The sequence below is a fragment of the Columba livia genome, chromosome 3 (genome assembly GCF_036013475.1).
Source record: "Columba livia isolate bColLiv1 breed racing homer chromosome 3, bColLiv1.pat.W.v2, whole genome shotgun sequence".
NCBI lineage: Eukaryota > Metazoa > Chordata > Aves > Columbiformes > Columbidae > Columba > Columba livia.
The window spans coordinates 77,234,549-77,295,522 of record NC_088604.1 but is presented as its reverse complement, the minus strand read 5'-3'; the positions used below and the strand labels follow the sequence as shown (position 1 = coordinate 77,295,522).

The 60,974-nt window shown below is 42.2% G+C and overlaps 1 protein-coding gene across 1 annotated transcript; it reads left to right on the top strand.

Moving 5' to 3' along the window:
• The first annotated feature begins 11,713 nt into the window (after nucleotides 1-11,713).
• EGLN1 (egl-9 family hypoxia inducible factor 1) lies at nucleotides 11,714-48,841 on the top strand. The gene is made up of 5 exons (XM_065057753.1): nucleotides 11,714-13,147; nucleotides 40,076-40,195; nucleotides 42,471-42,607; nucleotides 44,058-44,125; nucleotides 46,146-48,841. The coding sequence occupies exons 1-5, from the start codon at nucleotides 12,203-12,205 to the stop codon at nucleotides 46,208-46,210; spliced, it is 1,335 nt and encodes a 444-aa protein (XP_064913825.1). The 5' UTR covers nucleotides 11,714-12,202; the 3' UTR covers nucleotides 46,211-48,841.
• The last annotated feature ends 12,133 nt before the right edge of the window (nucleotides 48,842-60,974 follow it).

Below are 60,974 nucleotides of genomic sequence, written 5' to 3'. Positions count from 1 at the left end.
GAGCTTATGAGAGCACAGAATTTGCAAGTTCTCACCTTTTCCTTCCTTCTCAAGCACTCTCAAACCAATATGCTGCACACTCAAAACAAACCACTTCCTTGCAAGTGTCTGTACTATGAAGTTTCATGTAATTCAGAACTGCAAAATCACTTTCTCCAGGTACCTCAGTGAGCATCAGCATGAGATACTCTGACAAGGAGCCCAAGAACACCTGGTGTTCACTTCTCTGGACAAGCAAGAACCTTATTCTGTCTAAATAAGATGAATAACGAGGAGGTGTTTGTGCCCATTCTTGGCTTTGGGGACTCTCCTTTCCCTTTGCTGCCATGACTCATAAAACTTGTTAAACCAGAGTATGCCTACTAGGAGAACATTTAATTACATAGCAGTCACAGGGTAGTAATGGAATTTATATTTGACAGGCTCACGGCAGGATGGCTTTATCTACAAGCTGTTTCGATGTCAGAATAGCCAATTCCATCATGTAAGGCTGGGCAAGCTGTACCAGGCACCAAAACAGCGAGCAGGAAGGTAAAATACATGCCAGGAACAGGCTCAGGACATGGGTGGTTTGCATAAACAGACTGAAAACGTGCTTGTCATCACTGCGTTTGGGTCAACGTGTGGAAACATTATCTGCCAAGCCAACAGCCTCGCATTGCACAGTGACCTAGATAGGAAATACGATGCAGGGAGGGAGATGGTGAGACTGCACACTGTTGTAACACAAGGATCAGGTTATTTGCTGCTGCTTTTATCTGGCTATAAGAGTTTAATAGTCAATAAACCACTTGGAAACAAGTTCTGGCCTCTCCCTTCCTTCTCAGGCACTCACACCAACACAGAGTGCAGCCAGACCAACATATGCACAATGTGTTTCAGTACTCAGCAAAATATTAACAAAATATTCTGAAAACCACTGTACACATCACAGCTACCTGTGCACCACTTCCAGAGCACAGCCTGAAGGTTTCTGTGCAGCTGCTCAGAGAGATTGCACCAACACTGGAGTGAGTGCTCTTCCTTTTGTGTGTGTAAACAGACTGGTTTACATGAAGAAAACTCTTTCCAGTCTGGACTTTGAGATTGCAGTGGATGATTCAGTTGAAGCAGGCTAGGATGACTTTAGCTCACTGGCATCAAAAAAACAAAGCAAAGTGTTTGGGAGCTAATGCATGCTGCTGTTTGAAACCCCTTCCCATTTGTACATGCTTTGTCACAGTGTACTTAAAAGCCATACATATGACCAAGTAACTTGTCATCAGTTGCTTTGGTTTTTGTTGTTGTTGTTTGTTTTGTTTGAGGGTTTTTCATTGTTTTTTATTGTAGTTTACCTTATAATTAGCACATTTTATCATATTCTAGCCAATTTAAGATCAGATTGTTCTGATCTTAAAACTCTACCATAAAACTTTAGCACCCTGAAAGAAGTACTGTTCTGGTCCAGGAAGCACATTTCCCTCACCTTTAAAGAAACTGTATATGGATGACACTTTCAGGAAGGCAGAGGGATAAGAATATTGTAGGGTAATGGCTTAGTGTTCCTATATTATAATTTTTGTATCATTTTTATATCAATAAAATAAAGATCTCTCTTAATTCTGAAACTTTGCTGGCAGGAAGAAAAACATTTAAAGATTGCCTATCAAAAGTCTTTGAGATCAAATAATAACTTACGTATAGCCCAGTGTGTTCAACATGCAGTCTGTAAGCAGGAAAATGGTTTGCTTTCATTTTTCTGTGGAAAGAACATTGTCTTCCAAATCAGCTTTGTTGACTCCAAATTACTGTGCTTAGTCAAAATTAAGCCTCCCCCTTTTTTCTTTTTTAATGTTCAGGTTTTTCCCCCCAAATAATCAGGTAATGGAATATTCCTCTTTCAAATACACAGTAACAGAGATTTTGATATTACCATGAGCCTGAGCTATCAGAAGTCAGAGTGAAATATTCCTTTTCAAATCTCATTTTTTAAGGTGTTTGTTTGTTTTTAGTCATACATGAAGCTTGATCTCAACAAAAGTTTTGCCCTGCATTTAAACTGTAGATAAACCTTAGAAAACATACTGCAGCTAAATTTTGGAAGACAACGTTTTTTAGTTTGCTGTCAATCAAGGGATTTACATTAATGAAAATGGAATAGTGTTAGCACAGATTCTTCTAGCTTCTGTAGCAGTCAGCTGGTTTTCTTCTATATTTACGTATTTTTCAGAAACAAAGTTCCAAGTGTTTTGCTCTTGGGACTTACTCCAGAGTTGCATAGTATCTCGCTCATGACAGTCCATCAGAGCGATTTAAAAATTTCTATGTGATAAAATATGGCAATTGTTACAGCATTTATTGCTGTTTTCATTTACCCTGGTGAAACCACTTCTCCATTCATTCTGGAGAGCAAAATATCTTCTCTTTGGGAGTATTGACTGGTTGAGGGAATATCAGGTATCTTCCTTTGTCACTGGCAGCTGACGGTTGCTGCGGCTGCATTTTCCACTCTGCCAGCAGTAGTTTCTGTGTAGGATCTAAAGGAATTTCTCCCCACACAACCATTTCTGCAAGAGCCTTCCATCTTAATTATTCTCCTCTTGACGTGCCTGCAGACCCCACCTTACACACGAGGATGTCCCGCTCCCCTTCCCGCTCCCACCGCACTGCTCCGTAACGCCCCTTCTGCCGCCTCCACAGGAGCTCGGCGCTCCCCTGCAGAACCGCCCTGCAAAACCTCCTCGGGATGGAGACCTCCTCTATTTATAGAGCGCTGGGGTTAGATGGAAGTTTCCAGAGAGCGTTCTGGAAGGGCTCCCATCGAGCTGCTCTGAAGGCTTACGAGGGGAAATGAACTTGCTACCTTGCTTCACAGCTTCACCCTGCATGTTGCATTTACTAAACCTTTGCAGTACAAGGTATAGTGCACCAGGCAGGCATTTCATGTTACGTTTTGGCATTTATGAACCTTGAAAAAGTTTTCTTTCTTATGTGCCCTGTGCATATCTGGATTACAAACAAAAAATCATTGGTTTGGGGCAGATTCTCTAATATGAACCCACATTCTCAATTGATTTTTATTCTAGGTTTGTGATTCAGTGCTATCTCAAGATAACAGAGAGGGAGAACTGCTTTCAGCTTTATGCTGTAGTTTTTTTCTTAAAAAAATCAGTCTCTTGAGGCTGATATTTTTAAATTGAAAATAAGGTTCCGTTAATGAATGCACTGCTGAGTGTTGCTCCACAAAGATATGATTCAGCATTTCTTTTACTCATGTCACAAATGAAATGTGGAATATTCCTTAAAATAGGGGAGAAATGGTCACCCTAGCTAAAATAAGGTAGGAGCCAGGCTGGGTATGTAGAGTAGGCATATCCACAAACACATGAGCCTTTGTGTGTATATAAGGCAGGCATGTTTGGCCTCTCACATTGATAAGTTGCTGTTTACTGGCGGGGGGGGGGGTGTGGAGAAAAAAAGCAGCAGACCCCTAACTACTTTTGCCCACAGCACAGGGCTTTTATTGGAGGATATGTTTGCACAAGGGAGGAGCGTTGTGTCCCACCTAAATTTCAACAACATGTACCATTCAGTAAACAGGTGAGGACAGAGTCTATCTATTCTCTGCCTATCCCCTCCAGTTCAAACTCTATCTGTATCACACTGTGAGGAAACTGTCATCTGAGGAACCCCTTTAGGAATCTGTTTTTTAATGAAAACTCCTGAACAGGGTCCTAGCGTTAGACACAGTTTGAGGCTAACCGCTCCCAAAAGAAACAACAACCAAAAAACCTCAACCATACACAACAACAAAAATATAATCATGCCAGGGAGAAAATGTAAGCCTAATAAAACAGTAAGGAAAAAAGTTAAACGCAACCCGACAAGATACGCATTATCATCTTCCATTGCACTGTGGGTGGACAAAGAATGTGTAAATTGCTTGCTGACATGTTTTTTGCTTCTGCATAAAAATGAAAGGCCGTTTCTTCTAGTACCAATAAATGCCACCTTATCTCTAGGTCACTAACTAGCTACCTGGGTGAGCAAGGAACAGGTTCAGGGGTAGCAATTCTAACAGCAACAAACTGATGCAGCATGATAGCAAGACTCAGATGCAACCCAGCCCTAATTACAGCTCTGTAGCACGTACTATCACTCCAAGAACAAACCAAAGATGTTAATAATTCATATTCAGCTGTGTGCTTGCATGAACTCCTGGTAAGTTTAATTTTCCGAGACCTAATATTTAGGTACTGCCTTCTAAAAGCTGTTCAGCATACAACTCCAGCATTATGTTTTATTGGATTCATTAACAGTGTTGCACCATCTGAATGACCATTGAAAGAGAGAAAATGAATAGTGTCAGTTTAGACCATGCAGGGGGAAAACAGCAATTCATAGTAATATAGGAATTTAAATTACTATATATCCACTACTCACATTCCTGGTTTAGTAAGTATCTGGCCTTGGTATATGTTACTTGGGAAGTGCTTTAAAACATGCTGGAATGTCTTACTCTGGTACTAGACTATTCGCACAGAGGATTGTGCTTATTAGCAGAGGAAACAAGAAGACACACAACACCACCATAAAGACTGTGCATCAATATCACAATTTTTAATACCACATTTGTTCAGTTCTAAAATCTCAAGAACTATTTTAATAAACAGGCAGAACCTCTCAACTGCTGGAAATGGGAAAATGAAACAAACAAACAAAAACGTACAAAACTTGCAAAATATGAGTCCCTGTCATGCTGTTCACAGAATGAATAGCCTGGAGCATCTCTCCCTACATTCTCAGACAGAATCAGCTGATGCCAGCCATCATCCTGTCTTGGTACAGAATCCTGCACTTTGGATCTGCTGATTCTCCAAACAGAGTTTCAAAGGGAAAGGCTTCTCTCTCCATTGAGGAGAAAGTAGAAATGGGTCAAGTTATGTAATATGAAGTAAATAAGGTTGAAGTTACATGACATGACTGAGTCAGCTCACCATTCTGACTTGGGTGGTCCTGCCTGACTCCTGGCCTTGCTGGTCCACACCCTCTCTTGCACCACATCAAACTGCTGGGTAAGCTGATCCATCTTGTTAAGCCTATAGAGAACTCTTCTCTTGAACTGACTCACCAAAGGGCTTGACAAACGTGGTGCTGAGGAGCGTGCTGCTGGACGGACCAGAACCACCCCTTTTGGTGGGCAGCAACTCAACACTGTGGCTTAAATGTAGCACAAGTGGAGAAAGCATTGCAGAAAGGCCCAAGAGGAGCACTGAAGGCAAACGGAAGGACATGGGAGTAAAAGCCTGTGTCTTCAGGAGGATGGAAATGAAAGAAAAGGCATCATGAAGCCCTTGGGAGTAACAGAACACTGCATCCTGATGTACATCAGAGGGGTGCACAGGGAGGCATCGGCACTGTCCTGGCAGAAGGGGAGTCGGGCGTGCAGGGGAAGATGAAGCTCAGCTGTACTGAGTCCATCGAGGTAGCAATGGCTCTGCAGGTTTTAGGCTCACAATGCTCATGTACGTGCCTGTAGCCAGCTGTGGCAAAGGTGAGCTGTTCAGGACAGATGTGTTATCTTGATATTATAATTTAACAGAATGTGAGCTATAATATTTTAACCCCATTGTTCTAGAAAAGGGGGAGGACACCACTGTTCACTTGGAAAACAAACAAAAATGAAGCACGTCCCCATGCTTCTTGAGAAATCAAAGCCCTAAGTCTTATTCAGGAATAACACCTAGTCAGTCTTATCAGGTCAAAAACACTTTCCTTCCTCTCTTAAATTACTGAGACAGGTTTCTCCTTTCATAGCAGCAGATGTTTTAAGCCTGCTATTTTCTTAGAATTTATCTTCCTGGCACAACTGCTTCAATAAGAAAAATAATTTAGAGATAACAGAAATTGTGCTAGCCAGCTGCAGAAAAAGAAACTGTATCTTCACCCAAAATGTCCAGTCTTTTAATAAATACAACTTAATGGGTTCAGAAGCAGTTCTTGAATTCCCCTCTTGAGCTTTGGGTAACGGTTTCTAGGGCATCGGGAAAAAAAACATGAGACTGTGGCCCATTAAACAGCAGGATATATTGTAATGCTTGAGATGAGGCACTCTCAAGCTTCCCAAACCAAGGGGCACAGAGCAAACTGCCCACACCCCAGGGCATCCCTGTTCTCTTTTCCAAATGCAAGGCCAGGCACTGGCAGAAGACAGAACTACGTGCCTGGCAGCTGAAAGACAAGGAAAGAGAAAATATGATGTGCAATAAATCAGGTACGTGCAAAATAATCGTGGCAGGCCACACCATCTTAACACTGCTCGGCATTGTTTCCACCTTGATGATCTTTCAGCATGTCACGATGCTGAATCATGATGACACAGGGGCAGGAAGCGCATATCAGATGGAAAGTGAAAAGGTCATGTTATGATTGCGGACCTACAGAGTGCTGGAGAGACTTTCTTTACATTGGAGTCCCTTGTTCATATGCTGGAAGACTTATCTGCATTGAAATGAAGAAAAACTTCCGGAGTTCAGATAAATTTGACTTACATATAGATAAAACAGGATTTTTATTCTTTTTTTTTCCCCAAAAAACTGCTTATGGCTGTATCAGTGTACGGATTTCACAGAGTGCTTCAAAAATGTTCTTTAAAAGTAACTTTCTGTCCTTAACTAGACTTCAAGCACCCTGAGGGCCTGCTGGCTTGCTTAAGTTAGAGGCCAAAAATGTACGTAATTGTCAATCTTTAGCAAGACAGGGAGTTCTTTTCTAACCAAAGCCAGAAATACTCCCTCTGGAAAAACCTCACAAACAATGTGGAAAAAGCTTTTGAACTTTCCATGGTACAAAGTTTAAAATGGGGACAAAACTGGAATGAGTCAGTCTTGAGCATTTTCAAAGCTCTGCTGAATTTCCATAGCTTTACAGATACTGACATCTGGTAGCAGTATTTTCAGTTAAAAAAAAAAAAGAAAAAAGACATTGTCTTGTACTTCCTTAGCATAATTCATTTTTCTTTAAATACGAATAAAATTATTAAAACAGTCCAATATTTTTGTCTGCATAAATCCCTCTGGATCAACCCCAACCATATTTTTTATGTAATAAAAAGAGGCTATGTTCCCAGAGAAGCAAATTTCAGACAGATTCAGGGACAGCAAAAACAATTTCAGTTTAAGAGCCCAGAGGAATCCTGCAATATTAAATGCAATATTAAACATAAGTTTACACAAAGTAGTTGAGAATACTTCTCCTTATCATTTAGCCCAACACCTATAAGCTCAGGGTATAATGGAAGGTTTTTCCTTTAAACATTACACCATTATGATAACCAGTGATAAACAACTAAATTCTGTTACTTTAATTTCAGCAAAAACTTTTAGGGAAACTATACAATGGCATCAATAAGCACTAAGCAGGATGAGAGATGGTTCAGGGTGCTGTGGATTATTTTGAGGGCTCTAAGCCAAATTCTCCATTGTCTCAAAGCTCAAATGGTGACAAAAACCTGTGACCTTGCATTAAGTTTATCCCACAACATCCTCCTCATGACTGGTATTATTTTAAGGACTTTTCATCTGCATTCTCTGCAAAGCAATGTCTCATCACTAGCACCAGTCAATTCTCCATTGTCTCAAAGCTCTGTGCCACTTCATATTGTGACAGAATAGCCAGCTCTTGGCATATCAGAGAGCTGAAGCCTGGATTTTGAAAGCTGCTGAGACCCCTTCGGCTGTGCTGGCCACGACTTGACAGGTCCACACGGTTGCAGAATGAAAGCGAGTGTGCTCCTCTGAGAGCAGCAGCACTGCCAGTCAATAACCCCACACCTTCCTGATCACCTCTGATGGGTGACCCCTCCTGCTCTGCCAGAACAGGAGGCAGGAGAGGTATTTGGGAGATGAGTAAACCACGCTAACCCTTTGAGCACCTCAGGAAAAGAGCGTGCATTCAACAAAGGAACACTTGCATAGCCTTGTGGAGGTACTCTGTAGAGTTTGTCCTGATTAGAAAGGAAGTGAGTTTAACGGAGAATCCAACTCAGACAAACAGTTCTCTAGTTTTATTTGGAAAAGCTGCAAACCCGTTACAGTTCACTTGCTAGTATGAAAAGCAAGCTTGAAAAATGCCACTCTTGAGATCAGTGAATAATGGTTTAGGTGAAATAAGGGCAGTCAGGCTGAAGAACATGGCAGACTGGTCTGGGAGGGAAGAGGGCAAATGCTACAAGCTCCCAAGTTCTGAATTTTAATCATGACAGTCTTGTGGACACACTTCTGTCTGGCTCACGCCTTACACTACAACCAGCCTTGGGAGCACGTGTAGCTTCCCAGTGGCCTTTTGGTAGCAGTGAAAAACAACCTGGAATCCCAGGGACTTTCTTCCTGTTCACAGCAAAACTATCTGAGGAAGATATTACTTCTTGTTTAAACTTCATTTCTAGGCCAATTCTGTTCTGAGAATTAAGACTTCTCTAATCTTGTTATTCTGCATTCTTCTCTCTTGTGGTGCTTCAAAGATTCTTTTTTGGTTGCTTATACAACCTTACCACTGCAGTACTCAAAATATATAAAGCATGGTATAAATACAGCTATTATTACTACTTAAAGAAAACAGAAAAGTTATTAACTGACCAATCTTTGGTTTTTATTTCTAATAAACATATCAGATCCATATCCAAATGGTGACAAAAACCTGTGACCTTGCATTAAGTTTATCCCACAACATCCTCCTCATGACTGGTATTATTTTAAGGACTTTTCATCTGCATTCTCTGCAAAGCAATGTCTCATCACTAGCACCAGTCAAGTTCTTTTCCAACACTCACTGACACAGACAAGATATTAGCTATCTCAGAAACGCGATGCTTAGGGAGCAAGTGAAGAGTAACCTGCAGAAAAGAAAGAAGCCCCTTCCCCCTCAGTTTTGGCAACCATCATGTTGGTCATTTTGCTTCGTACACCATATGTTGCTTTTCACTGTTCTTTGTCCTTATGCTGTCTTTTAAGGAACAAGCTCTTTGGTAATGAATAGAGTCTTTATATGCTTGGAAAACATTTCTAGCATGTTGTAGACACTATTGTAATATAAATACTCATTGTCTTCCAGAGTATCCTTACCACTACCACAACTCTTTTCTGCAGCTTTTTCACTGGACAACAACCTTCATTAAATTGTTTTGTGCTGCTGGTAAAGTGCTGCAATCATAACATATGGCAAATGCTTCACATACCCGAAGATGGATTTTGCTGAACTTGTTATTTCTGTTGATCACACTGGGGAACAGTATGTCAAGACAAACTGAAGTAGCTCAGTACATTAGCAAATGTTAAAATAAAACCCAAGACATTTAATTACATCTCAAAAGATGTGTGGGAGAGGGAAAGAACAAAAGACTTTTGAAGCCAAATTAGCCCATGAATTAATAACCATCATTAGGTTTTAGTCACACACCATATTCTTACCTTGGTCCTTTTATTATTTGTTTCATAGTTGGACTATTGAGTTTTGAGTCTGTGACTTTCGTTTCCCTTATGTTTGCCGAAGGAGTACGCAAAAAATGCAAAAGGTCTTTAACTCTCCAGTTTCCTTCTGGCAGAACACCATTGTTTGCATTTCTGAAGTTTTTGAAAATAAGTCTTGACTCCCTTCTCATTCTCATTTGGCCCAGTTTAACAATGCTGCAAGTCCATGGAATTCAGTTGCATTCATCTCAGTTTAAAGCAAGCTAGAGGAATGTCTAGCCTAGTATTGCTGACATACCTCATACTCCTTTAGTTAAAAAACAACTGTCATTAAATCTAGATTAAAAATTTGTGCCCTTTATGCTCTGGATTTAAAACGCATTTTTAGACCACTTACTTCTGCCTCCACTGCTGTATCTTCCTCCCTTTAAGAGCAATGAACAAATAGATTACTAATCTGCAACTCTGATTTTAGTTCCCAGCTTTTCCAGTTCATTTGGCTTTTTTTTTTTTTTTAAATCAGCCTTGGATCTTGCTGATCACATTGTTCAACTTGAAATCTCATCCTTTGGGCTTTCATGACCTTGTCCTCTCAGTACTCCTTTTGCCTTTCTAATAATTCACAATGTTTTGCTCTCTCACTTTCTGTGTACGTACCACAGGCATCTGTAGCCTTGGCACATTTTGTTTCTGCTTTTACATCCCTCACATAGTACATGCAGTGTCTAACATTCCTCCAACTCCCACTGCTATGTCAGTTAATTTTAAATCCAGTTCTATAGAGAGAAGAACCAAACCATTTTAATTGTGTACATAAAGCTACCTCACTATCATAAACTATATTGCAGTCTTAAGCCTCACAACAGCCTGTGAGGAACAAAAGTATTACTAATCCTTTTCTAGTGGCAAAGAGAAACTCATTTATCCAATATCACAGAAAAACCTGTGGAAGCATATGGTTTACCAACCAGAGGGATTAATTTCACCTTTCTACCTCCAGATCTGTATAATGGCTAATGCATCTGATACTTCTTGGACTTCAGAAAGGATTTTCTTCACTTACAGGTACTGCACACCAACAGCAGGTGCTGCCCCTCACCAGCCCAGCCCCTGAACGGAATGCTTGCTGTCTTCTCACCAAATGGTCCACCGAGGGGGTGGGAAGGAGAACTCCCAGCACAAGAGGAGCCCTCGCTCTGGCTTACCATGAGGCTCTCAGGCACCAACCATGCTGGGCTGTGTAACAGGAAATTACAGAATACACTCCACTTTCCTAGCATCTACTACAAGCAAGTAAGCAAGGCCAGGGTTAAGCCAGATCAACTGGAGCTTTCACATCAACTCAGAGAAGCCCAGATCCTCATGTGGCTTCTGACAGCTGCTGTGACTGTCTCAGGACCTTCGCCCCTCCACCAACACTGCTTTGCCAAACCAGTTTCCTTTTTCCTGTCAGGGGCTTTGCCATGTTGATCACAGCACTAGGCCCAACTCCTCCTTTCGGAGGCCACATCATCTGCTCTTTCTTCTTGCATTCTGCTTTGTTTTTTTCTTAATGGGGCTAACTCCAGCCTTCCTTACCACCTGGTTAGGTGGGACACAAGCCACACGTTATTTATGAAGGAGCCAGCACAAATCCAACTCTCCCAGCTATCCGGCGAGGATATTTTAGGGCCTACAGGAGTGACAAAACCTGGCCCTGCACTGCGGCTGGGTCCCGCAGCCGCCACGCTCCTGTCACTCAGGGCCACAGTGCCAGGTGCCCATGTCAGCCCGGCTCCCCTCCTGCTCCTCGGGGTTCCCGCCTCACCTGCCACGGGCCTGCACGCCCTCCCTCAACCCCAAAGATGCAGCTCGCTGCTGCAGACAAGGGCAGGGGCACCCACAGATTAGTCACCCACCGCCTGCCCAGGGTCGGCCGGGGCGCCTCAGGCAGCCCAGATCAGAGGCAGCCCAGATCAGTGACGCCCCCGAGCTGGGTCTTCCCCGTTCCCTGGCGGCCGCATTCCTCGGGAAGCCGCTTTCGCCCGGCCGGCCCATCGCCGCCACGGGGCCACGCCGGCCGAGCCCGCCCGGCGCGAGGCCCATCCCCGCGCTCGGCGCCGCTGCTAGGCCCAAGCCCAAGCCCAAGCCCAAGCCCAAGCCCAAGCCCCGGCCCCGCGGCTGCGCCGGTGCGGCGCGGCCGACCAGCCCTTCCGCGCGCCGCGGCCTGCTCCGGCCCGGCCCCGCCCGCCTGGCGTCGCGGCCCCGCCCGCCTGACGCGCCGGCGGCGCTGGCGGGCTGGAAGTGGCGTACGTGCAAAGCGGGCCGGGAGAGTGGCGCCTCCTCCTCGCCCCGACACAGCGGCGGAGGCGCGGCGGGGAGAGGCGGCGGCTGCGCCGGCCCGCGCACTGGGCAGAGAGGCCGGCGGGGAGCGGAAGGCAGCCCCCCCACCGCGCCAGCCGGCTGCCCCCCGCCGCCGCTCTCCTCCTCGGCCGCGCCGCCGGCGGGGCGGCGATGAGGCAGCGCTAGCGGCATTAGCAGCGCAGGGAGGGCGGCGCGGGCCCCCGCGGCAGCTCCGCGCCCGGCCGCCCCGAAGGAGGCCGCAGGCCGGCGGAGGCGGAGGGCGGCGGGGGCCGCGGCGGAGCTGGGCGGCCATGATGCAGTGAGCGCTCCCTCCCAGCGCGGCCGGGCGGGGGCCCGTGTTAGCGCCGCTCCCGCCCGCCTCCTTACATAACCCCTCGGCAGCGGAGCGGGGCTGCGGCGGCACCACCAGCGCCATGGCGAATGACAGCGGCGGCGGAGCCGGCCAGGGCGGCGGTGAGAGCAGCGGCAGCGGCGGCAGTAGCGGTAGTAGCAGCAGCAGCAGCAGCAGCAGCAGCGAGCGGGATCGGCAGTACTGCGAGCTGTGCGGGAAGATGGAGAACCTGCTGCGGTGCGGGCGCTGCCGCAGCTCCTTCTACTGCAGTAAGGAGCACCAGCGCCAGGACTGGAAGAAGCACAAGCTCATCTGCCGCGGCGGAGGCACGGCGGCAGCGGCCGCAGCAGGGGGCGCTGCCGAGCCCCGCGGTGGGCACCCCCCGCAGACCCGCGCCCACAGCGCCGGGGCCGCGGCGGGAGGCGGCAGCCGGGCGGCGGGGGTGGCCGGGGCTACGGCGGCGAAGGGCGCAGCGCCACCGCCCCCGGAGGCCTCCGCCGAGGCCGCCCCGCTGACCAACAACCACATCGCCGCCGCAGCCGCCGGCGGTAAGGCGGAGGCCCCAGCCGCGGCCCAGTCCCCGTCCCCCTCCGGGGAGGCGGTGCTGCTGTACCGGGACAAGTCGAACCTGTACCCGGGCGGCGTGCAGGCGGGGCCCGGCGGGGCCGCGCTGCGCCCCAACGGGCAGACGAAGTCGCTAGTGCCGCAGCGGCTGGCGCTGGAGTACATCGTGCCCTGCATGAACAAGCATGGCATCTGCGTGGTCGACGACTTTCTCGGCAAGGAGCTGGGCGGGCTGGTGGCCCAGGAGGTGCGAGCCCTCCACCACACCGGCCGCTTCACCGACGGGCAGCTCGTCAGCCAGAAGAGCGACTCCTCCAAGGACATCCGCGGCGACAAGATCACCTGGGTGGAGGGCAAGGAGCCGGGCTGCCAGACCATCCGGCTCCTCATGAACTGCATGGACGATCTCATCCGACACTGCAACGGCAAGCTGGGCAACTACAAGATCAACGGCAGGACGAAAGTGAGTGTGGGAGCCGAGACCCCCGGTGACCCCCTCCCTGCAGCCGGGGGGGCTTTGGGGCGGGAGTGGGGCGGCGGAGGCGGCATTTCCCCGGGCAGAGGCGGGTGTGCGTGCGTGTGTGCACGTCCGTGTCAGTGCGTGTGCCTGTGCGTCTGTCTGTGCGTGCGCTCGCTGCCGCCCCGCTCCCTGGAGTGGCCTCCGGCCCGGCCGTGCCGGGACCCTCAACCACGGGCCCGGGCCGGCTTGGCCGCAGCCTCGGCGGCGGGTGGGTGTTGTCCGCGGGCAGCGCCCGGGCATTGCTCTCGACCGAGGAGGTGTGAAAGGGTTTGTTTGCCTCTTTGCTTTTCCAGAGCAATTATAAAAGAGATATATATATATATATATCTATGTACAAAACAACCCGGCGATCTCATTTATAGCTCTGCATTTTGTTAAAAGCTTGACCTGGAAGCTTACTGCTGGGCGATGAGTATAGGAATGAGAGTTCTCTCGTGGTCTCCCGAAAAATGCTGAATGCAATATACTCATGGGCTCCTGAAAACGGGGCGCAGTGTGTGCTGGGCACCAGCTGCGATGCCTTCCTGAGAGGAGCAACAGCGCACACCTTACCTCGAGCAGCCCTTGGCTGAGTAGTGTGAAAAATTCTGTGCATAACTTTTGCAGGCTCGCATGAATGGGCTGGGTTTTGGTAAGTCCTGCCTCAGAATGCGGCCTGCCAAGTACTGGGCTTAAAAACTGGCATAGGAGACTCACATTGGTGGGTGAGAGCTCTAGTGGCACTGTACATCTGTGGGTTACAGTGTGACCCACACTCTGCCAGTTGATGCTATAATAGTGGTCAGGGGAGTCACAGCTGTGAGAGGAGCAGGGTGGCTTTGGGGAGCATTTATTTTTTTATCATCAAGTCTCTCTTCTCCAAAAACCTTATTTTGAGATCAGAGAACTGAGTCAAACTCTCCCATTGTATTAGCCTAATTTGCAATTCCTTTCTAGGCCTTTAAATAAAATTAACATTCTTGGTGAAGGACTAGCAATGAATATTCATCAGTATCTTTTCAATTTTAAAAAAAAGAGAGGAGAGGGAAGCCCTTCACAATTTGCTACCTCTGTTAAAACAGAAGGAAGCTAGTGAATTGGTAGGAACCATCCTGCCGTGGTGGTTGCACTCTCACAGATAGACTCTTGTTGCTGCAGCTGCAGAATCTCAGCTGGTAGGAAGCGGGAGGAGGGGAGAACTGGAGGGCAAAAAACAGCCTTGGATTTGTTTGGGGCACGGGAAATTCAAACTCCTCTGATAAAGAAAAGTGGGTGGGATTTTTTTTTATGTGGTTTTTGCTTACCTTTAGTTGAAACAGTACTGTGCTAAAACATTTTAGAGGGAATATGGTCAGGATTCCTACTAGATTCCTGCTAGCTTGGACTTTTTTAAGCCAACTTATCTTTCAGACAGTCCTAAATCTCTTTAAGTCCCCAGTACTTCAAATTTGCACTCTAAAAATATCTGTGGCTTTGCTGGGTTTCAGTTTTATGCAGTGAGGAGGAATACTGCTTCTGTTTTTATGTGCAGTGGTGTGCTTCTGTAAATAATATGTGCCAGGGCTTTAGAAAAAGACTTTTAGAACTGTAATCCTGAATCACATGTGTGGTTCCTGAACTACTGTATCTTATGTTTGTAACTTTTGCTAATTGTGAAAGACAGAAAAAAAATCTCTTAATACTGCACATTTTTGTGGAGGAGCAGTAAAGCAATGTGGATTGTTTAGCCCTACTGGTTTTCAGTCACTGCTGCAATTCCTCTGTATTTGGGGGATCAGAACAGGTAGAGGGATCAACAGAAAAGCATTAGTCTTCTTGCATTCCCTTGCTTATCTCCCCACAAAAGCCAGTGCTTGTAGTGCTGCAGGAAAGCTTAGCTCACTAAAATTTCAGCAAGAACAGAATGAAAACTGTCAGTCACTCTTACAGATTCACAGAATGAACAGAAGCAGTTGGTGAGAAGAGACGGACAAGCCAGTGGAAGACTTTCATCTGTTAAAACATGGGGTTTGTCGGTGTTGTTTGGGAGTGGTGATTTGTAAAGCCAGTAGGGATAGGAGCGAACACTTCTCTCTACTTTTCTGTCTGTGGAGAACTGCAGCTTTCCTCTGTCATTAATGTTACTAAGTTGAATTGAAGGGCCGTGGTGGAGGGCACAGTCTCACAGTGGAAACTTCTATATGTTCCTTCAGGGCTCCTGGGTGTTTAGAGAGGAGTGGGAGAAAGATGTAAAATAAACATGGAGGCATCTCTTGATTATCTGAAGTCTTTTTTTCTTCACTTGCACATGGTTTTTCTGAGTCGAGGTTTGATTGTGTTGCTGTAGGAATCCTGGTATACTTTTTGTTCTTGCCAGCATAGGTGAGTTTGCAGTGGTCTGTAATAGCTACAGCAAGTTAGCTCTGGAGCTTTTCTGTTTAGTGCACTTTGTATGTTGACAGCTGCTTAGTTCATTTAGTCAAATGCAGTCCACTTTCAAATCTTGATGGGTATGTTGGATTTGCATTCACAGCAAAGACTTAAGAGGAATGATCCATGTCTATTATTTATTCTTACTGGTTTCATTTCAAGTAATAGCACCAAAATGCATGGAAATGGAGCACACGTTGACCAACTGAGCTCTTACAGAATAATTTTATTACCCTCCTGTGTGTATGTTGCAATACTGTGGTTTGCGTAGTTGGTATGTGGAGAATTTAGTGTACCGTTTTACCAAAGGTGCTAAATAAACCAATTTGCAGTGTCACTGGTGAGATTTGTAATTCCCCAGCATCAGAACCAACAAAATAATTCCAGCTCTTGGGGGATCTCTCTGCCTGCCCTCTCACAATATGACAGGTTTGCACAGTATTAAATGGTCGTGGTTTGGTATGGCACCTCATGCAATAGGGGACCTGCTAGAGTTGCGCTGTGTTCATAAATGTCAGGGATGTAGCTGTGCTGAGATCTGGGGTGGTGAAGTCGAGGAGTTTGTGTTTCCTCAAACAGTCATTGACTGAGAAATCAAAGGTGTGGTGCTGTAGCTTTGAGGGAGAAGGTGATTTTATATTAACAGTTCTAAAGGTGTGTTGGTTTGGGTTTTTTAAGCCTATTTTTTTTTATTAGACCTTTACACAAAAAACAAGCAAAAAGCCCCCCCCAAACTGCCTGCAGCCAGTTATTTAAAATATTGTTGTTGGATTCACTGCCATGTCTTCTTAGAAAACCGGCTATGTTTTTGAATGTTGAGCAATGGTTGGCATTATGTCACAGGAGTCACAGGAGCTTTTATTGAATCTTTAACCTTTACCAGATCTAGTTCAAGCTCTGTAAACAAGCATATCCTATTAGAGGGAATGAATCATAAATAAACCTGTTACATAGTGTACTGAAATTCCTACACTCTTTCTATTACTGAGTCTTCAAAAACATTTTTGTTTATTAAATACGCCTTTAAAAATCTTAAGAGTTTTATTCTCTGTGCTCTAACTAGCATCTGCGTACTTCTATGGAAGTGAATGGATTATTGATTGAAGGTTTTAATGATGCTCTTGATCAAGGCTAATTGTTTTTGGTGTTGGGGGTAAATAGCTGTAGATAAAATGGAAGAGATAATACCTAGATTATCACTTCAAATTTAGTTAAGGTGGAACTTGTATACCTGTTGGTGTTGTCAACCTGGAATCTGCTATGGCTTCTACAAAGTGTCTAGAAGCAGTACATGAAAAGGGGAAAGGAAATGGGTCTTGAGAGATCTATATACTCTGCATCTCTTAGCCAGTAAAACTACCTATCAGGGAAAATTTTTTTAATGGAATCTGTTTTAAACTGATTGACATTCACCAGGACTGGTCTCTTAAGGTAAAGGATGTGAAAGAAGGTAAAATGCTAAGCGAGAAACCCAAGATTTTACATTTTTAAAGTCTCTGTTAGGGGTTTTCTCTGGACTAACTGGGCTATGTAAAATTGGACTACTTAAACTGATGTGGTTCTGGTTAGACCTGATCATCAGTAGATTACTCTCCAGCCTGAAAGGTATCTATATAGCAGCAGATATAAACTAGCCAGCTACCTTTGAGGTGGATTGACAGTACAGCAGCAGGTATAAGAGAATGGCTAACTATTTACTCAGCTCAGAAGTCCTGACTTACCACATTCCTTGCTTTTGTTATTTTAGTCTTTTTACAGACTTTGCTTCCGTCTTTAGCAGTTGATGGCACATGCTTGCGTAAAGGAGCTATAGCGTCTTTCTCTTACTTTTTGTTATTTTCTAGGTTTTATCTTCTTCCATCTCCTCCCAAAATATTAATTCTCTTTTTTCTTTCTTCTTGTCAGTTGCTACACCAGTAGATGCATGTATTTCTGTTTTCTGTCTTAGATAGCTGGTGGAGTTATAAACCTGCTCATTGAAGTCAGGGACTGAAACACTCCTGAATCTCACCTAGGTGAGAAGGTTTTTCCTCCATCCCCACACAGCAGCTGAAAAGGAGGCAAGGGAGGGGGCAGCTTTATGATTTTTCTGCTGGGTTTCTTTTTCCCCTATTGTGGACTCTACTGATCATTTACAATTTCATATAAATCCAAAGTTTGCATCTTTTACTGGTATTGGAAAAAATGTGGGAGATCGCAGTCACGGACTGGGTTCCTAATAGCTGTATAAATGGACGTCTCATCTATCAGCCATTTCTGCATTGCTCCCATCACACCAGGTGCCACCCATCTCCTAACCCTATCCTGTGCCTCTTTCTGGTAGGAGGTTGAACAGACAGTTTGACAGTCCCTGTTACATCCCTTTGGTTTTTGCTTCATTCCCTCTCCTTCGTAACAGAAGAGATACAGTTCAAATTGCTCCATTTTAATGCTCTCCCATCTCTACCAGTAGGCCAGTGGCACCTGCTGCTTCTCAGCGACCTGTGGCTTAAAAATTTGCTCTGTTGGCACCACATTGTGCAAACCTGCTTTTGTACTTTTTCGTAGGTTTGCTGAATTACACAATTGCTCGTTTCTTACTCTCTCCCTGCCTCTAATCTCAAAATAAATTGTTCAGCTGCTGCTTCTAATTGCCTGGATGCTCATCAGTTATCAATATGATGCTGTGTGCTAAAGTATCCTGGAGTTTTCTGAAGACCTAGAGTGCTCTGGATTCAGACTAGTCCAACTATGCCCAATTAAATTAGCTTGTTTCAAAGTTAGTAATGCTCCTTTGGAGAATAATCCTCTGAGTGGGTTTCTCGTGCTCTGCCGTTAACTTTTCTGGAAACTGGAAAGAAGAGTCTCTCTGCTCTGGCCATTTATTTATGTAGCAGTTTTTCTACAAATGTGTTGGATTCACGTTGCCAACAAAAGAGGAATATAATTAAGGAGCAGTAATCTGCTCATAGAGCTAAAGCTGTCAGCAGCCATGTAGCACTGAGAGGGGGTAGAGGGAGCATGCGAAGAGGGTAGGTCATTCTGAGTTTTGCAGCTGCTGTTTAAAATAATATACAGGAGACCCAAACAAGATTTCTGGATGTTCTGTTATATCTCAATCTGCAAAATATAACCGTGAGTGTGCATGCAGCAATAAGACGACAGATTAAAATAAGAGGTAGAGAATAAGGGTTTGGCAACCAAGCGGGTACTGGCAAGTGATGGTGGTGGCAAAACACTGGTGGAGGGGAAATGAACATGGAGGTGGATGTGAGGGTCTGCTGCAGCTCAGGTGAGTCCTGTTCTCCGTGGAGGGGCCAAGAGATGAGGTGAGGGATCTAGGATGAGGAATGTTGGTGATGCAGGGGATTTCCTCTCAATTTTTTCTTGTGCCATGCCCAGTTAGAGATCCTTCTCTATCACCCAGTGTTTGGTTTTTTTTCACTATCACACCTTGAATTATTTTTTGGTTGAAAACCTACTGATCTAATTGGTTCCTAATGGGTGACTGTATGGGTTTGAATTTGTCACTGAGTTATGAGAAGGCATGGCTAGGTCTTCACACTTGAGTTGCTTGACGTTGATATAGAATATGACTGATATCCTTACCAATTATTTTCCTGACAGCAGCATTTCTGCTGGCAATGACATTTTCTTCTAGATGAGTGTTCTGGTCAGTGAAGGATTGTATGGTGATTCATGGATACTCAGTGGCCCAGAGTTCTTATATCCCTGTTGGGATAGAGCCCTGACACATGATGAATAGTTTCATTTGTTGTTCCTCACGTACAAGCATTTTGGGTCCCAAACAGAACAGGTGATCAAAAGGCTGTCTGTTTTCTCCAATGCAAATGATATTTCACACAGAATCACGGATCGGGAAGCACAGCATCCAGAAAATACACTTGTTTATGGGTACTGAAAATGAAAATAAGAACATTGCTGAGATTCTGGCAGGTTCTTCTGCCAGAGAGAATTACAAAGATATACTAGTTTCTGAGGGCAGCTGTGTGGTGATTGTAACTTTGAAGCATGGTATGAATACAGCGTTTCTGAGGGTGGGAAGCACTGCATGTGGCTGCTGAGAACTTTTCCATGCCCCTGTGTCTTAGGCTGTAGTTAGTGAACACTTGGCTGGTGCTGTCAGAGAAGTAGTCACTCTTCTTTGCCAGCACAAGTATTTACATGGCCATCCTGTGAACTGGTTTGGGGAACCGATCCATCTGAAAAATAAACTGGCAAAAGAAGTGCTCCTGGTTCAGTGTTCGGATGTTTGTGCTGGCACAGAGGACTGGCAGATGGTGAGACTTACTTTCAGCAGCAGTGCAAATTTATGCCAGCTTAAAGTGTTTGCCAATCTGCAGCCTTAGTCTAACACTTAGGGACTGATTATTCCAAAATTTGCTTGTGAAAGTTTGAGTACAGTTTATGAAATCTTGGATAGCTATGTATTTTTTTTTCTTCCTTAACATACCTTTTCTTTGTTCTTCCATGTTCAGTGTGAGGCTCAATTCTTGCCATCAGAAATGCATTCTTCTGTCCTTCAAGGACCTTCCTTATGACAGTTTTACACAGAAGCTTTGCTGGTCTACACACCGTGTGATCCCATGTAACATGCCCAAGGAAAACAGTATTTTCTCCAAATGAGGACTTTTTTTCTTTCATCTCTGCACCAGCCCAACCCTTCTCAAGCTTCAAAACCAACCTAATAGCTAGATTTCTTGTGTGTGTGTTTGCTGTCTCTGTCCATTATTCTAGAGTTTTATTAGCACCAAAGATGTTACTGGTTTCTCGATTTCAAGACCGAGCTGGCCTGGTGTCCTCTGTGCTGAATGCTGTGCTGCAGTTTGCTGCTGGCTGTCGCTGGTAAGGAAGGTCCCTGCTCAGCCGCATCCCCTTTAGCTGGGTTCGAACAGTTGTCCTGCTTCAGGGACTCTATCTGAAATGGGCAATTTAAGTACTATTTCATTTTTCTTCTCCTGTCTCTGTTTCCTGGTGCATTAGCACGGCCCTGTGAAATTCTGGGTTGGTTTGTGTGTGTTTGTTTGTTTTTTTCCAGTTGACTGTGCAACTGCAGTTCGTTTTTGAGTTGTTGCTGTTCTGGAGATTAGGAACCCATAGCCTTGTGGTTTGTGCAGGTCAGTGATTTCAGTACACTGTGGGTAATTAATTTCATTTTTCCTGTCGGTGGTATCAGTGATTTTTCTGTCTGTGTTGTTGCTTTGATGTGCTGTGCTGTCTCGCCTGTGCAGGATGGGCTTGATTCAATACCACCCAAAAATCAAGATGATCCTCTTCATAACTGTACAGCTCAAGAGGAAGAGCTGTCTGCCCCTTGCCAGTGGCCTCTTGGACTGAAATTCCTTGGAAGTGATGTCCTGCCAAGTCATAGGACTGTCTGAACAGCATTCTCAAATCTCTGGGTTATTTGTATCAGTAACCTTGACTGGGTGTTTGAGAGATGTTTTCCCTTTTACTTGGTGATGCTTAATTTCTGAATAGGTTGCTAGCTATTTTCTGCAGCTAAATGAACAGCGTATTATTCTGGTTTGTGATGTTTACCTGCTTTCATGATGTTTGTAATTCAGTTGTGGTGTTTAGACTGTCCTTGTTAGTATCTGACAGCTTTTGGCTTGAACAGGCTAGGTTGCTATTGAAAGTTTGCAAAACGCTGTCTTACAGTTCCATGTCCTGCGCTGAGTGCTAGTATGTATGTATGTATGTATCTGTGGTATGTACATCATATACTTGTAGCTAGTAAGCTACATTTAACCTGGTAGTTTAAGTGAAGGCTTTCTGCCACAGCCAAAAGGAAACTTGTTTCGTAGAAGGGAAACAGATACTCTATATAGAGCAAAATTTTTTTCTTGCCCATCCAGAAACTAAATTGATTTTCTTTAGGCTACTTGGAGAGCTCTTGTACAAAGATAGCACTTTTTTTAGTTCAAAATGAAGTTTGGGACTGTTGTGAGTGGGTTGCTTAGTTAATTCTTCAATGGGACACTTGTGGGGCTCCCCGTCTCTTGTGCTGCTGTATTTTTTTACTCAACACTGTTGGAGTGGTGATGGGCAGTACAAGGACTGTGCAGGTGTTTTTTGAAATAGACTTGCTCAAAATATATCAATACAAGATCTTTAATCATTACTACATTTTTTACACTACACTAAGGAAATAATATTTTGAAAACAGTATTTTCATTGAGCAGGGCAGTAAAATTATTTGAATCTGCAGCTACTACTGGAGGGAATAATTGTTATTTATTGACACCCTTTTTGTCTTCCATGTTTGTGACTTACTACTGAGACTCCATCAAAAGTAGGACTAGTGCTGGGCTTTGTTGCCTTTTGAAAAAGTCGTTTGGTACTCCTTAAATCCTTGTAAACTTCTTTCAGTTTCTGAAGATTGTTTATGAACGATAGCTGATGAAGCATATTTTCAGTGCAGGCTTTTGTCAGAATTAGCGGGTAAGCAGCAGTCATAAGCTTCAGGTCGAAAGCAAATTCACTTGCTGTTCCAGGGCAGTGTCTCTCAAAACCAGAGCAATGCTTTTATGCACATAACAGCTGCGTACACTTGAAGACTTGTTCTTTGGTATTTAACTTAAAACTACTTGAGTATTTTTGTTAACATGCAATGTTATAAATAGGAATGGGGTAGTAATGTGCATGCCTGCACGTCTGTGTGGACATTGAGTGTGAAGGTGGGGTGGTTGTGTTTATGTTGCATGCATAGTGCTCTAATGAAGAGATGTAAGTTAGTTAATGGGGCCTAACGTAAAAGGCTATTTTATATCCAAGGATTAATATTATACATTCATTAGGGTCAGACCAGCTCAGAGCACATAGTTTTGCCATAAAGGCATGGACAGCTTTGAGGAGATGCTGCTCATGCTGCTGAGCAGCGAGCAGAGCCTGGGACTGCCTTGCCTTGTTTCAACAAAAACAGGGATTTTTTTGCAAGTGATACAAGGTGAATGCAGTGAAGGAGTTCAGGAAGCTGCTAGCCTTTTGATCCTGACAGGATGGAGGAATTGTTGCATTGGTTGTCAGACGACTAAGAAGTTTTAAAATGCAGTAAACTGGCTGAAGGCTTGAGAGGTTTGTAAGTATTTGCTTGGTTTGTGTGGTGTTTTGTTTTCTTCTGTATATGTAAAGATATTTTAAACCTATTTACAGGAGGAGTTTATATTGTCAATTCACACCGCACCATTGATAGCTCAAAATTCCTGGTGAAGTGGTGGAGGCTGTAGGCTTCTCTGCTGGGCATGTTCTTGCTGTCGCTTTCTGACCTTCTGGTGTGCCAGGATCTGTTATCTTCCTGCTTGCGTAGTTTGGAAGGCTGCAGCTATGTCGTTAGAACAGTCCTGATGTTACTAGTCAAATTAAACGAAGAAGCTACGAAGGTAGACTAGCCTGACTGTTGTGATAATGTGGAACTTAAATTGCTATATCTCAAAAATTTGGTCTATACTAATTTTGAGGCAGAAATCTTTATAAGTTTAAGTTCTCTGCACTGTGTAAAAGACCATGCATGCACATGTGGAAGGCTCCCAAAGCAGTTTATTGTTGGTTAATAGCAAGTCTCCTATTGCCACTCTTTGTCCTGTTGCAGCATCTGTTCCAGCAGGTAACCCTCACCATGGATGCCAAGCTCTGCAAACAGCTTCTGCTGTATTGAGCAGCATGTGGTCTCTGCTGAGCGGCAGACATCAGGCCTGTCCAGTTCCAGTGGTTGCTGTGTTGTTGTTTGGGCAGCTGGCACACAGACTTCTGCTGTGAGAAAGGAAACTCTGGCCAGTCGATAAGGGCATCTTGAACTGACTTCGTTTCAGCTGGCATATTATATGATGCCCAGTGAAACAGATGCTGCTGATTGTATCTCTTTGTGGCTTATTTGTGTCTCCTTTGGGCTCTATATGATAGAGCATCAGTCAGGAGCACTCTTCTTCACAATAGTGGATTCACTTTTTCAGGTTGTACAGGGAGAGGCTGAGAGAGCTGTGGCTGTTTATACTGGAGAGAAGCAGCTTTGGGCAGACTATGCCAGTCTGTGCAGGTATCTGATATGGGGAATGAAGAAGGAGGAGCCAGGCTCTTCTCAGTGGTGCCCAGTAACAAGGCAATGGACACACACCAAAATGTGAGAAATTCCATTTGAATGTAAGAAATGCTTTTTCCACTGTGAGGGTGATCAGAGAGCGGTTGCCAGAGAGGTTGTAGAGTCTCCATCCTTGAAGATATTCAAGCCCAACTGCTGGTCACGCAGCCTGTTGTGCATGACCTGGTTATGATCAAGTGGCTGGACCAGGTGATTTCCCCCTCTCCATCTGCCTGCCAACCTCAGCCTTCCTGTGGAAAACAAGTACTGCATCTTTGGAGTGTAGGAGGTACAAACCAAGCCAATTTTTGAAGTCTCTCAAAATAGATTTTTTTTTTTTTTTTTTTCCCAGCAGTGATGTAGTCGGTAGTAATTCCTGCTTAATGAACTTCTGAGTGAAGTGACCAGAAGTCTGTGTTCCTATTATCAGTGATTTGCTTCTTAAACATTGTGGTGAGATACGTAAGTAGTGTAAAAGTCTAAAATACTTCTGGCTTGGATCCCTTTGGTGGATTTAAGTGGCCACTTATACACTTGGTCATCCAGGTGTTCACTTGTACTAAAATTTCTGCTTCTGCCTCTTCACTGTTTTCTCCCATGTTGCCTATTTTACAGTTCATTTATGTTTAATGCCTATTATGCAGTTCTGTCCTAGCATAGCTTGCTGATTTAAAGCATGTGTATGCTTCGCAAGGCTGATTTAACCGAAAGCTTAGGGAAGTTTAAGTCAATTCTTTATTGATAAGGGAGTTTCTACTTTCTCTCCAAAATTATTTTACAGTTCATATGATTTTGGGACCTCTCCTATAGTGAGAAGGCACAGTACACCAGGGATAGCCATCTTTTCTTTGCTAGAGAGACAGGTGAAACATGCTGTTCCAAAGCCACAGACTGCCGAAAAGTGCTTTACTTTAATATTTTTTGTATTTTTACTTTATGCAACAAATTTGTAACAACCAAAATATTTGTGCTATGTTTTAGTTTTATTTTACTTAAAAAAAATGCCACCTGTGTGACATTCAAAACAGTTATGGAGAAGTATGAGAAAGGAACCTTTGAACAAGTAAGAGACAGGCTCATATATTTTGTCAGGCTGTTGTATAAATCAAAAACTTGCAGCTCTCAAATTACAGTCCTCACCCCCTGTTTGACTCCTAGTTGTTCTTCTTCCATCTGTATTTCCCACATGTGCTTGCTTCTCCTGCCCACTTTCCTCCTGCCTGTGCTTCCCTGGAGACCTCAGTCTGGAGAGGTGGGTTCCTTTGGTGTTGGGAGAGGGAGCAGGCACCGAGTGAGGCGGGCTGCCCCTGGCAGGGGTGCAGGAGACTGGGTTTGCCTGGGTTGCTGCTCTCTGCCAGGTATTCAGCAGTTACAGGCACCCTGTCAATGGACAATCAATCCTCTGCAAGGACTGTGTTTGAAAGATAAGAGCTGCATGCTTCTTGGGAGATGCCAGTTTGAGCATCCATGCTCTGTATCTAGTCACAAACTGAAGCCAGATGGAGTTGTGCTCATCTGAAGTGACCTTCTGCATGAGCTAGATGGTAGATCATCCCTGAATTGAAGGTTAAAGGTGTTTGGTTTTGAAAAGTATCCAGTCTTACTGTAAAAAGAAATTTAAGAATGCAGTAGAACAAAGTATAAACCAGCTGTTGTTACTGTTCAAATGCTGATGACCCACTCTGCTCAAGACTCATCAAGGTTTTGTACACTGGCTAATTAGATTTAGATTCCGGCAAGTTGCATTCTCATATTTGCTAGATGAGAGTTCTTCCTTATCAGATGTCTCCGTTCCACAAAAGTATTTGTCATCTATGTTCATACTGTTACGTATTTGTTGTAAAATAATCAATAATTGGTGTGTGTATGAAGCTTCAAAATGAGTATAAACTGATGCTGTTATATACCATCCACCTGCTGGCAATTCAGGAACTCTGAGCCAGAGGTTGCATCGGGACCACTGCTCATAATACACACAGGTGGATGGACATATTTGCCATTAATTTGTGTAATCTTGTTTTAAAAGCCATTTGTACTTTTGACTTCTGCAGTATCGTGTAACAAGTCCTGCAGTTTGATTAGATGCGAAAGGAACTTCCTTTTGTTTAAAACCTTCTGCATGGTGATTTCAGTGTCTTCTAGATTCTCTATTGTGAATACTTGTTTCCCACTAGTTTTACTTCTGGTGGCTTTAAAAGACTAGCATTTGCTGCTTTTTTTTTTTTTTTTTAGCTGATACTCTTTCTTAAACTGAAGAATTGTAGTCTTTTTAGTATGTCTTCAGATGAGTGCTGTGCCAGGTTTCTGGTCATTCTTGTTGCCCTTATGCGCAGCTTCTCTGATTCTGCTAATCTCTCTTCCAGGTAAGGCAACCAGAATTACAGTATTTAATGAACAAGTACATAATGAACTTGTATGCTGGCACAGTGATCTATTCCGTGTCAGCTTTCCCTGTCTGGTGCTTTATGACACTTTAGTTGCTTCTTCTGTTGCGCTGAGATGATATTATTAGGAGAACAGCCTGTATTTAATTCAGTGTTTTTCTAAAATAATGCTATCCAATCTAGAAGACATCACTGTGTATAATGAGGCTTTTTTTTCCCCCAGAGGGTATTTCTTTGCACTTACTCTTTCCTGAATTTCACTTGCCATTTTATTGTCCAAGCACTTGGTATCATTTTACCCTCTGCGCACCTTCTGCAGTCAGGGCTAGGATGGCTTATGCAGCATATTTCACTATTGCATGGGAACACACTCACTCTGCTGCTCACCCGCTTTTCCCAGGTCACCTATGAAAAGTACAGGGGGTCCTCCTGATAACTCCTCATTTTTCATTGAAAGGAGCTTAGTGTGCTGTAGTGAAATTCCTGTTGCAATTTCCTATTGTGTTGCTCTTGGCCTGTTCCAGTACTTTGGAATACCTTGGATGTAAGATCCATGCTTAAAATGCTTTATACTTAAAAGTTCCTAATTTTTGCATAAAAATTAATGCCTACAGTAAATATTTATTGAATCTCCATTATAGCTTGGAGAAAAGGCATGTAGTGGCTCCTCAAGGCCTCCTAACACCTGGCACAGACTCAAGAACAACACAGGAGTTCCTAGGCTGGAGTCCTGACTTTGTCATTTTCCTTAATGAAAATAGAAAATGGGAGTGGCCTTTCTCATGAGCCAAAGGCTACACCACAATTACATTGTAATCTATATAGGTAATAAGAGAAACATATTATTTTTACCTATTTAGTCCTATAACTTTATGAAGAGCCTTGTAAACATAAAAAATAATATTCCTCTGCAGGACAAGAAATGTAGATGAAGATACTGTCAACTAGCTTTATTCTCAGTTTAATCTTTTCACATAGCAACATGAGTGTTGCAGAGACAATGTTTCTGACTTGCACTGTGCATTCTTCTACACTTGCATCCTACTACTTTGAAGTTACACACCCACTGAAGGACAAAGCTTGTAACAAATGATCCTTCCTCACCATTGAGGCTTCAGCTTCTACAGTTCAACTGGTAATAGCTCCATAGCAAACCCCAGAGAAAAACTGCCTTTGAATGAGTGAAAGTTCCAAACAACTTTTTTTTTTCTTGGCCCCCCCTGCCCCCCGGTTTGAATACAGCTTTCTGGAGAGAGCAATGGTATTCTTCAGGGACTCAGTGGGGGACAGAATTTGCCAAGGATGGGAAAATGGAGTCCCTTTGAGATTTCTCCCTTTGAAAAATCTGTTATGCTTTTGTTTATCATCTGTCCTTCATTTGCAAGGAAGGGTTATCTTGGCTTGGGAACCCTTAATTAAGGTTGCCTTTACAGAGGAAGTAAGTTCTTGTGTTCTGGAGTAATTTTCAGTCATCTTGCTGGTAGCTGCATAGCATTGCTTGTATTGATCCTAGGAATAAAATATATTGCAGTCTTTTTTCTGGCGCTTCAGAGTTTGTGTGTGCCAAGCTGAGGGACCAGCCGATGCGCTTGAGGACAGAGGTGCCATTCAGAGAGATACAGACAGTCTGGAGGGAGGTATCTTTTTGCAAGGCTGTTCCATGTGAACATTTTAGCTGGGAGACAGATTATGTGAAGAGCCCTCTGCACATAGTGGGTGGATGCGAGTATGATAGTACTGCACTGTGCATGGAGTGGTGGCTTTTTTCTTATTTTCAGTTGCAATTTTGTGTGCTAAGAGTAAGTCATGACGTCCGAGATGTTTTGTAGTGCGGTTGATTAAGGGACTGGAGGACACAGAAGAGCAATTATAGCTGAGGCCTGATGGGATATTTCAGTCATTAGTGCTTTTAGCTTGATTTCATGGGGTTAGTAGCAGGGCAGTCGCAATTAAAACCCGTGCTGTGGAACTTGCTCCCTTCATTATCACAACACATAATTGGCAAGTGCCTGCTCTGTCCATGGGTCCTTACAGACTCCTCCTCTTCCTCCTCCTTCCCTTCAACCTTTTTTTGACTTCAAAATTGGTTTTCCTCTTCTTTGGTTGCACATCTCAGATCTGGTGAAGACTTAGGAGAAAAAGTGAGTTCTGGGTTCTGTAGTATCATTAGTGTATTAGTGTATCATCATTGTATTATGTGTAATGACACACATAATACAAGTTAGTAAATCAGCTGGCTGCCCACAGTTGATTTCCTGAAATGCTGTCTCCTATTCAGAAACTGCTAGCCACTGTTCATATACAATAATAGGTACATGTTTTAGAAGATCCATTGTTTATCTTCAGTAATGATGTAGAAATATAATTTTAAAGTATCACTGAAAAAATACACGTCTGCCAACCCTGAAATCTAAAGTGATTGCCTGCAGACTTGAAGAGGAAGTTGATTTCTTGTACAGAAATCTGGAATCCAGTATTTTGCAAAATTTGTTGCTGTTCCGCTTGTTCTGTAGTTCTCACGGTACTCAGCATTATTTTCCCTTTACAGTAATGCAGACTGCTGCCAGTGCTGCTGTTCCTTTTGGTGCCTCCTTCTCTTTCTTCATCTTCCTTTCATTTCACTGTATATCATCTATCCATTAGTCATTTTCACTGCTGTTGTTTAAGATTATGATTTTATGTCCTTGGGTTATTTCAGGGTGTTTGCAGACTGAGGCAAATGGTTTTTCATCAATTATGTTTTCGCATGTATTTTTTTATTTTATCTTTATGGGTTTTTGGCCATAACTTAAATCTGGGAACAAGCTTTGAAAAACAAAACTTAAGCTCTGCAGATCTTGCATGTAAGTTGCACCTAAGTATGTCCTGTGGAACAGTCCTCGTGGTCTGACATGACACCTCTGATCTAGGCTACTATTGCTAATGCCTGCAATCTCTACCCAGTGGGTATGGTAGATTGTAAACCTCTAGCTGTCCTTTTGTTTACCAGAAAAGTTCCTGCTGATTTGATTTTTAGGGACATACAGAAAAACCTTTCTACAGAAACATGAGAGAGTGAGCTGTGCGTGTCCTGTCTTGAAATCCATCGTGTCTGGGGGGTGTGTGGAGCAATATACTTTCTTTTTTACTAAACGCGGTGCTTTTAAGAAGGTTTAAGAGTATGCATGCTAACCCAGCCAGTGTTAGGATTTCTTACTTCCTGTGTGAGCATTTGGGGAGAGAGGTCCTGGTTCTGTTCTCTTCTAAATGCCTTGAAAGAGGAAAAAAAAATCTCAGTGACAAATTGTTTCAGAGAGGCTTTCTTCTTGCTTCTGTCAGGTTTTGTACACTATGGCTTTTCTGCTTATGTCATTGCTTTGTGTGGAGTTTGGGTTCTGCCACCTTCTGATTTTTAGAGTGGGAAAGTTGGATTCTGAGATTAGCATCCTATTTCTAGCCACAACACTTGTCAAGTTACAGGCAGTCATAGCAATGTTGATTGACAGGATCTTCGACAGATACCATCAACAGGTTTTTCTTTAGTTGTTGTTCACGGAAAAGGGCTGATCTGTGGAGAAGCCTACATGCCTTTTAGGAAGGGTGAATAGTTTGATGAATATATGAAATATAATTTTTGTTATTGAAGCAGAGGTAAGGAGGAAAGTAGGTAACTTTTTTGCCTGGATTAGTTGCTTTCATAGCAGTTTCCTAATGCCAAGTATAAATGGACTTGAAACAAACCAGATGGGTTACTTTTAATCAATTGATAGGTAATGGAGCATGTTTTTTCCCAAGACATGAGGGTGATTTGTTTTTTCCATCATACTGGTCTCTTGGAGCATGAGTGGTTGGGACCAACGGGGAGAGTGGGAGAAGACCTGTTGGAGCAGCACTAGGGAGTTAGTTCTGTTCTATGTAGGAGGTCCTAACCTAAAGATGAGCTTGTTGCTGCCATGAGCATAAATTTGTTGCAGAGTCAGTTGAATTGGTGTTTAAGAAGATTGTGGGGCTTTTGCATCAGCTGGGTGAGGACGGGCAATTTCCTGAGGTGTTTCTCACTGCCTGGAATCAGTATTGGGTACATTCAGATCTTTCTTGTGCTCACAAGGCCACGTACTCCTAGAGCAAATACATTGCATTCCTGAGCCGCCCTCCTCCGGGAGTTTCAGCAAGCCGACACAGCAGAATGTGTCCTTAACCTGAAATACGTGGCTGGCTCTGCTGGGACATACATGGACAGAGGTTTGGGTTTTGAAGTCACGTTTTCTGAGTCTCATGCCAGCGTCAGCAGTCTTGCTCCTGGTGTTGATGGCCAGCCTTTAGGTCTGCGTGGCCACAGCTCTTCCTCAAGGCTTTCCCCAGGGGCTGGTGGGAGCCAGTGGATTTGTGCATGGCCTGCTTACATTGGAACTGGATGCACTGGGTGATCTGGTTAAAACCAAAAAAACCCCAAGCGTTGTTTATACCAGCTGGGAGAGAGGCCCTATTAAAGTGCAATGGTGAGGTTATAAAGAAGGGCTTGGATGGAGACAGTTTATATGTGAAAGCCCTCAAAAAGCAGTATGGGCACAGTCAGCATTTTTTTTAATTTAAATTGTAGGTGACTTGAAAGTGTATTACAGGCTGTTTGTTGCTATTTGGCTTTAAACCTTAGTCAGACTTCTGTGCAGTATTAATATAAATTAAAGCAGCGCTTCATCTATTAGCATTTCAGTGCCTAGTTATTCGTTTTTTTAATTTATAAATAATTTCAAAGAATTGTCTGGACTCTTAATAGTAGGAGTGAATGCTATAGTGTATGGTGTCAAGTGTGGAATGCTGTAGGCATGCCGAATCATGTTTGCCCGCTTGCAAATACCATTAAAAACTATTTTAAAAATCATTTTCCTCAGTGTGCTGTTTATGGTCGTAAATCCTTCTGTGGTTAAAAATCTAGAGGTAGTAGCTGAGACCTTAACTTGGACACTTGAGTAAATGTTCATCTAGATGCAGTAAGCTTAAAATACTTAAAAACACAAGTACTTAAGGTATCTGGCTAACCAGAGTACTAAACATGCAATCCTATTACCATGCAGTTTCACAACATTCTTATATATAAAAAAAAAAAATATTTCCTGCCAACTAAATTTCAGTTATGTGGTTATTTTTTGCCTTAAAGCTGAAACAAAATTGTAGTTTTTAAGTAAGTAATGAAATAACTAAAATCATCCTTTTGTCTATCTATCTATCTATCTATCTATATATCTCTCCTAGTATTTAGCAAAACTATCATGCACTGTTTCTTATCTTCTATAGGGAAGAAGGTCCAGGCTTCTCCAGTATGTGTATTTTTGGGGGGAGAATGGTAGTGGTGATGGATGATATTCTTTAAATGGCAAATCTCTCAGCCATTACTTTCACAGATACTACAGTAACATTTTGTTTAAAAATAAAGAAAAGAAACAACCCCCCTTTGCCCACCCTTCATCCTTAGGGTTTCTTCCTCCCACCCTCTCCTGGTATTAAGCAGCATAAGAGGTCTCCAGTTTTGAAGTTTGGGCTAATGTGCATACTTTATTTTGAAGGTAATGTAAGTTCAGTTTATCCAGTAGGTCTCCAACAACTAAACAAATTCCCTGATCATATGTAGTGATCTTAAAATAGATAACTGTGCTTTTTCCTGTGTCATCCATCAGTGTGTCTGCTGATGTCATGTGGCTGGCTCTGGAAATCTGGTGTGCACAAACTACTGTCAGAATATATTTTAAGTTATGTAGCTGAATGAGATTTAACTTCTTACTATTTTAGTGCACTGTTGTAATTTTAGTGTTTTGTTATTTTTAGTTCTTAAAGATGTTGCTGCTTTGTGCTCTTTCTGAATGATTAGTTATGAAACTAGTAAGTTGACTAGTCTCATGCGAGAGCAGAACATTCTGCCCCATCCTGGGGAAAAAAGTTTCAAAGTACTTGGTTTCTAAAAGGTATTATTCATTTCAAAGCATTTATGATGTTAAATAAAAAACAGACTCTTAAAATTTGTGTCGATTGACTTACTTCTCTGTCAAATTTTTTTACAGTGCCAAAACACTGAGTCACCAGGCTGCTTCTCTTGGAGGGAATGGGGAGTTATTCGTGGAGGGCAGCCAGTTCTACAAACACATTTTACATTTTTCAACGGTTGTTTGAATCTGAAGTGCATTAGTCAACTTATTTAATCATAATGTAGACAGATGGAAGCTGGCACAAATCGAAGTATGTTTTAAATCCTTCTCAGCTGTGAAGCTAAGTGTTGTGTTTGTTCTGAGGCACTTGAGAGAGAACTTTCTGCCCCTGGTGACAGTGTTTTTTATCTACCTTCTTTGGGAAGCCTTGATTAGGTATATCGGGGCGGGGGGGGATTTGTTTGTTTGTTCTAGGTCGTTGCCTTTTTTTTTTCTTTTTTTTCTTTTTTAAGCTTGTAGTAGACTTTGATATCACAACTATCAGAAGGTGTCATGTTGAGGTTTAGAGGAGCTGTTAGTGCTTTGAAGCAGTAACATAGCATGGATGTGCTCATTAATTTTTTTTTGGGGGGAGGGGGGTGCAGGTGGTTTATGCTTGAACACATCGTTTATTTTCAGAGATATGTCAGGTGAACTTTACTTTTTTTTTTAATATCCTGTGTTAGCCAGTGCATAACTTTCTGTATATTTCTTTAGACTTTAACCCAGTTTTATTTTCCTAATAAGCAGTTAGATTAAGTTAAAGGAAGCTAGGCCTTTGTAAGATTGAAGGACTGCAGTTTTACTGGTTCAGTTTTAAAACAGCACCTTTTGGTTAAACTGGCAGAATTTTTACAATAGACATGTCCTGCCTAACTTGGCTTGCAGCCTGAAAAATGCCAGTGTGTTAACTATTAAGGAAGATACAGTTTTTATTTTTACCCCTGAAGCTTGTAAGCTGACTCAGCGATCTCTTTGCCTTTGGAGATTTGAGACTTCCAATTTTACAAGCCCAGGTACAGGAGAGCAGAGAGAACCTCATTAATGTTTAAATGTTGTTAACTCAGTTTAGTAGCAGTGGGGGCTGCAGGACATCAGCTGGGAGTTAGGAAGTGTATTTTAGGTCTTCCTGTTATGTCTGTCTATAACACTGTTTTCAGTCACTCATCAGCTCACTTTTTGAGATGTGTTTCTCCAGATTGCCCAGCTTTCCTCAAGGCTTTGTTAAAGCCTCAGTGTGGGAGACGTGCCTTCTGTCTCCATCCCCACAGGGAGAATCTCTACCATCTCCCCTAGGTTAATGGCTCTTGCTTGATAGTTTCATGGGAGCTTTTCTGTCCTACATGAGGTTTTTATTTATTAGATGCATTCATCAAAGTGTGAGAACATCCCACATTCGCAGTGATTTCCTGAGTATCAGCCATAAGCGATTGCAGTGCTGGGTTTTTTCCTGTGCCGTGTAGAACAGATGAATTATCCAAACTTGTATGTACATCTCTTCAGCAATTCAAGAGCTCATGGTCATTTCTTAGAGCGTGTATGCGTGCATGAATTAAAGGAATGATACTTGGGGAAATCAACTTCATGTGATCTTGCTGTTGAGCACAATTAGAATTGAACAGTAAAGAGGGAGTACCAAACTTTATGTAGCTACAATGAACAATACCTGAGCTTGTTTGCTGAGCAGCACCCTGGTTATATTCAAGGCATTTGGATCGAAACTCCATGTGGATCTTCTGGCCCTGGAGTGCTGGGCTGAACATGGCCACTGAACCAGCATGAAAGGTTCTGCCTTCTGATTTGTGTCAGTTTATCAGGATGTGTGAAGTGCACGTTGTCAGCAGGTAAACATCATGTAAAACTGAAGACCAGAGTAAAGCAGTGAGTTAATTTGAAGAGCCTGCCGCTGAACTGCTAGGTTGGCAAAGCTTTCTCTGAACTTCAGTTTGAGAAATCAACATATGATTGGCAAGTTAGAAATAAGCAATGTAGTAGAAGTATTAATCTGTTGTGCCAAACTTTTGATGGTATGATCTGTTGCTTGATTTTTGTATGCATATGAAATGCAATTCTGTCAAAGCAAATAGAAATCTTGTATCGACTGTTGCATTGGGTCAGATTACCATTAGTTTCCAAACTCCCTAGAAGCTCATGGAAGATCTAATCCGCGTACATAGCCACATGCTGATTTTATTTATAGTGTAAGCATCTATGTCAACTCTCAGTTTTTCCTCTGTCCCTTCCTATCTGAGTTCATTTTTCATCTCAGTTTTCAGTTCAGTTTGCCTTCCCTTTGCCAGCTCAAGAGCTGGCAGCTTTTCCAACCCTGCTTGCCTGTTAAAACTTGTGCTGCTACCTTCAGCAGCCACAGGAGAGGGGTGGCCCATGCTTGTTGTCCTTGCCTACAGTTGTGTTTTCCTAGAAGAGCATCTTACTCTGCTTACCAGAAGATGACCCAAATAGCTGATATCTAAAGTAGTGGTTGGTTTTTGTTGTTTTGTTGGTGTGAGGTTTCTTTTGGTTTTGTTTGGTGTTGATGATGTTGTTGTTTTTAATCTGAAGCTAGGTGTTTTACCATATCTGCAGAGGAAAATACAACAGAAAATAATAGCTTAAACTCCTTTGCTAATAGATAAATTTAATTGCTGTAGAGGTAACTTAGGAGAGAGAGCTTAAAGAGAAATGATTCAAAGCTGCTGCAATATTCTTTATGTTAGCTTCTAACTCAAAACTACAGGTTTTCCTTCTCTCTTGGGGACATGTGAGCTACTGCATTGTTTAATTTTTAAGCCCACAAGTAGAGGTTTGCTTTCCTCTTACAGGTTCTCCAGTTGATGGTGATTGCAAGTAATGGATTTTTAATGAGGGAGTCTTTGCAGAGGCTGATATTTCCCTCCAGTGTGTCTAGTTTCACAGTGTTGACTTGTGTGAAAAGTTGGTGCTCTGGCCTTGTTTACTAGATCCTAGAGAACATCAGCATGAAATTTTACTCAGATGAAAGTTAGTATGGAAATACTTGGATTAGCTGTGTCCCGAAGAGTTTATCTTACCTCTTTTGGCTTCCTGTGTTTGGGGTAAGGATGACAGGACTTTCTCCCTGTGGATATTTTCTTTCTGTTGCAAGTTTCTGTCTCTGCTTATTAAGAATTTGTAGAAGAGTTTTAAATCCAGGCCAAGTTTTACCATGTTAACATGTTTAAGTCAGTAATCTTGACACTGCTCACACAAGATAGTACCAACAGAGTCTTTTTTCCTTCAATTTGATTGTTATTTTGTACACCTTGTCAGAAATCTTGCTGATGTGCTTAAACTGGAATGTATTTTGTCAGGACTGTTGTTTGTCAGGGATGAACAAATTCTTGAACTGGAACATCAGAGATGGACCAAATAGGGATGGGTCAGATTTATTTTTTCTTTACTTTGGTTCTTCATTGCAGTGTTGTGTGTGGGGTTTTTTTCTCTTTCTTTGAATCGTCTGTCAGATGAGCCATGCCAAGGATTTCCAGTGAAGTCGTTGTAAAAGCATCTGATAAATTTTCATAGGAAGTAATCGGTCTCACATTTAGACATTTTGTTTTGCTCACTGAGATTTGCAGTTCCTTCAGCAAAGAGCAAAAGTGACATCTCATTGACTGATGCGGCTTTTTTTAATCTGAGCTAAACAAAGTTGTTTTACATTAACAAATATGACAGAACAAATGTCCTCTCTCCATTTTATGTTTGTGGTTTGGGTTTGGGATTTTTTTTCCCCATCCTGAGGAATTTTACATTGTCATGTAACTGGTATTTTCCCTGTTTCCTCTGAGTTTGCTGTTATTGCTTCATTTTTTTTTTTCCCCCTAAGGATCAATATCTAAACTTGCAGGTATCCAGCTGTGTGAGGAATGGAGAGGGTGGAGGAAAAACCTTCAGTCTTAACCTGCATGTCTTTCTTTTTTGTATATGGGTGAGGTTGTCTTCCTTCTCTGTGAAAGGAGGTCAAGGCTGCTCCCATATGAAATCATATTTTCGGCTGCACTGGTGTGCTGTGCCTCCTAGGATTGAGTGTCTTTAGGTGGTCCCACTTTACATAGTGAAGAAAACAGTATGGTTATGGACTATGGATTATTCACTCAGAATATATTACCTTTGTGCATTTATTTGTTAATTAGAGTAGTGGCTGGCACGCTAAGGGTGTCCATGCTTAGCAAAAAATCTGTGGCTTCTCCGGTTGCTTGTTTGGGCTGATGGCCTAGAGTTAGTTTTCCAGCATTAAACATTTTGCAAGTACAGCATCCGTATGTGAATGAGCAATTGACAGCTTCTTAAGTGTGTGAGTACTTAGTTTTGATAAACACAAGTTGGGTGGATTGCAGGGTGGCTGGGGCACTCTCAAGCTTTCTCAATTACTCATGAATTCCAGAGGGTATCTTAGGACAGGGCTCATGTGCTAGGCATGAGTGCTCAGACTGAAAGAGAATGCTGTTGGGTTAAAGAAGGTTAACATTAAAAGTGTTTGCAAAGAAATCCAGTGGGTGAACAAATCCAGTGTGTGACTTAAATATATTCTTTGCAGAAATTAAGATTACTGAATGCTTAAAAATTGTCATGCCAAAGAAGCACAAGAGGGGAGACCTCCTTGTCTATTAAGAAAATGCAAGTAATGCCTTGAGTTGAATGAATTGATTACTTTTATGGGAGCACTGATGAGACAGGTAGCTCTTTGTTTTGGAGAGCTAACAACTTCATTGTTCATAGTCCAAAATGTTAAGGAATCTTGGACATTCTGGTCTCAAGTGCCTGGCTCTCTTGACTGCCAGTAACAGTGTTGGGGGGGTTTTTGGTTGATGGTTTTGTTTTTTGTTTTTTTTTTTTTTTTTGGAAGGTAAGCTCCAAACCTAAAATGTTCTCTCTGGTTGGCATACTTGTGTTTGCTTGCTTATTTATACTGTAGAAGGTTATAACAACATCAAAAGTATGTGACTTCATTATTTACCTGGGTCACTTTCTTGTTCTTTCCATGTGGATAATCTTGCAGTACATGAGTTTGACACGAACTCACTTTGTGTTGTTTCACAAAGCAGTATATTTCCCATGTCCTGTTAAGTTTCGTGACTTTCCTTATCATAGTTCAGTTGGGGAGAGGGAATTGTCACACTAACTGGCAAAAGCAATGTATATTATGCTACACTGTCTGATTTGCAAATTTGTTTGCTTTCCAATTTGCCGCTAAAGGCTGAGTCATTCTTACTGTTGTAACAAATACATATTAGATAAGTTATCGCAGCAAAACTGTTTCTCGTCTCTTGCAGTTGGTGATAGCAGAATTTTCAGACTCTAAACTCAAAAACAAGGGCTTTTTTTTTTTTTTAAACGCTGACTGTATTTTAGACCCAAATGATTGTATGAAATGCTTCTGATGTTGCATGTGGCTGTTTTTTATATGAAGTTTATGACAACTGGTGTTTCCCCAGACTTTCCAAAAATGCTGCTGGTCCCCTTCTTCTTCAGCAATGTTGACGTTAAAGATTCCTTTCTTGATTTCCCTTCAGCAAAGAGAACAAGTACCCATTTCAGTACCTTATAAAGGAAACTATAGCAATAGGATGCAAATTTATGCTTCTCTGACTGTAAAATTATCTTTTTGAGGAACAGACAGCAACCAAGTGTGCCCTTGGAAAAAGCTCAGTATTGGCCAGAGAGACTTGGGAGCTCTCCTGGACTTCTAACACTCGTTTTTTTGGCTCAGTGACAGATATTTAGGTCATTTATGTGCCCGAAGACCTTTTAATATCTGCGTCTTAACTCCTCATGATTTCAGTGAGAGCTGACATTGCTCTAGCTACTTGGTACCAGTGTTTTCTTCCTTCTGAATGAATTTTAGTAGCTGTTTCACGTAGATGTTGAGCAACAGATAATGTCGGGGCTTAATTTGCATGATGCTTCTCAGCAAAACCCATTAAATTGAAACTTTATTAGCAACGCTGTTACAGAATTGGACCTGGATCTGGTTTCAGCACTGTTCAGGCTCTATGAGAGCTCGATAGGGTTTATGTGGTACGTTGGATTTTTTTTTTTCCAAGAGGGTTGGCTTTCAGCGGAAACCAAATATCTTCCTCTTCCAGCCCAGCTTTGCTTTTTTTGTTCCTTTTTTTTTTCTGTAAGAAAGGAAATTACGGAACCCTTGTTACATTATTTGGTATCTTTAACTCACTGTTTTGATTTTTGTGGGTTTATCTTCCTGCAGCAAAACTGATAAGTAATGACTTTGCCAAATATTAGGTCACATTATGTTTACATATTACATATCTCAAGTAATGTGAGACCTGTAATGATGACTACACTATGATTACAGTAAAGGGATTGAGAAGCTGAAGTGTCTGATCTGAAAATTACAAGGGTATTTGAATTTTGTAGTTTTGACTACTTTTTATGCAGTGTAGTCACTTCCATCTCATGTGAATGAAATTTGGCTTAATTTTTAGTTTTTTTTTTTTTATATTACCACAGTGCTGCTATTTGTCAAACACTGTGTTCTGATTTCTTCCTAGAAGGAGCCACCAAAAAATTGCTTCTTTCCTTAGTAAAGATTTTAAAATGTTTGCTGCTATAGTGAAATCGATTCTGCTTATATGTGATATACAGTACTTTACTGATTGAACTGCAAGTACTTTAAACTATTTCTCAGCCTGCTCAAAGCACAGTTTCTTGCAAGTAATTAAAATTGTGTAAAGCCTTATTTGTTAACTTATTTCCCTCTTTTTAAAATGTTAAAATTGTCAGTATAAAGCCAGAAAAATACACTGAATCAGTTGATCTGAAGTACTGTTAATCTGATGGGTTACATTTTCACAGTTAACACTTTATTGGGAAAATTATTTTTGACGTTTTATGTAAGAGAGGTTTAAGAGTTTGCAATTCAGAGGTCTGACTTAAATTATCACTTAGTGGGGCTAAATGTAGACAGGAATTATGGCACTTAAAGGTTTTTAGGTTGTGTTTTTTTTTTTTTTTAGACAGCAAACATTCATCGAGGTTAGGAGTATATTGGATTGTTGGTAGAAACTCTTTTTATTTTAATGTTATGACTTCTTGCAGATAGGATATTATCACTGCAGGCATCTGAGTACTCTGGATGACTTGGCATGGGAAACTTTGTTCTGATCTCTTTCAAAAACCTGAAATGATTACTGTTTCCAGCAAATGCATAAAGTTATGGGGATGTGTCATGCAACAAACATGGCACAGGAACTGATAGCTAATCAGGCTAATCAGGCCATCCCTTAGCAAGGTGGCCAGTTTGTTTCACACACACATCCGCATGTCTGAAGGCTCAGAAACTAAACCACCTTCCAGGGGGCTTTCAAGTCAGCTGAGCTAAGTGCAGCATGGGAAGTTAAATATACTACTGTACTGGGAATCGTTTGATGTCAGAAGGTTATTGCAGATTACTGCTCGGTGTCTGTTTTCAGTTTCTCACTTCTTGACTAAAAAGGATGTTTTTGTTGTACGTGTAGGCTTGTTTCAACAAAAGTTCAAAAACCTCCTACGTACAGGACAAAACACAAGCCCAAGAATGCACTTGGTGTGATTGAGTAAGATGGGCTGATGGTCTTGTCTAAAAAGTCTCCTAAAAATAAAGTTTAACACTACATTTTGAGGAAGAATTGGAAACACAAGGAGAAAAAAAAAAAAGATAAAAAGATAACTGTCTGTGAACTTGAGTCTGGAAAACAAGGAGTCTTATCACAAGGAGAAGCACATGTTACTTAATTATACACAAGACATTTTCCTCTCTCCTATTTCATTCAACGGAGGGAAGTCAGAAGGATTAGTCACAACATGGGAGCAGCCCCACCTTCCACACCTTAATTAACAGTGTTCTTCTCAATGTGTTTCATGCCTTTGTAGACATCTGTTTGTATTCAAAACTAGTTTTTAACTAGAAAGAAAACACAGATTAAAAATTCTTTTCCCGTTATTTCTAACTTACTTTTTTTTTGCTATTGTATGAATTACTTAGGAATTAATACAGATAAAATGTAGACATTTTTTCTGTACACACAGTTAAAATTAATTACTATGTTTGATTCTTTGGCTCTAGGCTATGGTGGCTTGTTATCCAGGCAATGGAACAGGATACGTGCGCCATGTTGATAACCCAAATGGAGATGGAAGATGTGTTACGTGTATATATTATCTTAATAAAGACTGGGATGCTAAGGTATGCAATAGTTTCTTTCTATAACTTTTTTACATATGCTTTCTAATTCACGTTTGCTACAGATTTTTGTTCCTGTACTTCTCTGCCCTAGTTGTGTTCTTACGATATGTTAACTGCGGGTATTTTTTGCACTCCTGATACTGCTGTTAGCAAGAGCAGATAGAGATGAGGCATTTTTTCCAAGGTTTTGAATGATGCCAGCAAGACCTCCTTGACAGTGAGACTGAAGGAAAGTTGCGTGTTTTTCATGTATGTTTCTTAATTATACGTGTAAGTATTTGCTAGTATCCAGGTTTCATAAATATCTAATTATGCGTTTTGTTGTACATTATTTGTATGGTAAGCACCCACACGTACACAAAGAGTAAATAATATTTGAAAGATAATGGATATTAGGTTGCTCCTCCTTATATTGTCGTTGAATGTTGAGTTTACTGTTTGTGTAACTACTTTACTTACATGGATATGCTTATAAAAAGAAAGATGCTGTAGCTTGGGAGCAGTTTAAAATAAGCAAGCGTTATGGTTCAAAGCAGCACAAGTCTTTGTACCATTGTAAATACAGGGTGTAGGATAGATGAGGATTTATAACAGAGTTTAAGTGGTCTACAGTATTACTACCAGTGACTTGAAACTTTACATAGATGTGGTGACTATGATAAAGTGATTTTTTTAATGAGGATTTTTGTAGTGATTCAGTGGGATTTGGTAGATTTGAAGAATGGAAGCAGCTAACTGGCTGCATTGAAAGCATGAGAGAGTAATGCAAAGATAGCTTTGTTTATTCCTTGATTGATGTGCAGCAGTTAGCTATGGAGAAGTTTATTCCCATTAAATATGGGGGGGGGGGAGAAGAAAAAACTACTGATATTTCTGTTGTACATAGAAAGTAGCATATGGAAGAGCATGTAAGCAGTAAGTTTCTGTGAACTGGGTGCACCAGAGGTGGATAACGCAGGTTGCAGCTGGGAGTTTGTTTGTTGTGTGGGGCTTTGTTTGTTGTGTTTTTTTGTTGTTGTTGTTTTTTGTTGTTTGTTTTGTTTGTTTGTTTAATTTTATTTCCCCTTTTCCCTTTTTTGAGTGCTGTCCATTTCTTACAAGAACCGGATGAGACAATGACACTTATAATATACTCACATAAAACTGGTAGATCGGAAAGCTGAGTCAGAAATGGATGCACTTGAAGCTTTCTGTTTCTGCCTTGCTCTTTGAAATGTCAAATTTGATCCTTCAGTTAAAAAATAAGTTACTAGCCTTTTTTGCCGTTATAGCATCTACACATATAAGTGCACTGGTTGGACTGAATATCTTAAAATGAAGCTTTGGGGCATTTTCAGTTGCTTTACAGTTTTTCTCCTGGAAAAGAATGAATGCATATCAGAGTGTAGAAGTCAAGCAATTTGCATTTTTAAAATAACTGAAAAATTTACTAGCTGGATATTTAATTTAGGAACAAGTGTGTTTCATTACCTGTGATACCTATTTCAAGTTACAATTAATGTATTAGCAAGTATATTGTTTAGTAAAGAAAGCAGCTCAAACGTTCTTTAGGAGAACAAATTGATCTAAATTGTGACTTCTTGTCCACTGATTAAGATCACAATTAAAACAATTTATGTCCATTTAGTTTGTTAGTATTTGCACTTTTCCATGAAGGCCTAAGTTGGCTATCTGTAGTTAGATTTTAACAACATCAATACCATCAGTAGGAAGAAGTTAATGTGACTTAAAAATAATGAACCTCACCTACTTGTGCTGTTTTGTAGGCATGCATAGGTAGGTCCAGCTGTTTTTCAAAGCCTGGAAGAGATCTAAATTGACCAGTAGCAACACAGATTCAATCTTCAGTTTAAAGTTTCCTGGTCTTTCCTCATCATAATTACAGAAATGTGACATAAACTTGTGCTGTTGTTAAATGAAACAATCTCCTAATTGAGAATGTTTCTCTCATCTGTATTGGCATATTTTAAGCCACCTGTGTAATATCTGTCAGTCTTGTCTATTTTTTGCAAATAGGTAATGCAGCTAAGAAACAACCAATTGAAACCACAGTTTTTTACTTCAACATGAATGGAGGTTCAATATTTGCAAACATTCTGAAATTACCCATGAAAAATGTGTAAAAGGTTTTGTTAAATGAAAGCAAAATGAAAAAGCCATAGATCCGTAATTTCTGTAGTATCCCTTAAAGGCTTTTATTTCAGTTCCAAATCTATTAAATATTTTCAAATGTGATGTTGTTTTCAAGCACTGGCTTTAAATATTTAATTTGTAGGTAAGTGGAGGCATCCTTCGGATATTTCCAGAAGGTAAAGCCCAATTCGCTGATATTGAACCCAAATTCGATAGACTGCTATTCTTCTGGTCTGATCGCCGCAACCCTCATGAAGTACAGCCAGCATTTGCTACAAGGTAGGACTGATGGAATTTTTATATTGTGTGATGCCTCTATTATCAATAAATGAGCAAGTCCTAATGAGAAATGAGTGATGCTGTGAGTTATGACATGATCCCAGGTCTTTCCATGTGCAGTTTCCATGTACACTTGCACTATGATAAGAGGTTCTTTTCTAGATCGATTAGGCTTCTGCTGTGCTGCTGGGTTTTTTACTGATGTCTGCTCTCATATTTTGGAGACAACATCCTCCTAGGTGGATAGGAAGGACTGGAAACACCAGAAGTTTCTGGGCGTGTACTTGGCAGAGCTGGGTGGGAGCACTCAGAGCCATAGCAGCCCCCACCTTAGCCCAGGGGTGTTGTTTTCCTTATTTCTCTGTAATGGCTTTATGTTCCCCTCCTTTCCCTTTGTCCTCAGCACCTTATGGTGTTGCTGGAACATTGGCTAGGTACTTCAGTTTTATGTCACCTCTTGTTGGGAGGGAGTTGTTAGAAAATAGTCTTCTTCAAACCAAGCCCCACCAGTTTCTAGTTAGGGAACTGGGAGAGGGCCATGGGGCAAAAATGACGGCTGATACACGAATCTTTCCCTTCTCTGGGGAGTCACAGTCTGAGTCACAGGGGGAACTTGATATCTCTTTTGTCCCTCAGTGTAGTGCAGTGGGTGATGCTGAAGGTACCTGCATTCACTGCCCCCAGTCTTGAGTAGCATTTCCGGAGAGCGTTAATAGGTAAATCATTGGAGTTATTGATCCAGACTTCCTGTTGCCCCTGTCACAACACGTTTGGATGGCCAGAGTACTGAAGGTTGACTGGAACTGTGAGTTAACACACATACCTTTGCAAGAAGTAACTTGAAACTACCATCAGCTGCATCCTCTTGCAGCCTTTCTGGAGGCTGTACTGCTGTCCCCTCCCACTTTGTGCTCCAAGCAGAGTCAAAGGATGAAATGCTGTTTACTAAAGCTCCTTAAAGTCTTTTCTCAATAGCTGGCATTTCATATTTAAATCTGCCACAGGCAGTGGAAAACCAGAGGAGCTGCATAAGAAGGGGTAGTAAAATTCCCGTATGGCAAGTGTCCAAAAAGAGAGGTTCTTGCAGTGTGACTCAGTGATGGACTTGACCGAGTACAGTAAAAGATGTGGTCACGGGGCTAGGTGATAGGGACAGAAACTATATTATTACAGGTTCTGGACAAGAACCGTAATAGGAACTCATCAGGACAAATAAGCATAAACTTAGAACCTCAGTGTCACCCTTTCACTGACTGTTCAGACAATACCTTCTAATATTAAAAAAACCCAACCAACCAACCAAAAGCACCAAATCTGTTTGCTTCGTGTTTTATTAAGTCTTTTGTCAGACTGCAGAAGTATAATTTCGTTTAGGTTGTGTTTTATGTCAAGTGCTTCGCTTTGTTTTTTCTTCATAGTTCAGGAGTTCTTTTTCCATCTATTTCCTTAGGTACGCAATAACAGTGTGGTATTTTGATGCAGATGAAAGAGCACGAGCTAAAGTAAAATATCTAACAGGTAATTTCCTTTTAATGTCTACTGTGTGTATATATATATATATATATATATATATATATATATTTTTTTTTTTTTTTTTTTTTTTTTTTTTTTTTGAAGAATAGCTCCGTAGTCCAGCCTCATGTCCTTGGCCCACCCTGTGCACAAAAAGGGGGAGAGAGTCAGATTTTACAGGGAAGGTGACCCAGTAGTTGAGCTGCTGGGCAGTGACTTGGGAAATCCAGGTCAGAGCCTTGTCCTGCTCACGCTTCCTCTGAGACGGCTCAGTATTTCTATATGGGGGATGCAGCTTCTCCCTAGTCTTTGTCTCCCTAGTAGGGGTGGAGAATAAGTACACCAGAGACTGTGAGGCACTGCAGAACGGAGAGCCCTGGAAATAGTTTTGGTTGAATATAGTGATTCGACAAGTGAATACAACTTAACTTGACTACAGTCTCTATACTGGAAAAACAAAAGCCTAAAATTAAAATCTGAAATCAAAGAATGGAGTTACTTCCTCAATTTCCAATTCCACATATCTAGCATCTGTTTTCCTTTTCTGGCTTCTCCCTCAAGAGGAAGTTGATCTAATTTTCCTGTTCAAATTAGCATTATAAGGAGAAATGGCCTAGGACTTCTGTCATGCTTTTAACTGCCATCATGATTTTGTGTTTTTTACAGTAGTTTAAACCAAAATCAGGTGTACGAGAAGAGCATGCATGCACAGAGCCAGTTTCTCCAGAGTTTCTTAACGAGCTCTGAAACTGATGATGCTGAAGACGTGTGCCAATAATTTCAAATGAAGTTTCCACTCATAGCTATTAGGCATCCAAAGGTCATAAGTAGCCCCAGAGCTAATTAGCAGCTGCAAAAGCGGCAGTTTGGCTGAGTATGCCTTGGTGCAGCTGATAACTGTGCATTTTGGGAGCGATAAGAGCAATGTAGCTCCTGCCTGACTCACAGGGAGCCCTTGAGCTCTGGCCGGGCAGGCTGTCCTGCTGCTCGGTGACTTCCCAGGTGGGCAGGAACGCTGGATAACGCCCAGCTGGCCTCTGCAGGAAGCCTGTCTGTGTGTCTGTCTGTAAGCCGGGCAGCTCCTGGAGCCAGCCTTGCTGGATCAGAGCTGTTCTGGTTGTCTCCATGCAGCTTTGGGAGGGAAGTGTTTAGGGTGGGCTTGTGGTCCCTCTGACTCCCCTCCTTCTCCAGGGTCATCCTAAACTGCAGGCACTTGAGGAACAAAGGCTGGGTTGGAAGGATTTTGGTATCGGTTTGCCCTGTAATTGATTTATGTTATCATATTGTTGTGAGTCCAGATTCATTTGCAGTTAGAACTGCCACCTTTGCTCTGTATCTACAGCAAGAGTTGTGCAAGATGCTCTTTATTTTCCATTGATACCAAAATATGAAATTATAGAATAAAATGTCAGAAATAGAACACTGTTCATTTTGGCTTAATGTCAGTCTAACTAAAACTATGCAGAATATGTGTGAGTATTTCCTGAATATGGGTTACTGTGTCTGAAGTGTTAATAGTCAAACTTGTGTGGGGGTATCTGAAGGTCAGTTTTCAGAGAGAAGTGCAGAAGAGGTGTGAGCTTGGTGTATTTCTTAGCAGCAAGTCAAATTGAATGTTCCATTTTAAAAATCCCTCAGTTTTTTTTACAAAGGTAAATACCAAGAACCTCTGGATATTCTGGTCCAGAATAATGGACAATACGGTCAGATTCTTAACTGGCCATTCTTAAAGCTTACCTTTGCATGTAAAGGCTCAAATGATGAATTTCAAAACTGTACATATGTGAAGTACCCAGTTTTCTACTTGGGCAGCAAAGTAAACGCCTGTTTTTAGAGATCATGACTAACCATGGCTCATTAACTTTACAGAACACGTGTACAAAAATATGTATCTTGCTAGGTCGTATGTGCTAGGCAGTCTTCAAAGTACTCTCTTAAAAGTAATCTGGAAAGTGATGTAGCGATTCTATAGACTATACTTTGATAAATGCTGAAAAATAATAATTTCCTTTTTGTATTTCTGCAGGTGAAAAAGGTGTGAGGGTTGAACTTAATAAACCTTCTGACTCAGTTGGGAAAGACGTTTTATAAGCCTTTGATTTAGCAACTCCCCTTGGCTATTCTCCCTGATAAATCTTGATGCTATCTATTAACTTTTGAATGTGAATAACAAGATAAAGGAAAATCAACAACAAACCAACATTTTAATAAAGAAGCAGTGTTTCAATGTTGCATCAAATAGAAGATTCTTTGACTGCTGAAGCATCGTACTATGTGATTGTGACTCCAGGCCTGTGACTGCTTATGTGAAGAAGATAAGCAATCAGTAAGAAACAACATATGCATCTGGACATAAGTGCCCTACATAGAATTTGTCCATCCTTATATTTTGCCAGACCTGCCATCCAGCTGAATCCAATTCATCTCTCCCTTTTTTTATATGGTAAAAGTTTGAATTTTGGGTAATTTTTGTATGACCAGGTACAGTTTATCAAAATTGAGTCTTAAAAAAAAAGAAAAACTGAAAAAAAAAAAAAAAAAGAAAAAAATTTACAGTATTCTCCAAAATAACATGGATCTATTTTTGTAAAACCGTTCATACTGTTCTCCTCTGCCATGAAAGACCTAATTTAATGTAAGGGTTGCCAGTAACTGATAATCACTTTAATTTTCTTTACACCTTAAGTCATAAAAGGAGCACTTTAATTACCAGCTAAAAACCTGATTGTTTTATATCATATCTCACACTAATCTTAACTTTTAAAGATTGCTGCTGTACTGTTTTTTTTACTATGTCCTCTTGAACCTTATTAACAGAAGCAAATCAGTATCTTGCTATTAGTAACATTCAGTTTGTGGTTTTGTGTTGAATCCACAGAGGGGAAGTTTGTCTCTTCTTTGTTTTTTTTTTTTGGTTTATTTTTTTCTTTTTTTTTTTAAGTGACTGGCACTAAGTGAATTTGACACTATCGGTTGCTGTCATTGGCTTTGGGGACCTGGTGAATACCATCAAGTTACAAGAATATACAAGGGCTTTCCTAGGCTATTAGAGGTACCCAGAACCTCCTTATGTACTTGACAGAAAATTTTGAGCTTTCTCCCTTTTCTAAAGAATACTTGCCACCCCCTTTTCCTTTGTATATAAGTTAATAGAATATGTAAAATTTACTTTTTTTTATTTCCTTTTCAAGTGTTGGTGTCCCATACGGCCTGTAAGTTGACACCTTGATCTATTATATAGTATCAAGGAGATGGTCGGCACACTGAAGCTGAAGTGCATCACTGTAGGCTCCTTGTGCAATACATCTTTAGGTTTTCACTGTGCTGAAGGATTTCCCCAAAAGAGGCACTGCCCTTTGGTCAATACTGAGGTATATATTGAGTAAGAAAAGCTTTATTTTCTTTTACATTGTTTTCATATTATCAAGGAGAGGGGACATCACAGGATAAAAGTGATACATGCAGAAACTTTGATATTCTTATTTTTAAGAAACTGATGTTTAGGACACTGATTATTTTCTTCTTCTTTTTTATTTTTTTAATTTTTATTTTCCTGAGCTTTAAAAGCTTGAGAAAACAAACCTATAAAGGACAGCATTCATATTTACAGGAGTTTGGGGGTTGATCAACTTACCCACTGCAGTTTTCTATCTGTCCCTTATTTCCTTACTTAGCCAAAACAATGTGAGTGTACAGAAATATTTCTGTATATATTACAACCTGTGACAATTTTAGCATCTGTATAGTTTGTATTCAATTAGAGACCTTTTCTATGGAAAGCTCAGTAATTTTTTATTAAAAAGATTACTATTGTTCATGTAAAACATGAAAAAGCTAATTGTTTAGTAACAAACTGACAGAAAGGGGAAAAAATTCAGTATTGGTGTATCATTTAGGAGAACCAACAGAAATCCCGGTTTTGTTTTGATTTCGCTTTTCCTTTTGTTTAGTAAGTTCTTGCCCTTTGCAGTTCTCTTCCTCTTTCCTACTTTCTTCCCAGACAAACAGACAGGATACCTTTACTGTAAGTGCCTCTGCCAGCCTGGCCAAGGAGTGCAAATCGTCATTACTGTCTGGTCTGCAGTGCATTTAGGCTACCGATGAAACAAGCAAAAAAGCCACCTCTTCTACTTCACCTTCTTTAGTACTACCTTAACAGAGGTTTGGTTGGTTTTGTTTTCGAAATGTAAGCATAAGCCTTTAAACTCATTTCAGTCCCTCTGTAATTCAAACTTCTGCAGTTACACGGGGCGTATCAAATTCTCATCACACTGTAGGTTTGTGCTTGCCAGACAGGTTTAAAAAGTGCTTAATTTTTCACTCCATGTAAGTCATTACAATAGAGTCAACAAATCAGGTCAGCCATTTCTTCAATGTCCTTTAGACTAAACTGTTCATTTCATGTCGGTTGAATATTCAGTCTTGAGCATCACCAAGCAGGTCCTTGTTTTAAAACTATTTTTTAAACTGTCTTATGATCTGTATGTGTCTAGTCCTGGTTAAAGATAAAGCTTCATAATGCTATTTTTATTCATGATGTTAGCCAGCTGTAAAATATGAGACCTTTATCTATAGCAGGCAAAGAAATTCAGGATTCATTTACAGGTTGCCTATAAAGTTGTGTAATTTGAAAAGCAGTGTTTCATTATGAAAGAGCTCTCAAGTTGCTTGTAAAGCTAATCTAATTAAAAAAAGATGATGTATAAAGGTTCTTGAAAACTATGTGGTTATTTGTGATCTTTGTAACTTGTAAAACTACTCCATAGCAAGTAATTTATAAATGCCCCCTGATAAAGGAGGCATGTGGATTTGAGGGAGAAAGGAGAGTGGGGTGGGGAGAGGAGTTTTGTTCTCTTTTGTGGTTTATTTTATTTTTCTTGTATATTTTAAATCAGAGCTATTTCTGCTCTGGAGAAGAATCAGGGGTTGGTTGGTTTGTTTGTTGGCTTTTTTTTTTAAGACTGCCTATGGTTACCTGGGTGTGGTGATAATTTTCATGATGATTTTCTCCCTCGGAAACAGGACCAAGTTTATGCTGACCAGAAAGTGATGACAGACACAGAGGCAGCTCTAGTTTTTTCGCCACTTTCTGACAGGTATGCGAGTTGCAAATCCAAAGTCCTTTTCAAACAGGATTGTAAAGGTTTAGTGGAAGCTCTTTAGGTTTACATGGCTCCAAATAAATTATGAGCCCTTTGAAGATGGCAGAAGAATGTCTACAGATGCCAACCCATATGAGATGCCACACAATTTCCCTAAGCTTTTTGATGAGCTTCGTAATGAGTGTACGGTAATCAAATAAACATCTGTCTGGCTGTGCTTCTGCCATGGCTGTAACTCTTGTGAAGCCCACCTGTGTGTGCTTGTCTGCCTGGTGCTGGTTCAGGATGAGTCTGCCAGCCTTAGGGCACCTTTCATGGCACTTGGGTAACCGCTGTGTTCAGTTGTGCTGTAAGGTGATGGTTCTTGTCCCTGTGTTAGGCTGAAATACAAGTGTAGCACTACTGAGCTCATCTCAAAGTGCTTTGAGGCATTTTCCATGCTTGGGTGCTGTGTAACTTCTTACATGTTCTCTTGAAATACAGTTTTTCTTATCTTTGTTTTACATTGAACAAGGAAGAAGCCTGTCCAGCACTTGCAACTATTCTATGTAAACCTGTTTGGTTTTTTTTTAATCATATTACTGAGCACAATATGCAGGGGGGTGGTTTTGCTTAGTAAAGTCAAACACTGCACCAGGGAAAAATGAAGTTTCTCTTGAGTGTTTCTCAAATAAACGACTCTTGCAAGTCTGAGAGGAAGCTAGCTGACAACCTGTATCTTACATAAAACATCTGGCTGTGCTGACCACTTGAAAGTCAGTGGTGAAATGATCCCATCTCTAAGCCATGCTGATCAGTGCAATCAGTCTGGAAATTACTGTTCTCCTCCACTTCTCATCAAACCCCACCTGGAGTACTGCACTGCATCCAGCTCTGGGGCCTCCAACATGAGGATATGGACCTGTTGGAGTGAGTCCAGAGGAGGGGCACGAAGATGATCAGGGGGCTGGAGCTCCTCTCCTGTGAAGACAGACTGAGAGAGTTGGGGTTCAGCCTGGAGAAGAGAAGGCCCCAAGGAGACCTTATAGCAGCTTTTCAGTACTTAACGGGGCTCTACAAGAAAGCTGGAGAGGGACTTTTTACAAGGGTGTGTAGTGATAGGACAAAGGGCAACTTTTAAACTGAAAGAGGGCAGACTTAGATTAGATATGAGGAAGAAGTTCTTCACCCCAAGGTTGGCGAGGCACTGGAACAGGCTGCCCAGAGAAGCTGTGGATGCCCCATCCCTGGCAGTGTTCAAGGCCGGGCTGGATGAGGCTTTGAGCAACCTGTTCTAGTGGAAGGTGTCCCTGGCCATGACAGGGGAGTTGGAACTACATGATCTTTAAGGTCCCTTCCAACCCACATCATTCTATGGTTTTTGTGCCTGTGGAATTCTTATATGAAGAGGGGAGGCTACTGAATTACAATAGCGAACTTTGAGTCTCAAAAGCCCTGGAAGTCTGTTGGAAAGTCTAGCCTGTGCACCTTGCCTGCAGGCATGCAGATATCCAGACAGCTGCATGCACTTGCAAATACATAGTGGGAATTTGAGTACTGAACAGCAATGACTTTGAAGAAATTCATGGGACTTAATTGGATTTGGATTTCATCTGCTTTTTGGGGGGGGATGGGTGGGTATGGATCTGCAGGAACTCGAGTCTCCCAGAGTCACCTTTCATATAAAATACTCACTTACCTTTTTTGCAGATGTAAAGTAAAGCTTGAATATAAGTACTGCAAATGCCTTGAAGCCTGTTTGTGCTGTTACACCACTGCAGGAGCTCTGTTCACTCTGGAGCAGCGTCTGCTGAATCTGAGTTGCCTGACCCTGTCTGGCGGGGGTGGATAGCAGCTGACAGAAGCAGGTTGAAGGTCCTCTGTCCTGCCAGACAAAACCAGCTCCAGAGAATTTGCTCTGTTGACTTTTGCTACCACTCACTCAGTTCCATCAAGCTTTTCCCCATAGCTTTGAAGTTGAGTGAATATACAGTACATTTATCCCTTTCCTGAAAGAATAAAAAAAACCCCGTAGCTCCCAAATAGATGAGCCAGGTACTAAGAGTTTGCTCTAAAAGTGGAAGGAGCAGATGAGATGCAAATCACCAGCCCACTGGGGATAGACTCAAGGCCTCAGCATGACAAGGAGGAAGGGATGAGTTGAATAGAAATGGTCAAGTAGAATAGGAAGAGACCGATGGATGAGACCCAAGACTAAACACGTGTGGGATGAGTATAGGGAAAATACGCTATAGGTGTTGACTTTAGAGAGGAACATGAAGCGTGAGGAGAAAGAATACACACTGGGTTGGCCTCACACAAGACAGTTGTTGATGTGTCCCGTTCACCTTTCACTTCATGGATGCGTGTTGTAAAATAGCATATTTTTTATCTCTGAAAATTAAAAGGTCTGGAACTTTTTGTTTGAACAAGAAGTTGATTTCCTTGTGTCCTCCAGATGTAAGCTGTTGGACTTGGGGGATTTTTCCCTCTCTTACTAAATGTGCAGCTCAGGATTAAATTTCCTATTATTAAGTTTATTGGTAATAGTTTATGGGCTCTTCTGGACAATTTACTACTTTGTATATAACATGATAATAAATGTCCAGCTCAGCCTATAAGTGCAGCACCAGCATCTTCACATGGCTAAAAGTTTGCAGGACATGCCTTGCATCTGAGTGGGGAGGGATGTAAAATGCACAGATGGACTAACAACATACCGGCATCACACACAGCTGACTTGCTGCTTCGGGGCAGTGTCTAAACTGGAAACCTGTTCTTTTTCAAATGTAGTTGGGGATGGCAAGTAAAATTCATCTCTGAATATTCACCATGTGGATCCAGAGCTCCTTGTGGGCCTGTGTGTCAGCGTGGTTTACCAGGGTGGAACCAGTTCCTCTCCTGGGTTTGTTTCAAGAGCTGCTGTGGTTCAATTTTATTTTTGCTTTTAAATAAAAGATGAATCCAGAATAGCCAAAATGCAGAGATTTGACTCCTGCTCACAAACAGAAAGCCTACTGCCTGAATAATTCTATTGTCTTGTGACCTAGTATTTCACTACCTAAAGAAGGCAAGGGTTGAACAAAAAGCCAAGCAGTAAAAGTATCAGCTCTAAGAAATATAAGGAAACTAGAATTTTGTAACCTGTTTAATTGCTCTTGCAATCCTGAGAACTTTTTCCGTACAATGAACATGGGAATGTGTCAAAAAAAACCCAAAACAAAACACCAAAACCAAAAACAAAGCCACACGCCCTAACCAGCAATAAACTAAACACCACTACCCCTGAACTTGAAAAGTGCGGTCTTAGCTGTTGGTGAGTGCAGTACCTTGGGTTAACGGAACAGAAAAATACTTCAGAACTGTTGTTATTTAAGGACTTGGCATCATCTTTGGACATAGAAGAGAAAATATTTCTCTAAGGAAAAGGTGATTGCAGACACCACTAACGTTTGGCAAAGGGAATTGGGGACATGGGTAATAACCAGATCTGTTTTTTTGAGATTAGAGTCCAGTTGATGGTGTTCCTGATAGCGAAGAGCAAGATTTGAGCTGTCACATTGGGCATATTTATTTTCCCTTCATTTCCCCTTCCCCAGCCACAACACAACACTGAGTAATAGGGCGCTGGGCACGTGTTCTGCAGCTGTATTTTAATGAATAAGCAAAACCTGTAGTAAATTAGGTCTCTTTGGTCCTACATTTCTGCTATATGTAAAAGTCTCATGACATGTAGGTAGCAATTTCTAAACTACCTTGATTACTTTTACTTTTCCCCACCCATGGTATGAGAACATTGTAGTTTGTTGGGGTTTTTTTTTGGTTGTTGCTGTTGGTTTTTGTTTTTTTAAAAAAACATTTTGTTTAAAATAGCGCAAGTAGGAAGCAACTGTATATAGTTAAACCTTGCTGCAATTTCATAACCATGCAATGTTATGCAACGACATAGGCAGGGAGGGCATGTATTTTGCGGTAAAAAGGAGGCTGGTACCAGCCCAGGAAGCCGGGCCGGGTGCGGGGGGTTGCGCCAAGAGGCGCTTCGGGAACCTGCTCCCGGGGACAGCTGGAGCCAGGGCGGGGAACTGGGTCCCCCTGGTGTCCTCACCGGGACACAGCCTCCCCGTACGAGAACAACGTGTTCTCAGTGTCCTAGGGACGACAGATGGGACAAAGCGCTTTATTTTAGGTGGAGGATGCGCTGCACAAACAAAAGTTATTTTAACCTGTACCAATCGAAGGACGTGTGTTTTGGTTGGAAGGTGGGGGGTTTTTGTTGATTACGATGGTGCAAGCTCTTGTTTAGATACTTTGAGGCAGCTTTATCTATGACTAAACATCCATGGAACAGAGACGAAGGAGCAGTGCAAGTGGGAGACGGTTGGTTACACCCCCAGTGCTTACAGTAGGTTTGCAAATTTGCTCTATTTTCCCCAGGCGAGAGTGCACAGAGCCCAACAGCTCTGCTTACTATGTCCTCCGCACCCTCCCTTTCCACTTCTGCTCCCACACATGCACGGGGGCTTCTCCTCTGCCCCCTCGCCAGCCCAGCACTGTCACATCCTTCCAGGCTGTGTTGGCTCCCCAAGTGCTGGCCCATGTGTCAGCCGAGCCGCCGGCTTTTGTGCCGCACCCCTTGTTTGGGTGGTGGATTAAATTATAAAATGCTTGGCTGAGAAAAATGTTTGGGGTTTTTCCTCTGAGATGAAAGCTGGCAGCAGCCTGGTGCCTGCCCTTCTGAGTGGTCAGGTGCTACCTAAGCCCTTGGCTGAGAGTTGCAAAACATGCTGAGAGAGGAGTGGTGGCCAAGTTGTAGCCAGCACTGCAGCCTCTGGCTGCTGCTTCTACCTGCCCTGAGTTGGTGCTGCTTGACAGAAGCTCAGTGTGGCAGGCTGCTGGCTGTGTCAGGGACACAAAATAATCTTGAATTGCTGAGGGGGCTCCTCATCTTTTGGCAGAGGTGGCAGGATGTTACATGAAACAGCTGAACTGTGACAGTTCATGGGACATACCCTTTGGCCAGCACTGAATTCAGTGTATCTAATCATGCTAGCATCACCCAGGAGCAGTTTCAGCCAGCAGGTCGAGGGAGGTTCTCCTCCCCCTCTACTCTGCCCTGGTGAGGTTGCATCTGGAGCACTGTGTCCAGTTCTGGGCCCCCCAGTTTAAGAAGGATAAGGAATTACTGGAGGGACTCCAGCGGCGGGCTACGAAGATGATTAGGGGCCTAGACCACCTTTCTTATGAGGAGAGACTGAGAGAGCTGTGTCTGTCCAGGGACGATGTCAAGAGGATGGGACCAGACTCCTTTCAGTGATGCCCAACGATAGGGTGAGGGGCAATGGGCACAGACTGAAGCACAGGAGACTTGCAGGAGGTTCTGTCTGAATATGAGGAAAAACTTCTTTACTTTGAGGGTGCCAGAGCACTGGAACAGGTTGCCCAGAGAGGCTGTGGAGTCTCCTTCTCTGGAGACATTCAAGACTCACCTGGACACATTCCTGTGTGATCTGCTCTGGGTGAACCTGCTTTAGCAGGTGGGTTGGACCAGATGATCTCCAGAGGTCCCTTTCAGCCCCACCCATTCTGTGATTCTGTGATTCACACCAAGCTTGGGTAGACTTTCTGTTGAAGAAAGGAAATAGAGAGATACAAGGAGACAAGAAACTGGTGCAGGATTTACAAACAGGACATCTGCTTGTCAGTCTCCTGAAAACGGTGTTGCTTCAACACAAATCCACAGCCACATGTGAAAATACACTTGGGGCTGGCATCAACCCATCATGTAACATCCCAAAACAGAGTGAGGATGCTCGCCCAACAGCAGACCTTCCTGCAGAAGTTAAGGCAGCGTATCCCTCAGTACTGGCTGCAGAGTGGGCACAGACTGACCTATGTGTGGTTCAGTGCCTGCACTGCTAAGGGTGCAAAGCATTAATTTAGTGTGCAAGCACTCCACTGCAGAAGATCCAGAGGGAAAGTAACGTTTCTGGAGCCTGTAAGGGGATTATGAGGAATACTCCATTAAGGCAACTTCAGGTGTTTCCCTCCAACTTCAGGTCTTCTTGTTCCTTCAGGGAATGCTCACGTCTGTAACACCTTGCAAAAAGCTCCAACGTCATGGCATTGCTTGCCACTTGGGATGTGTAGCTGCTTCGACTAAACTGCATTTCAAGACCCAAGCGTCAGCCCACATGTTAGCGGTAAAACATCCTGGGTGGTGTCCTCTTAACTCCACCAAATTGCCTGGGAAATGTTGCCAGCTAGCTTAAATAGTCTTTGGGGGTTTTGCAGCGCCTGAAATACCTCCTGTTTCCTGTCATCAGATGCTTTTCCTGCTTTCTAAATCTCCTATAGGTACATTCAAAGTTAATTACATCTCAGCTTTAATTCACGTCATCTGCAGGGCTGATAATCCTGACCTCCCCTGCTGTGTGGCTTGGCCAAGAAGCAGCAATTAAAACCTGCCTTTCCAGGGCAGGCCGTGAGAAGCAGTGAGGAGCTACCTGCTTGTCTGCCTGGCTTGGCAGGGCAGAGCTTCCTCGTACCTGTCTGTGTCATGGCACATGCCCAGCTCCTGCCTGATGTTCCCCAGTCTTTCATGCATGGGATGGGGGACTTGTCCCTCTCAGACACAGCTTGGGTAGTGGCAGTGATGAGAGCTGCCCATTCTGAACTCTTCAAGGAGAGGAAGAAATGTGCAGCTGGAAATAAACTGATGGTTGGAGGTGAAGTGAGCACTCCTGGGCTGTGTCAGCACAAGGGCAAGCAGATGGATCTTAACTGCCTTCAGCTGCAATTTCACTCTGTCCTGAATGCTCATGGTGTTATGCAGAAACCCAGGCCTGCAGAGGTAGAAGGGGCTCCAGGAGATGGTCTGGTCCAGCCCTTTGCCCTCAGCAGGGTCACCCAGAGGTGGCTGCCCAGAATGATGTCCAGTTGGAGTCTGAGCATCTTCAAGGATGGAAACTCCACAACCTCTCCAGGCAAACTGCTCCTGTGTTCAACCACCCTCACTGCAATAAAGTTGTTTCTTATGTTTTAATTAAATTTCCTATATAGATATTGCTAAATGCAAAGCTACAGACTGATCCAAATAACTCTTAATGATACATCCTGCAGAAGACAGCAGACTGGAAACTGAAGTCTCCTACTCACAGCTTTCCATACCCCGCCTGGTAGAGGTGCCACCCTCTCTGAAGCCCCTGGGGTGTTTTATCCTCAGGACAACTTTTCAGATACGTTCACATTTGCCATCTGCCAGAACAGCCCAGAATTTGTACCATATCCTCCATGGCTATGTTATCTGGAGCAGCCCATGCCAAGTTGTGTGGTCCCATCACACAGTAAGGAGTTTGCCTTGCTGTTGTTGAAAAACAGCTGGTGTGAGATGTGCTGTGCACTATAAATAGCACGACCCTACAAAGCCCTGGAAGTAATGCCTGTAAAATAGCAAGTGTGTGCTGGGTTACGCATTAGACAGGCCAAAACTATTGGACTTGGTACATTGCGCTCCAAAGTCAGTGACATAAAAAACACCTTGCCCTGGTCAAATTATTTCTTGCTTCTGAGAAGTGCTGCCCTTGAGCTGAACAAAAGAGCCAGGGCTTCCTCAAGCCAGGTGTGGGTGCTGCATCCCACCCTGCACCGGCTGCAGGCAAGTGCTGCAGAGACTGCACCGGCATCTGCAGGTGGGCACCCTCCAAGCAAATGATTTGCACAGGTTTTTTGCTTTGTGCCTCTCTCAAAACACAACCCTCACCCTCCTGGTGAATCAAAATCTGCTCACAAATGGGTGGCAACAAACCCACCGAATGGATCCTTCTGGGAAGAAAGCAGGTAATTACAGGGATGCTTCTGAGAAGGGAGCAGGGTGGTCAGTAGGAAGGTCAAGGCAGGGAAGCGAAGCAGGGGGGAGGAACTGGAGCAAAAGCAGAGAGGTCCCTTGGCTGTTCCCCCATCAGTAAGTTGCTGAATGAAGCTACTAGAGGAATTAAAATCCCCAACTGAACTATATTCTTGTAGGTAAGGTACCGTACTGGAACTTTACTAGTCCGCATTTTTACCCCAGACTTTGTGCGATTAGTAACACCTCTAAAGAGAAGTTACTTGCAGTGAACACACAAATTAATAGTCCAGAGATTGGTGTCATTTAAAGAAAAATAAAGTGTTTACTGCTTCTAAATCAAGCAATGGGGTAGCCAACTATTTGGCTTGTTGGTTCTTGCTCCTTCAAATGCTCTTGGTTATGCAGTTTATGAAATGTCAGGTCTAAGACTTATCAGGACAAAAAAGTGATGAAATTATGAGAAAGATAGGGGATGGTTGAGACAGCGACAGGGTGAGCTATTCAGGCCAAGCTGCTGCACCTTCTTAGAAACTTAATCTAGTCTTAAAGCAGCCTGGCCTGGCAGAAGCTAAAAGGGAACAGAGAGATTAAGGCCATGGCTGTCTCCCTTTTTTAGCTTTCACACCTACAGCACAGTACCCTCCCCTCAGCCTGTCACACCCCTCCAGGCCCACAGCTTAGCCAAGGAGCCAGAGACAAGTTTTGTGTGTTATAAACCCTTCTGACTTCCTACCACTCCATCCTGACTTTCCTGAGGAGCTGGGCTGATGACAAGTGGTAACAGAAAATCAGATTTTTCACTGCAATGGATGCAAATGGTGCAGTACACTTACACCACAAAAGTATGCCTTCAGGGTTATTCACTGCACAAAGGAGCTACTGGCTCATCTTCCAAGTCCCTCTTGCAGCAAAGTTAAAAGAAACACTCACAAAAAACCAAGACAGACGTAATTTCTACTTCTCAGCTCTCAGCTAGTTGCAGAACTCGCCCTACACCTCCCCATTCCTCCTCTTTAACTTGTTTTATGGTCCAGTCGGGGGTTCCTGCTGATCCATCTTCAGCCTGGAGTGCAGGTGCAGGTGAAACACGAGGCTGTTAAGTCTGCACTTTCTGTTCTTTTCACTGTACAGGTAGGAGAGGAGGAAAAAAGTGATCCTGAAGGACAAGGAGTGCCACCTAATGGCCTCTTGAAGAATCCCAAAGCTCCACACAGCCTGGTGTCGGTTTTTCTGTGCACACAAGTACCTGAAAACATGCAGAGTGTATTTTCAAACATGCTGAAATACAAGTCTTTTTCATAGCCTGTCTACCCATAAACTACAGATTAAGGGTAATTTAATGTGGAGCCTTTACAGTCACATACAATGTCTTATACATTTACATTTATTTAAGCTTAAGACTTCCTAACAGCTGTCATAATCCAGATGCAAGTAAGAACTTGGGTACTTTTGTTTGAGGTGTAAAATTCATGAACACGGACTGGCAGGTAAGCAGCAGCTGATGGAGAGCAGATGTTTCACTTCTGTCACAGTAAGTGTCAGGCAGCAACAATCATATGCTCATAGGGGAATTTAGGTCAGATGTAACCTCAGGAGGTCACCCAGTCCAACCTTTTAGTGGCCTTTCAATTTAAGGTGGCAAAATGTGACAGCTGATGCACGGACACCATAATCACGGATGACTGGTGGCAGCCAGAGCAGTCTGTGTCACACTCTCATCACTATGAATTGTTCCAAACCATGTAGAAGAGATGGCAACCTTGCTTTTCCTCAGACGCTCAACTGTGTTTCTTGCTGTTATGCTTCAGTACAATGTAACTTGCTTTACTTTAAGGATGTGTAGGGATGCTTTGTAGATAGAAAATGCAACAGAACCGAGGCGCTCCGAAAGAACACCCGAGGAAGAAGAAAAATTCTTACAAGCCACTTACTCTACAGCATCTCTTGCTGATACTGCAGCAAGAGAAGCTTGAAGTGACACTTTGCATTTCAGGAATTACTCACTAGTTGTCCAGTTAGGACTAAACCCTCTCTAGCCTTGGATTTTGTACCACATTACCTGGTGTCCTTTATTACCAACACTGGTACAGTGGCAAGTAGCGCAACATAACATAAGCCCTTCTGTAGGTTGCTCCAAATGAATAACATTTAGTTGTTCTCTTGAAAAATGTTCCTAGAAAGGAGGCTCAGTTAACTAATTCCTACAGTTTGAGCAGCAGCACCTTACCTGCCCGAGACATGTACTTCCACCTAGACATAAATAGCCGCCTCATCAGCTTACACACAGGAATTAGGATTGAATTTGCTGTAAGAATACACTTCCCATGCGACCTAGATGCCCCAAGTGCATACAATGAGTGGTTGCACTACTGGAGATGGTAAAGCATAGAGGAATGGCAAACTATCACTCTTAAAACACGTTATAAAGCAGACTATTACATATCTTCTCGAAAGATACTGATTTATTTTTATTAGTCTGGAGAAAAATGCTACTTCCAATTTCTTCATCAGAACTCATAAAGTATTATGAAAACTTTCTAGATAACATTTCACTACAAAGTATAAAACACTTGAAAATATTTGACTTTCAAGCTTTCTTGCCCTGTAACAAGTTTCAAGGCAACTTAAGAGCAACCTCTTTCATAATAATGAAATAGCTAGGTCACCTCCATTTAGGTAGTTTAACCTCTAGAAACATTATCTCAGTCATTCTGAGCAATTCCAGTAGATCACCACAGAAGATTGCTTTTGCCTTTAGTTTGCAGAGCCATTTGTTGACCTCTCTCATACCTCATTTATCTCGAAAGTCAAGTATATTAACTTTTTTCTCAGGTTTCCAGTTAGACAACTTATTTTGCAGCTCAGTGAAGCAGGTTTGTTCAAGATCCATTACTGGTTTGTGTTATAGACAGCATCCACACTCACTTGGGACAAAGTCAACTGGTACAGAAGATGACACTTCTCACCTTTGACCCAAATTCACCAGCATATTTTAAACACATACTAGTAGTCATTGTTATAATTGTAGGAAGGACACTCTATTCAAGAACAAAATCTTACAGAAACAGCACTCACAGTAACATAGCCAAAAGCCACAGCCCTGACCTGTTTATTGCCTGCAATAGGTGACAACTGCAAAGCCTATGCACCCAGCTCTTTGTCACCTTTATCTCTGTATAAAAGAGATCTTGACATATACTACTTATATGTATATATATGTATGTATATATATGTATATATATGTATGACATATACTACTTATACTTATATGACATTATAATACTTCATTGGAAAAACACGCATGGGCAGAGGTGATGTTTTTCCACAGCTGGTCTGAAATGGCTCAAATTCTTTTGAAAACAGACCTATTTGAGACAGGACTTGCCTATAGCTTAAGTTTCTCCCCTCAGCCCCTGAGCAGGCTATACTATCCATTGAATACTAACAGGCCAACTCCCACATTTGTTTTCTATTTGTTGTTCAAATGAGCACTGTTTATGTAAAAGAAGACATTGTAAAAATCTATCTGAATGTGAAAATGTATTTAACAATACTCCCTTCCTGAGGCGATCCTTTACTCTCTTCAGTTGCAGCGGCAAAGACAAACCAGGAAACCAATGGGAACAATGGTAAGGGAAATATCACTCAAAAATGCAATGCTTTATGGTGTGAGAGACCATCCACAATGTGAATCTAGTCCTCATCTTAAAAGCCATGTGACAGTACCAATACTTCTGAGTAGTACTGTCTCTGTAAATGTCAAGTTTCAATGGGAACGCTGACAAATACTGCAGTTTTAAGAAGGAAGTATGGAAAATTAACGTGTCACATCATGTTTTAAAATTGGTATTTGTAAATTTTTTCACAGAAATGCAATAAAAGTGAAACTGTACTGAAAATATGTTGGAGAACGCAGAGATTGATGCAG

Coding starts and splice junctions, on each gene's coding strand:
- EGLN1 (XM_065057753.1), top strand. CDS start 12,203: ATGGCGAATGACAGCGGCGGCGGAGCCGGCCAGGGCGGCGGTGAGAGC. Junction 13,148..40,075: donor AGATCAACGGCAGGACGAAA/GTGAGTGTGGGA, acceptor CTTTGGCTCTAG/GCTATGGTGGCTTGTTATCC. Junction 40,196..42,470: donor ATAAAGACTGGGATGCTAAG/GTATGCAATAGT, acceptor TTTAATTTGTAG/GTAAGTGGAGGCATCCTTCG.